A 72,089-nucleotide genomic window follows, 5' to 3' on the forward strand; every position below is an offset into this window, starting at 1 on the left:
CCCCAAAAGGGGCAGTCCAGCCCGAACTGCTAGGTCACATCCCTTCTGCACGAGACTGCAAGCATCCCCAAACATGTTTCGCCCTTGTTGGGGCTCATCAGTGAGGAGTAGCTTGGGTCTCTAGGCCCAGCAGGCACGGGACGCACGTCTGGGCATACCCGTCCCACTCGGGGTGACAAAGCAAAAACAAAGGGGTGATGGCTGGAAGGTTTAGACTGAATCTTAACCACTGGCATTGCTCGGGGCAACCCTCCAGACCATTGTTCTTCGCCTACCAAGCCATTACAGAAGGGGAAAGACCATATGCAAATCAGGCATGGCCCCACCCCAAAAGGGGCAGTCCAGCCCGAACTGCTAGGTCACATCCCTTCTGCACGAGACCACAAGCATCCCCAAACATGTTTCGCCCTTGTTGGGGCTCATCAGTGAGGAGTAGCTTGGGTCTCTAGCATATAAAATCATAAAGCTAAAACATATTGGGTCAGAGTTTCATTGCATGACTTGGCACACTGGCACAGAGGTTGAGAATTCACAGGGACTAGCCCCATTTTACTGTAGGTGGTAATTAATTTTACCACAGGTGGTAACATATGAAGGGAGCTGTTGGTTTTCCAAGTAAGCGAATTTAGAAGTGTGTGATGTATGTGCTATGTAGTGACTGTCTGTGGAAGCTGTGAGCCTGTGATGTCACATGGAGTATTGCTGTGTGAATGTTGGAATGTTTACCAGAGGGTTCCACACTCAGGAGGTTAGATCTCCCCTGCCTGGGTGATGGGAGCCATTGTTATATCTTTTCCAACCTATTGTGTTAATACTCATATATCTGTAACTTAAATGCTTACTAATAAAGCTATGAAGTTACCCAAGAAGCCTGGAAGTCACTTTATAGCAGTATGTGTATACAGTCACTTGTTTATAATGCAAGATGTTTTGTGCTTTTGCTGCTAGAGCATTACTCAGCATCGTAGATAAGTTGCTGAGAGAAAAAAGTGATACTGTCACATATACGTGTAATAAGTCCAGTAGCTGTTATTTTGAAAGATCCTGGGATAAAGAACAGGTTTTAGGGTATATTCTGAGGGAGTGCTACCACTATGGATAGGGAAGCCACCAATGCATTACCACAATAAAATATACCACAATTTAGAACAATAACAAAATATCACAAGATTAGGTGTATCTCCTCCAGAAAATATATCTAACAGACAAGAACTTCTTTCTGAGTTTTGTCCAAAAAACACCAACACTATTGGCTTTACCAATTCTTGTTTCACAAGTGGATGAGGTCAAACGTAGAACTGCAAAATGGATTATCCTACTGTATGCTACTTTATCTCATTAGAGGATAAATTGATTGTTAGTCAACAGAGTTATCATCATCACATGGTTGCTTTTGCTCATCCTAGTTCCCTCTAATTGAGCTGGAGATAACTTTCTGTCAATCGAATGGGAGTTTTGCACTTTGATCAACAGCTTCCTGGAGAAGGGATCCTTGTAAAGATTGACAACATGTTCATGATGCCCCATGTAATGGTTCTGCAACCTGTGGAAAAGGTTTATTTAATGGCCATCTTCTAGTGGAGTACATCAAAGGTTTAATAAATGGCTCACTTGATTGCACACCAAACTGAATATTTTCAGCGCAGGAAAATATTACCAAATGGGAAAAATGTTACGCAACCTTCCTTCAATGTGCTGATAGCCTAGTAGTCCTCAAAAGTGGCTATTATTGTTTGGTATAATGTTCTTTGTCAAATGATTGCTCTCATTTTTGCCTGGGGTAATAAACCAGGGCATGCTTGATTCCGAAAATCTTTATATCTCCCTCAGCCTATCTTCATAAATTGGGTTCAATTACCACCCAAGATGGCAGGGACCAGAACGTCAAGTCAGGCCTCTGTGGAAAAATGACATGCCAGCCTTAAAAACCTTCCACACTGCACACTGGCCTAGTAAGACTGTGTGTATTGCTAAAAGTAACACAAGGAAGAGTTGTGGAAAAATGCAAATGCCATGTGAAAGGCCAAGAACTGGAAATCAAAAGGCCTAGCTTTCACTGCAAAGTGAAAGGTCAAATGGAAAACACAGCCTTTAGGTCACATTGGCAAGAGAAAATCAATGACCCTTTCTACATGAAAAGCAGAGTTTTCAAATACTGAAACCTAAACAGCCTTGCATGGGTGTTTTGCAGTTCTAAAACCTGACATAAAGAATAATGTTTCTTGCTAAAATAAATATATCAGGGAAAAGACTTGGGGTGTGTGGGTGAGATACAATGTATTACAATGAATAATATGCTTCACATGCAAAATTGCAATGGATTGAAAAGGCTATATTTCTTTCAGGGGCAAAATTAAATGCTTTATTCTCTGGAAAGGCAGGACCACAGTTTCTATTCAGAATGACCCCTGAATTACAGAGTTATTTTTTTGTTATCTGAAAGTCAATCTCTCCGAGGCTCTTTGAGTTCCAATTTGAGTTCCAAGAGGTGAATATGTGGCCTGTACAGGTAAGGATCATTCTTTCAAACTCTGACTTAATTACAGCCCATTATGTTTATTTAAAGATCCTGGTTTGTTGCCATGTTGTGACTTTTTCAGTAGACAAACTGACATATAAAACAAATGTGTACTTGACAGTAGGGGTACCTATGCACCTCAAACCCATCAGAGAACTCACAGAGCCTATTAAACAAAGGGGTTGGAACTTGGTAAAAGAAGAGAATAATTCTCCAATTAAAATTTCGAACTAATAAGTTGATACCTCCTGTTCTCAGGATTTTGGGGGTGTGGCTTCCAGAGTAAAATACCCTTGCAGAAGAACAGGAATGCACAGAACTGAGGAGATCCTGCTTAAAAATCATCTTGTGGAGGAAGAACTTCAAAACATCTTGAAGGAGAATTGGCTCTCAAGGTATTCTGGACAGCTGCCTAAAAATCACCAAAGGTGATCTGCTAAAAATCTTCTGGGTGGAAATGTTGGAAGAGTGCTGGAGATTCCCATTGCTGGGAGACCAGAAAATAGAGGCTGTGATACTTATCTGCCACCATATAGGGATGATTGCTGTGGGATCCCATTGACTGAAGTGCTGGGCAGAATCAAGTCTTTTCTTTCCCAAAAACCAAAGCCCTGCTCAATCACCATGAGTGCCAAGCCCAGAGATTTCTAAAAAGTAAGTAGAGTGTCCAACAAAATTTCAGAAGTACGATCTGTTTAATTAACCTATTCTCTTTCATTATCTGGTTCCCTTCCATCTGTGAGTGGGGGGGATTGTCTATACCCTTGGCATATATGACTATATTAATGTCATTAACTCCCATATAGTCTGATGCATGGAAGAGCTTGGAAGAATTCGAAATGTTCACCCTCTCACTTAGTGGGAATAATGTAATAGCCACCTAAAGTAATTGGGGTATCCTTGCCACCAAAAATCAAATTCATAACTACCCAACATCTAGAATATGGGCCCTTATGTGAAGGGGAGTTTGAAAACAGATGTATAACTGTCCAAATTCCCCAACACAGGCCTTTTAGTGAAAGGGTGTCTGAAAAACTTAGTGAAAGGGTGTCTGAAAAACAAAAGTAATAACCATCCCCATTTTACTGCCCAACTTCCCCAACACGGGCCCTTAAGTGAAGCGGGGTTCTGAAAAACAGATTCATAACTGTCCACATTCCCCAACACGGGCCTTTAAGTGAAGGGGGGGTCTGAAAAACAAAATTAATAACCATCCCCATTTTCAACAATGGTATTTCAGTAGAGGGGTGCTGTAAGCAATTGACTGTCAGGTGTTGGGGTTGTTCAGAAAAGTCTTTTCTCCAGGTTAAATTCAATAAAGCGTCTGATTAGAAAAGCACCATGTATTCTAAAAGTGGGTTAACCTAAGAACTGTGAAGCGTTGATGAGAGCACAGCACCAGTCTAAATTCACTTTTACGTGTGATTAAGGTGAACCGAACTGCCAGCCTTTTAAGCGGACAGAAAAATCGAAAATGCACAGCACTGTATATGGGAACTGATTTTGCTCATTGACCACTGTTGATTATTATTCAAACTATAATCTGCATAAAGTAAAGTGTGCAGCTTGTCATGTTCCAAGGTTCTGATGGGCTACAGGTTATTAAAGTGTGAATCACAGGCTGTGTTTTTGAAGATAAAGATTGGGGGGGTTATGTTTTGTGTTCTCCAAACCAACCTTTCTTTCTCTACACCGGCCTAGTTCTTGGCTCATTTTTGGCGTAGTGGGAGGGATCCACAGGGCTCTACATAAGAATTAAGAGGGCTGTATTTGAATCCAAATTAATGGTGCATTGTGGTCCCGTCTAACTGGGGACGAAGGAACTCCTTATGTTGAGTGTGGTCTCCCAATATACCGTTACAAATTGAGGGCTTGTCCGGGATTTTGGGAACTGTCTTTTGGCTCATGACAAGTGCATTGTGAATGTATATTCATTTTGATGCACTCCCATCGAGGTGGATAGAAAGTTGTTTTTGCTTTGTTAAAGTGCCACAAACACTGGACCCCTGGGTTCCAGGGAGGTGTATAGGTAAAAATGGATACTGATTAGAATTTATTTTGATTCGGCACTATGTTCAAATCAAGCAAGAACAGGGTGATTGTGCCCATGCGCAAATACCACTTTTTCAAAGGTGCAAACAGCCATTTTATAAAGACAACTGTAGAAGTGTGTGAGGCCAGGAAACGTCTCCTGGCTACACTTTTCGTTCAAGGAAAATGGAGTGATGGTGAAGCCGGGAGCTTGTAGACTAAAATGGTACAAGAACTCACATCAGCAGGAAACTATATTTGGCAAGAACATGGCATTTTTAATCAAGCATTAACAGAATTGTACATGACTCAAAATATTTGTGATGAGCAGATTTGAATGGCTTAACTGACATTTCATTTTTATTTTCGTGTGCAATCGCTGGACGAGCAAGTGCAAAATAGGGAGGCTTGTCGCACACTGAGAAATATAAACTGGTTAAAAAATAAATCAGTTAGAAGACAAAGCGCAACAAAGCCCGATTTTTGAAGTAAAACAACAAAGCTTTATTGAAGAATTACAACATGAGGTAAACACCCACACACATGCCAGTGCAGAGTGAGAAATAGAGTTTGCCGCACTGAAAGACACATGTGAAAAGAGTGCAGAAACTGTGAACATACAACAAATTAGGGAATTAGAAAGGGAAAACAGTCAGTTCATCATCAAAGGGATGGACTCACAACAGGAATTTGATAAAATACTCCAGGATTGAAATGTTCTGAAGCAACATAATTTAAAAATAAGTAAAGACCAAGAAGTATCAAAATTGGGATGCAGAGTAGTGTCAGAAAGACTATCAGGAAATTACCAGAATGAAGCAAGAGAACTTGGAACTTGTGGAGCGTGTGAAGGAAAGAGAAGCTGACGTGTCACAGGCAGAGAATTGTAGGGGCACGCAGGAGAAAGAGATTAGGCTTTTAAAAGAAAAACACCTGGAATGTGCACAAATAATATAGGACTGCCAGAAAGAAAATGAAGTATTTCAGGAGGAATTACACTAAATGAAGGGTTGATTGGTCGTCCAGAGTAAGTTGTTTGAGACTAGCTAGGCCTTAGTGTCAGAATTAAAAAGCCAACTCTCTGAATACCACCAGGAAATAGGGACAGGTGTGAATCCCACAAAGGAAATTGACAATTATAAACAGGCTTTGAGGCACCCTGACCCATCAGGGACCTCGGGCAGGTCATCTACAACCTTGCAGGTACAAATGGGAACTGACCTTATGCATGCCACCGATAAAGAACAGGAGAACGTGAAGATGTTGGACCTTGCCCAAGTTTAGCCAAACCGATCCAGAAGGCCAGTCCTTGTCTCATCCTGATGAGTAGTCATCTCTACCATACAGAAGGTAAGGGGGCCAGACCGGCATGTCTTGGGATACAAACAATACTGTGAGTACATCAGACCATGAAAACTCCTATGATGAGAAAGTCAGGGTGTTAGTTTGGCTGAAGATGAGACTACATAGACACCACCTTGCCCACATTGCTGGAGGAGAAACGTCGGAGCTTCAGCCTAGGAAGTGCATTCTAAAAAACTCCATGCATTCAGGGGAAGGGGGGATTTCCCCAGACTCCCTTAAAGGAGGGATGAAGAAACTATGCTCTATCCTGGGCCTACAGGGAAAGTGATCCTGAGAGTTCACTGCGGTCCAGGCTAGAGGAGACCAGATCCTATGAGTCTGGGAGATATGTGCAATCTCATGGAGATAGGTAACACCTAGAGGACAGGGAATCGAGTACAAATAGCAGCTCTGAGTCAGAAAATGAATGGACTCAGGTGCAGGACAGCAAAACAGAGAAAGGGTTTTGTAAAATACCTAATAAAACAAATCAAGGCCATAAAGAGCTTCCTGACGCCATACCACAAGAATGACAAGTATTCGGTATAGGAGCACCTAGAACCTTATGAGCAGATGATGGCATTATTCCAGATCAGAAAATATGTGAATTGCTTTGCACTTGCGAAATGTACATTCTTACACGAGTACTCAAGTTTCTTTCCTGTACTGGAGTTAAAGTGCGCATTTGCTCAGAATTCCCGGTGGGTGAAGACCCATAGTAGGTAGTGTGTGACCACTTATTTTCATGTACTTCCAAAAAACATGATAACTCAGTTGGCGTGGGATATTCATGAGTACAGGACCCTGGATTGGGTAATTGAACAAGCCACCAGGATGTATGAGGTTCAGAAGCCCACTGAGAGTAAAACCACCCCCAAAACCCCTAAGTCATCTAGCACACCTGCTGCTGTGAAGGTGGCAGAGGTGAGAACTACCCCTCCCTTGGACCTGGAGACCAGGGAGCCTAAACATACTCGCCCTGCCAACAAGCAAAATGGAAGCTGAAGGGTTCCACCACCCCAGCCCAATTGAATTGTAATCAGGCAGAGGTCCAGAACTATGATCCCTCTAACCCTGACACCTATATAGCCCTAGGTACAAGTGTACCAAGCCAATCCTGGGGTATTTATACACTCTTCCATTCCAACGGGGTGAACCAACATGGCAAGTACTGCCCATGGAAACTTCTCTCCAAACTTCCCTGTGGAGAGAATTATCACTCCACCTCTCAACGTTAACTTTTTCCCCAGATACCCCCCGCACCAGAACTTCCAAAATAATCCTCCTCTCTCTCCCCGCTTCCAGGACAATAGATCCCTGAACCCGGGAGAAGGGAGAATCAGGATCGAAAATTATGGGGGAAATTTCCAGTACCCAGCTAGTCTGGCAGAAGGGACAGTTACCATTTTGGTCCTTTGAGGTATGGCCCGAAAATCTCCCTAAAACCCAAAAATGATTTGCAGCTGGAGCAACAAGCCCAGCAACTGACAGATGATCTGGGGTGCATGCTGAGGGCTCAGTCCAACTCTCAATCTAACCCTGCTTCCCAGAATTCCCCAATACACAGGTCAGATGCCCGAGGGGGATATGATGGGAGGAAACGTCCAACAAGCCAGAGATTCCAGAGAAGGGGGCCGGGGTCGACGGGAGATGCCAATCCTTAGAGGAAGCTTCCTTTCTCACACAGACAGTAACCCTAGGAACCTCTCAGCCTGAAAGTGACTCTCCTAACCCAAGTAGTTTAGGACCCAAAGAGCAAGGGAAAGAAGGAGAGGCCAAAGAAGAACCCACTTGGTGGAAGAACTTAGGATCCTCCACTTTGAAATAGAAGAATTCCTCGAAGAATTCAGGTAAACAAACCTTCTCTTTCTGGAAGGAGGGGATCCCTCCCAAAGAAAAATGGGTCCTAAAGGACCCTGATTTAGACTGAGTAAGTATGGAAACTGAACCAGATGAGGAAACTATTAATCTCCAAAAATGTCAGCCAGACAAGTAAGAAACAGCCGAGGCTTCCTCCCACAAAACTGGTTCTGAGAACTGCCTCCAATTAAAGGCGAAAGAAAAGTATTGGTGGATAAAAAGAATTCCCAAAATCTGCCAATTGTCAGTTGTAAAATTTTTCTTACAGATTCCCGATCCCCAACATGAAAAATCACCCAAGATCACGCAGTGTTGGAGTTCAATATTAAGAAAATGACTGCTGGGCTGGCAAATAACTCACACTTTTTGTGAAGCCTGGAGGAGAAAAAAGCAGAATCTATGCCCTGGGTCAGCGTGAATTATCAGCTCTGGTAGATACTGTATCCCAAGGGGAGGGTCACCGAATTCCCCTCACATCACTTCCCAGACAACTCCAAAATATTGATGGGAAAGACATTTCCATCAACAGGACTGCGGATCTAGAAATAAAAAATGGGTGACATTGATTAAAACATCCAGTGAGTCCAGAGGGAACACCTTGTTTACTGGGGAATGATCTCCTGAGGAGGTTATCACCTCTGATCAACTGTGTAAACAAGTTCCACTGCACACAGACTAAGCTGCCATTTATTCAAATGACGGTCTGAGAAAGTAGAATTCCAATTCAAGAATAACCAGGTCCCTGACATCACTTTCATCTTGGTAAGAGAAAAAAACGGGTGATGGAAACCATTCTACATTCCTGAAAATCACCCTTCCTCCCAGTTTTAAGTGGCACTCCAGAATGGAAGGGAGAATTCTGAAATTTTACATCAGTCCAAAATCAGAAGAAGCATTGAGACCCATAAAATCAGACAAGGAAGAATCAGCTCAAAGTCTGAAGACATTTAGAAAAAGGGCAAACCATTGTTTTTCACCATTCAGATACATGAGGGGGAGGAGCCAGAGTATGCCTGAATCATGGAAGTAGCTTCATCAGCAAAGGGTTATTTGGGAAACTTCCAAAAGGTCAGACCATTCTGTAAGGAACTCATAGTGGTAACAGTAAAGACAGACACAAGTGATCACAGTTCAAGGGTGTTTATTAAACTCCAAAGGTAGGTTGGAAAAACGCCTAATTTAAACCTAAATCTACGATGAGAGCAAGCTTCGCCCATCAAATAATAATACGCAGTCTTAGTGGCGTTGTGTCAAATAAAAGGGCCGATACTAAGAAAACCTATTGCCAATCCTCATGCTAAATGCAAAAAGAATTGTGGGATAGTGTTCTTAAGAAAGAAGGAAGTGTTCACAAATAATAGGTCAGGATGCGGCACTTGAGGTCTCCCTTCCCCATGTTTTCAGGACAGGACAAGGTGGGACTTTGGAGCACAGCACACGCTCGAGCTTTCCCAGCACAAGCTAACAGTTCCGCTTTCAGCAATCCAGGCATTCAGTGGTTAAGTATCTTTTCTTACCAAAAAAACTCTTGCCGCTGTGGGCCTGATGTATTCAAATAATGATCAAAGAGTTTCTTTTAACATGAACATTGGGTGATGTCTTTCACCTCTGGATCCCCCTCTTTTGGACACAGATCTCTAGAAAGTTCTTCAATGATACTAGAAGCTCTGAAAGTTATGTTCTCCTGCTTTCAAGGGTCTTCCAGGTTCAAAATATCTAAACAAAAGTTCAACAAAAAAATCTTCTCTGCATTAGGGTAATAGTTCTTCACAGCTTGGTTCCCCCGCTTCTGGACTCAGACCCCTCTTGATTATCACTTCTCTTTATCAGATTCCCTCTGGCATCTCATGCAATCAAAAGGCTTCCCATATTATATTTTGAATTGTGGCACTCACTGGTCGGTGGGTGTTGGCTTTTCACCCTTGGATCCCCTCTTCCGGGCTCAGATCTGACTCGACTGTTCGCCTCCCTCAATCGGGTTCACTATGGCTTTCAATGCAACTTATTTGGTGACTTTCGTAAAATGTCTTTTTCATCTGTTCACTGTGGACATCCCTCGGCTGTGTTCTCTCATGTCAACACACTTCGTCCCCCTTGGTTGGCATCCCTTTTTTGGGTTCATGTCTGCCAATCTGTCAATCGTACCTTTTCTCATTCAACTCTTACGATTTGGAAATCACTTCCCTTAGCTTCACAATCATCTGTTGGTCAAAGACTTTCGACTGTGCAGAGGATTTTACAAGACCCCTGTACAACCACTTGGACCTCTCTTCTTGCCTTTCCCAAAGCCTTCTGGTTTTGGTAGTTTCAGTAATTGGATAATCATCCAGAGTTTCCTGAACGAGCAACCACGTGGTGCTGGACTTCTCTGTTGCTGGTTTTCCCCCTTTCACATCAATTGTTTTTTATGCTTTCAAAGTTCAATTAGCTGTTTGCTACTTTGCATTCAACACAGTTGGGTTTCTTATCGACTCCTCCTCGACTCACCGACTCTGATGAACCGCCTGGCTTTCTTTCTGGTTGGAGTCAAGGTTGGTACCACAGTGACAAGCGTCTCTCCCCGGCTTGGTTATCAGCGGAGGAGGGTTTTGTGTACCGTTGACATCTGCTGCAACACACGCTGGATATTGTTTGTGGTCTTACTATTCCTTCTCTGGAGGTTTCAGAGGCCTAGGTCAAAAAGGGCAAGGTTTCTTCTTTCCTTGCCACCCTCTCGGCAATTGCCGGCCTTCTCCTCCTCTTGAACTGCCGTGCTGAGTTAGCTACCTGGACATGCGGTCTGCCTTGCTCGGAGTGTGCACTTGTGCTCCACCTTTTATCCCTCTGGGGAAAGGAAAAGGGCTGTCAGGTGTGTGTGCCTGACTCTGCTGTTGGGACAAGTTAGGTAAATAGCTTGAGTGTTAGTCCGTCATCATTTGTAGTGTGCGAAAGTGTTCACGTCAGAAAAGGGGGGGTAAAGTGCTTGTGTATCCTGCATCGTTGGTAGGGGAAATGTTGTTGGAAGAAGCGGGGATACCTCGTCTCACCTCTCGGTGTCCCACTTCCACTCCCGAGGACCCCCCATCCAGGTGATCCTCCCTCACTAGTCCACCACAGGAACTTGATCCAATAGTGATAGCAGTGTCCTGGTGTTAGGCGGAAACCTGTGCAGTTCCCTCTGGGACCACTGCAAAAGATTTAGGACTACAGGTGTTTGGCGGTGAACCCACTTGGTAGCAGTCTGTACCACACAGATTCACTTGGTAGCCGTGGCTGAGCAGTCAGACTTCCCTCAAGAAGAGTTGAGCAGTATGTGGAGTATACAAGATAGGGCAGTTCTTCACAGCAAGACAAGCAAACACGCAACGAGGCTTAGTGTAAAGATATTAAGGTATTTATTTATAACAAAACATCTATGAAAAACACTATGGCACTTTCACGGCAAACAAATCAAACACAATTACTCTACGAAGAAGAAACAATCAATCCCCCTAGCAATATCTCGACAAGTCTAGGTTCTACCGGCACCACTTATTTACAGACAGAGGTGTATACCTCAACCTAGATGACACTCGAATATTAGTTAGGACGGTAGAGAAAAAGATAGGCAGGTTACGAAATCAACACAGTTCAATACTTCACGGGCAAAATGCACGGCAAGAAGGCAAGAACCACAATAGATCATAAAGTTCAGGGGCCAGGCCCACTCGGAGAGAGGCAAGGCGATATGTCCCAAAAAGTCTCTAGAGGAGATGCATTCAAGTCTTGTAGCAAATTGTTATCGGCAGATTGAACCAGTTCAGAACAATCAATGAGAAAAGCTTGGAGGCAACCCAACGGAAAGGAGAGGATTAAGACACCTCACTCGAACTGATCGAAAGGGAAGCCAGGTGGACACGGTACCTTGTTGTGGAGGGCAGCTCCGGTGGGGGCAGTTGTTCCTGGTGGTGGATGCACGTCGGGTCTTTGCCAAGAGTAGAGAGGTTCTCGTCGTCGAAGAAAAGTGAAGTCCGGTGCACCACCAGGGAAGAGAGCAGCCGCGGAGTGCTCCGTCACAAGGTACCACCTTTTGGTCGCGGTACAGGGGTAGTGGCTATCCGGTTGCCGAGGTGCTCTGCACGGGCAATTCGACCACTGCGTCCTGAGGTGAATAAAAAGCAAAGGGGACTGGTTGTTCCCACCAGTCAGAGGAAGAGACTCTCCGGCAGGGAGATCTCCTCTGTCGTCGGGAAGTGGTGATTCGGCTCAGCAGGGCTCCACCGGAGGTGTCGTCGTTGCAGGTCGGCTCAGCGTTACCCTCGTCGGATTCTTAGGTCCTGTGGCGACTTCTCAAGATCCAGTCCCAAAAGCCCTGCTTTTATGCAGAAAACCCCCATTCATTCAGCCTAGCTGTAAATCAACACATGCTAAGTGGTGAGCGGGAAGGCTCACCACTTGGGCCAATCACTCCAGAGTGCGACCGGAGTTGGCAAGGCAACTCGGTCCAGGGTGCCTAAACCCCCTCCCACACCCCTGTGGTAACCCAGACAGAATGGCACCACCTTGGAGGGTCTCTGTACAGAGCCCACCAAAAGTGGAACAAAGGGCTCAACCTTTGGTTTAGGAGTCACAGAGACGAACACAGACGCCATTTTACAAACCGAGTTCTGGCAGAAAATACCATCCGATAAACCTATTTAAGATAAGTGGATCGGTGGTACGTTAGAGATTAACGAGAAAAAGTATCAATCTCCAACAATGGGACGAATCCCATAGGGTTAGGTTCGGGGTCGAACATAACAAGTAGTTTCCACTGCCACCAGCCAAAACTCGACGAGGGGGGACGGGACAGTGCCCCCTCGAGTAACAGATCCAGGAGTAATCGAATTACCCCTACTAGTACGTCCACAATAAGATGGTTTGTACTAGTCCTGTTAGTAAATTTAAGTCTAGTAAAGCCAATGGTGACTTTACATGCCCGGGGAGACAGCAGTCCGTCCCCGGGTATGGAGTCTATGGTGGGGGTCCGCTAGGACGCCCCAGTGCTACGGCACATAGGGTGCAGTGTAACACACATAGAAAAACATATGAGACCCTATGGAGTAAAAGACCCATAGCCCATAGAACACATTGACATTCAAAGGAATTACACACATACATGTCCAAGAGTGGGAGGAAAAGAGTCTCACTCTTGGCAGGATGGAACAAAGAAACTCCCGAAATCCAGCAAAGTTGCTGGGGGACTCACTAGGTTAGGAAATTCAGCCTAAACAGAGAATTCTCCCTAACACCTGGTCACCTGGATGACAGACCTCCAGGGACTAGGCAGGCAGACACCTTCAAGTTTCTCCCAATTCCCACATTTAAACTGATTGACAAATGGGAAGAAGGTCTGGAAACTCCACATTCCCAACATCTCCTGCCTAGCAAGTGTATGCTAAAAATGTCCATTGGAAACAAAAGCATAGAACATAATTGTTGGGTCATGAAAGATGTCCCTTTCACCTTTTATTTAGGCAGTTACATTCTCAACCAATTCACAAACAATATGGACCTAATTGATGATAAAGCCTGGTCACGGCTGGGGGGGGTAACTCCATGGGCTTTGACAACACAGAAAAAACCTTCCCTTCAGCTCAATTGCTGCCTTATGCAGTTGAAGTTCAAGTGGGAGAACAGGTTACCACCCCAGGACATGTGTGAAAATGTACTATTCCCCTCCAGATTAAGCAAGGACAGAACCTCAAACATTGAGACACCTATATACATTTTTATACCCATATCCAATAACAAGGTTTGTCTTTAAATCCAACCCCTCTAGTAGACCAAGAACACAACACCATTTGAATAATTTGTAGATTACAGCAACCCTCAAAGCATCACTTTGGGGGCAGACAACATTTTTGGAATGGCGGTTGATGCCCAACAATATTCTATTGATTTAGGTAATGAAATCATTGGGCCAATCCCAAACGATTGTTTAGACATCAGCAACTGTATTCGTCCAGAAAAACATTTTACCAGACAAAGAGGGAATTCTTTGTGTATGCTACCTGCCCCTATCGGTGGAAGAGGTGACCTGTGACATAAGGAAACAGGAAGTAGTATTTAGATTCAACAATGACTACCTGAAATCCCTGGAATCTCCTGTCTAGGTTACCTCCATCAAAAGAGACCTTTTCACCCAACTGAAGCATACTGTTGAAATTGCCAAGCCTGAGGTCTTTCTGGATTTCAAGTAGATGGATCAATCTTGATTATGCCTGTGAGATAAAGGAGTCAACACAAATGCTGAAACAGGTCTTCCTGTAATTACAAGATATATTCTCAGATAACTCATAAGACTGTGGAAACAAAGCCATTCATTCAACCAGCATACCGACAGACCCCGAGATGGCTCCAGTATTTGTTAAACAATACTGGTTACGTCAAATCCATGGTATCACTCACAGAGATTATTAAGAATCTAGACTCCTGTGTGATAGTTCATCCAATCAACAGTATTTTTAACCCCTTAACTGCAGAGGGATTTCCCTCCCAGTGCTGAGCCATTTTTTGGAGATTTTGGTATGTCGCCATTCAATCCCTTGTAACCTATTTGTTACATGAGATATCTCAGCCAAATTTGGCTCCTTTTCTTCCCACATGTAGGCATGTGAAAATAAGGAAAACAAATGTGGTGAGGAATGGTAAGCATACATTTTTTAAAAGAGTACAAGCAGACCGTTTGAAGGATAGATAACTTGTGCAGGGTACAAAAGCGTACAGTTCCTAAAGCAGTGACTAAATGTAGGTTACATTTGGGAAATGAAAGGGTTGTGTAACAAAGCGCAGCAGCAAATATATGAAAACGTTATCAAAACCATGAGAAAACAACAAATGTCAAACCTTCCCACATTCCTACAGGTGTCCCAACGAAAACAGTACCTCACATGTGTGGGTGCACCTACCTGGCTTCAAAGGGAAAAGGCTAAACCAATGTTATCCCGAAGTGTTTGGGAAGAGGACATTTTTAGAATTTTGCTCTTGTGGACAACCTACCGATTTGGGCCTGGGGTGTAGCAGCCACCAAGGAAAACAGGGACCCCCGTGCATTTCTGAAAATAAGACACTAATGGGAATCCACAGCCATCTGTTATTACCCACAATACCCGGCAAAGTCCACAAATTAGGGGAAAAACATAATTTTCAGACATTTGCCACCACAAAACCACCGAAACACACCAGCAGCAACACATGTCTTACCTTCCCACACTCCCACAAGTGTCCCGATGAAAACGTTACCTCACATGTGTGGGTACACATACCTGAACGAAAAAGAAAAAGTGTCCACGTCCACAAGTCCAACGGCAGTCCTAGGGAGTCCCAGCAATGTCCCCATCCTTACCAGAGTTAAAAGCTCCAACACAGCGCAGCTAGAGCTCCACGACAGATGCAGTGATGTCCCAGCCATTGGCACCTGTCTCCCATGTGGATTGATCTTCCCCAAGTCCAATGCCTGTCCCAGGGAGCCTCGGCAATGTCCCCATCCCTTCCCAGAGGGAAATTCTGTAATGCAGCCCAGCCAGCGCTCCAGGATGGTTGGGGGTGATGTCCCTGGCCTTGAGCGGCTATCTCCCATGTGGGTTGACTACCCTCAAGTGCAGCATCATTCCCAGGGAACCCTGGCAGGGTCCCCATCCATTCCCGGAGGGAAATTCTGTAACGCAGCCCAGCCAGAGTTCCAGGATTGTCAGGGTTGATGTCACCACATTGGGTGCCTGTCTCCCATTTGGGTGGACAGCACCCAAGCTCAACGGCTGTCCTGAGGAGCTCCGGCAGGGTCCCCATCCCTTCCTGGAGAGAAAAGCTGTAGCGCATCACAGCCAGATTTCCAGGAAGGGCTTGGGAATGGTCGACCCACATGGGCGACGGTACCCAAGGCCTGGGACATCACCCCTAACCATCCTGGAGCTCTGGTTGAGCTGTTTTACAGAATGTACCTCTGAGAATGGATGGGGACCCTGCTGGGACTCCCTGGGACTGCAGCTGTTTTTGGGGATGGCCGAGCCACATGGGAGACGAGTGCCCAAGGCCAGGGACATCACCCCAGACCATCATAGAAATCTGGCTGGGCTGCATTACAGAATTTACCTCTGGGAAGGGGGGGACCCTGCCGGGGTTCCCCGGAACCTTTGCTGGGCTTGGGACAAACCCAGCAGAGGTTCTCTTTTCCAACGACGACTCCCTTAATCAAAATGGCATGGAAATGCCTGGATAGAGGGAGGTGCGTACCTACCATTTCACTGCTGCACCCAGAATTGGCTGTGAAATATACATCCAGTGTTATGTCAGCGTGCATTATCCAAGCTGATGTGAAACTGAAGGAAATCCAACCACCACAGGCCATGAGGAGTCCTCACATATCCCGGGTGTTGGATTTAGATTTTGTGCGATTGTGGCTTTGCAGCGATCGCACAAACAAAAGTGCTAAAAATGACGAGGTATCTCGTCCTCAGAGGATGAGATACTTCGTCCTTAGCACTTAAGGGGTTAATATCCCAATACTGGGGATACTCAATACAAATGACTAATGTGCAGACCTGAGGATGATGCACAAATGTGTCCACCTTTCAAGATGACCACTTCCCTACATCGTTCAAGGGCTGGCACAGATCCAAGGGCCAAAAGTGTACACTGCCTTTGATTTGACCAACTGCTCCTGGACAGTACGCATGAGTAGGGGAGACCAATACAATCTAGCCTTTTACTACAGGGGGCAGCATTATATGTGGACTTGAATCCCCTTTGCACAAATAATCTCTGGCAATGAGTTCAATATCTTTCTGCATAGGGCCATACCCGATTTGGGCTAAAGGGGAAGCCTGGCCTTTGTAGATGAGATTCTGATCAAGAGCTCAATGTGGAGGAACATATAGCATAAATACGCTATCTTCTGACACAGTTTCAGAAAGCCATAGCAAAACTCTCCTATAAGAAGGCACAGTGGTGTAAGACCATAGTAAACTTTTTAAGGCATGAGATCATCACTTGGGGTCTTAACCCCCAAGCAAAGAAGGTAGTAACCTTAATGAAATTAAAAGACCCTACTATTATGCAAGAATTAAGAAGCCATCTTGGGCTGACTCATTATAGTCGAAAGTTCATTGAAGACCACGCAGAGGTCAATTAACCTTTGGTCCATCTATTAAAGGCTGGAGTCACATGGGAGTGGGGTTCTGAACAAGCTGTTAAGCAACTGAAAAAACGCCTTTCCCTAGCACCTTGTTTGGCTTAGCCATCAAGAACAAGTAGTTCTTCTTGGGGACGGGGTTCTCAAATACTTACCGAACAGCAGTGTTGTATCAAAAGCACGACAAGGACAGCAAAGTCATCTCTTATGCAAGCAAATCTTTGTCCTCTGTCGAGGAACAATTCAATGGCTCCGAGAAGGCACTCCTGGCAAAGGTGTGAGCATTTAAAAATGACCACCCATTTATCCAGTGGGAGCACATCATCATCGAGACTCCTCACTAGCCCTTGTAATACTGACAAGGTGACAGAATTTAGGTGGGGAATAGCTGTAATTCCAAAATTACTTCCTGGATTCTGTCCATGCAGGCCTTTCCTGTGGAGGTCAGATATGGCCAAAACAAGAAGAGTCCCCTAGCGCAAGGGTTGGCGAGCTTGCATGATTGTGCTCAAGAAAACAGTCTTGAGGACAAAAGTCTAATGACCAACAACAATATGGAGGCATACTTAACTTCCCCTCACAAAGTCTATGAGGATGACACGTGTTAGGCATTACCCACTGTTTATGTGGACGGCTGCTCCTACCATGTTGATAACAACAGGGAAAAATAACTAGTGGCTGGCATTGGGAATGCCTGGGTGATTGATACAATATTGGACCCCGAAGTAGTCAGGTGGCAGAGCTGATGGCCGTTTATCAAGCAATCCTCGCTTCAGTGCCCCACCAACTCAAGAACTGGTCATAATCACTGACTCAGATTATATCAGAAATGAGTTTGTTGAGCACCTGTTTAAATGGAAAAATCAAAGCATGCTTTGTGCCACCCACAAACCCAAAAAGATTTCTAAACTGATTCAGTTAATTGATAATCATGTGACCTCTCATGAGATGACCATCTATTCCAAGAAGATAAGAGGTCATTCCAAAATAGAGGTGCCAAATAAGACTGGAAGTGACCTGGCTAACCACCCGGCTAAAATGGGATCTTTGCAAAGGGATTTCATCTACACAATATCCCTGATGGGTGAAATCCAAGTCGCTGCTGTCACCAGGTCACATACACGTGCCATCAGTGAACTCTTGACTGCCAGTGGAGTAAAAGTACCCCAGATGCAGATTTGATGCTACACAGATAGAGGATCCGAATGTTGGAAAATTCTATCCACACATTGAAGACCCTGTGGGATTCCCTCTAACAGTATTGGATTATGCCAGTAAAGAGGATCTCTGGTTTTTTATTAAGTTTTCCAAGATGTTTCAGATCCAAGATGCTTTGGTAGTACCGAGAGCCCTATCTGGATGTGACCAGTGGGTGGTGCCTACCTCATCCCGAAGCCTGATGTTGAACCACGCGCATGATGCACCCACTGCCTGTTAAAGGGGGTATCAAAAGACATTGGAAATCTTGAACGAGGTTGCCTGGCCACACATGGACCAGGACCTCTACATTTACCTAAAAGAGTGTCTTGTTGGTGCTCAATTCCAAAAATGTTCACTCACACACAGAGCTCCCGTACAAAAAAGGGAAATTATACTGCCTTGTTCAGATTTGCAATCAGGCCAGTGATTCTCTCATCTAGACGAAACAAGCACATCTGTACTGTAAAATGCATGTTCACAAAGTGAGTAGAATGTCTTCCAGTCCCGAACTGTGACACAGAGACAGCTTCCACACTAATGATCAATCATATCTTCTTTCATATCGGCTTCCCATAAAGGATTGAGTCACATTGAGGAAGTCATTTTACCATTGACATGATGGAGAAGATGTGGGAGATTCTAGGGGTACAATGAAAACTGCACATTGCCTACCACCCAGCCTCGAGAGAGGGGGGATAGAGAGGTACAACAAGACACATTTTGAGCATTTTAAAGAAGTTTGTGGCAGACTCCGGACCTAGTTGGGACATTTGATTACCGCTTGTCCTGATGGCCATTAGATCTGCACCATATTCTGCAAATACAATATCTCCATTTGAGCTTATGACCAGATGAAAAATTGTGTTACCTCAGCATTTGCTCTACAAATCTCAGGAGCATCTATGCGTCCACCACTCATGAGTACATTGAAAACTTAGGAAAGCGGCTTCAGGATGCTTTTGCTAATGTTCAGCGCAATTTAGAAAAGTTGTCTGAAGGGTTGAAAACATATTATGATCTAAATACCACAAATAAGAAATATAAGGTAGGTGACAAGGTTTACCTGTATAACTTTCAAAGGAATCAGACCAAGAAGCAGAAATTCCTTTTGTCATGTCGTGGTACCTTCGTAATTGTAGATAAAATAGCAGCTGTTGCTTACAGGATCCACATCCCAAAAGGAGATCAGACAGATGAAAAATGGGTCCACATCAATCAGCTGAAAAGCTGTCATGCCAGATAAACATTACGACTGATTAAGGAGCCCAATGAAGGGCGAGCTGGGGAATGAAATGAAAGGTTTAAAACTCTGGATGGAGACTTATAACAGGAAAGGATTTAAAGTAATCTTTTTTGGAAATGTTAAGAAAAAGAAAATCTGAAGTCGATGTTCTGAAATATGATTTCTATTTCTATGTAATGTTTGGTTTTTCCCGAATACTATGTTCTAGCTTCTGGGTAAATATAAGGAGTAAAAAGTTCTGAACCTCTCTTTTCTTCCTATTTCTAGATAACTAACTTCCTCACTTCCATCATGGGGGCAAGCGGGAAATCTGAGGAGGACCCAAGGGACCCTGGGATGGAGAAAGAAGGTGGTTATATCCAATACACCAACTACTAAAAAGACAGAAGTGTATGACAGAGCACCCCCACTCCCTGAGGAAGGAAAATTATCAAGATATGCTCCCCGAAGAAACATTTGAAAAATTAAATAATCTTGAAGTCTGAGGAGAACCCCACTCTCCCCTGTTCTTTCTTATGAGTGCCCATATGATCAATATGCAGTCTGTCTGTATTTCTCCAACTAACACTAGGAAGGGTTGTGGAAAAATGGAAATGCCACGTGAATGTCCAAGAACTGGAAATCAAAAGGTCTACCTTTCATTACAAAGTGAAAAGTCAAATGGAAAACACTGCCTTTAAGTCACATTTGCAAGAGAAAATCAAAGGACCTTGGCTCTTACTTTCGGTCTGTGACTCACAGGCGGCACCGCATTTTATTTTTAACCACCCAGGCCTGAGCCTGCCAGAGAAAGGGCTTCCTCTGGCACTGTTCCCACAGTCTCTCCCCCAGCGAGGGACCTCCTTTTCAGTTCTTCCCATTATTAGCCGTCCTCGCCTTCTCGGCTCTCCTTTCATTACAGGGAGGCGGTTTCTGGGCCTGCTGCATTGATTTTGCTCAGCGACGTGTCAGACACGTTGAGTCTTATTACCCAGTCCTTATTGGCAGGTTCAGGGCAGGGGACCCTGATCTGAGGTAGGGAAAGTTTCAGAGTGCGCCTCTTCTTCAGGCGCTGCAGAAGAGTCTGCTTGATGAGACAGACAGCGGGGGCCAGGCACTGCTTGGGCGAGGGCACTGCAGGGGGAAACAGGGTGTATGCTGGGAGCTTAATGTTCCTCAGGGAGCAAATCAGTATTTACATGAAAGAAGCTGCTGACTCTGTATTGGCTGACTGCGGGGTCAAATCTGATCTGTTGAGAGTAAATCCGGGACTGGTCAAGAAAAAAAGGTAGGGAGTCTGACTGGTGTCAGACACTAGAGAAAGGGAATTCATACAAACTGTATAGAAGTCTATCGCCCTGCGATAAACCTTTGGGACATCTACCTTTGCATTTGAGGAGGATAGCTCAGCGGCAACGTGCTCGCCATGGAAGCAAGACAACACGAAGCAACACGGGTTTGATCCCTGGGTCCGCGCTAAGAAACCTCTGGGTGCTTAAGCGCACTATAAATACGCAACTAAGACAAAAACAATTGCACAACTAAAAAGAAAACAATTCCTGTAATAGCGCCTCGATGCCCGCAGGCTGTGTGAGCACTTTAAAAATGCAAAAGGAAAAAAAAAAGTTTCCCAATTCATGCTGATGTGGTGAATTCATCACATTTAGATTAAATATATTATTAGCTGGTGAGATTCGAGGGATTAGGGAAGGTAGAAGGGAAAAGGAATTGGAAGGGGTTAGGGCTAACACTCTTGGCCCTAGCAGAGATAGTCAATATCGCGCAGAGTTTAGGCGCCATATCTAAACCAGTACAGGAAATTGGCATAGGCATGACGGCAAATGTTGATACCTAGGTTGTGCAACATGATACTGTACTAGAATTAGAATTGTTTTGGGAATACTGCAGTCCGATACCCGTCTATTGGCATACTTTCTTACTGCGTATCTGTACAGAAAGCAGTAAAGCCAATTTGCTATGAAATTAAATGAAATTTAATGCTATGAAATTAAATGAAATTAAATTACCAGCGGACCCCTGACGAGGTAAGGAGTCTCCTGACCCTCACCTCCCAAGAAGGCAACTTTAATTTTAAATTAAATATATGGCACTTAAAAGCACCATCCATTGTGCACTCGGCGTGTGGTTTGTATCCCCGGGACTGGCCGCTTCCTGCTTTCCCTTATGCCTGCCTCCCCGTCCCGATTGGCCCATCTAAGACAAAATAAATGAAAACAAACAGAGGCCGCAGCGAGGCTCGGCACCAGCACCATTCCGCCATTACCAGCGGACCCCTGATGAGGTAAGGAGTCTCCTGACCCTCACCTCCCAAGAAGGCAACTTTAATTTTAAATTAAATAAATGGGGCTTAACAGCACCATCCATTGCGCACTCGGCACATGGTTTGTCTCTGCGGGGCTGGCCGCTTCCTGCTTTCCCTTATGCCCGCCTCCCCGTCCCGATTGGCCCATCTAAGACAAAAAAAAAAAGAAAACAAACAGAGGCCGCAGCGAGGCTCGGCACCAGCAGCATTCCGCCATTACCAGCGGACCCCTGACGAGGTAAGGCGTCTCCTGACCCTCACCTCCCAAGAAGGCAACTTTAATTTTAAATTAAATAAATGGGGCTTAAAATCACCATCCATTGCGCACTCGGCACATGGTTTGTCTCTGCGGGGCTGGCCGCTTCCTGCTTTCCCTTATGCCCGCCTCCCCGTCCCGATTGGCCCATCTAAGACAAAAAAAAAGAAAACAAACAGAGGCCGCAGCGAGGCTCGGCACCAGCAGCATTCCGCCATTACCAGCAGACCCCTGACGAGGTAGGGAGTCTCCTGACCCTCACCTCCCAAGAAGGCAACTTTAATTTTAAATTAAATAAATGGGGCTTAACAGCACCATCCATTGCGCACTCGGCACATGGTTTGTCTCTGCGGGGCTGGCCGCTTCCTGCTTTCCCTTATGCCCGCCTCCCCGTCCCGATTGGCCCATCTAAGACAACAAAAAAAAGAAAACAAACAGAGGCCGCAGCGAGGCTCGGCACCAGCAGCATTCCGCCATTACCAGCGGACCCCTGACGAGGTAAGGCGTCTCCTGACCCTCACCTCCCAAGAAGGCAACTTTAATTTTAAATTAAATAAATGGGGCTTAAAATCACCATCCATTGCGCACTCGGCACATGGTTTGTTTCCCCGGGGCTGGCCGCTTCCTGCTTTCCAATATGCCCACCTCCCTACCCACCCACTGCACCCGGATTGATCCACACACCCCATATCAAGAACATTCCGGGGCAGCCCTCTGCCCAGCAGCCCTCGGGGCGAAGGACCACAAGGCAAAAGGCGGCTCCTACATTGGCGGCTCCAAGATGTGTCTGCAGGTGTCCGCAGGGGAAGCCAGTGAAGCCAGCAGTCAACGTCAACAGACACCAACAAAAACTGTGAGTGTGGCATGGGTGGGGAGTAGAGCAATCACTCTACTCCAGAAAACCACAGCCACTCTATCTTACCTCCCAATAACATAGAGTGCCATAATATTAGCATGTCCACACTTAGATAGAATTGTAAATATTAGCATGTCCACACTTAGACAGAATTGTAAATATTAGCATGTCCACACTTAGATAGAATTGTGAACACTAGCCTGCGTCGCATCTAGATAGAATTGGAAATATTAGCATGTCCACACTTAGATAGAATTATAAATATTAGCATGTCCACACTTAGACAGAATTGTAAATATTAGCATGTCCACATTTAGATAGAAGTGTAATTATTAGCATGTCCACACTTAGATAGATTTGTGAACATTAGCCTGCGTCACATCTAGATAGAATTGGAAACATTAGCATGTCCACACTTGGATAGCATTGTAAATATTAGCATGTCCACAAATAGATAGAATTGTGAACACTAGCCTGCGTCGCATCTAGATAGAATTGGAAATATCAGCATGTCCACACTTAGACAGAATTGTAAATATTAGCATGTTCACACTTAGATAGAATTGTGAACACTAACCTGCGTCGCATCTAGATAGAATTGTAAATATTAGCATGCCCACACTTGGATTGCATTGTAAATATTAGCATGCCCACACTTGGATAGCATTCTAAATATCAGCATGTCCACACTTAGATAGATTTGTGAACATTAGCCTGCGACGCATCTAGATAGAATTGGAAATATTAGCATGTCCACACTTGGATAGCATTGTAAATATTAGAATGTCCACACTTAGATAGAATTGTGAACACTAGTCTGCGCCGCATCTAGATAGAATTGGAAATATTAGCATGTCCACACTTAGATAGATTTGTGAACATTAGCTTGCGTCACATCTAGATAGAATTGGAAATATTAGCATGTCCAAACTTAGATAGATTTGTGAACATTAGCCTGCGTCGCATCTAGATAGAATTGGAAATATTAGCATGTCCACACTTAGATAGAATTGTGAACACTAGCCTGCGTCGCATCTAGATAGAATTGGAAATATTAGCATGTCCACACTTGGATAGCATTGTAAATATTAGCATGTCCACACTTAGATGGAATTGTGAACATTAGCCTGCGTCGCGTCTGGATAGAATTGTGAATGCTAGCATGTCCACACTTGGATAGAATTGTAAATGTTGGCATGTCCATGCTTGGATAGAATGAGAACATTAGCCTGCATTGCATCTAGATAGGTTTTGATTGAAGGATAACATGCCCGCGCCTAGATGAAACTCGAATGTTAGCATGTGCCACACTTAGAACTGTGAACACCAGCCTGCGCCGCTCCTAGATAAGATTGTGAATGTTAGCATGCCCACACCTAGATAGAACTGTGAACATTGGCCTGCGCCGCTTCTAGATAGGACTGTGAAAGGCCAACAAGTGCCACACTTAGAGAAAACTGTGATTGTTAGCATGCTAAAGGTCAGGTAACCCACTAACCAATGTAACCTCAAACTCTGCATACTTAAAAACTCACAGAACCATCTCTCGCACCACAAGCCGCACGCACTTCACAACACTGCAACAACACATAAACCGGAGCAACAGCACACGCGGACTGACAACGATTCAATACCTGCACCAAAGCTCAGTATCTGGTGTATACCGAGCTGAAGCTGCCAACAGAACACCACTCCTCTCACTATCCCACTCCCTCCTCACCTTACTAACCCATCCCACCTTATCGTTTACAGATCCGCCAGAGCGCCTGGGGACCATTTCCGTTGGTGACGGTGCGCGGTACAAATACCTTTAACATTTAACATTTAACATTTAACATGAAAAGCAGGGTTTTCCAACACTAAAACAAATATGGCCTTGCATGTGTGTTTTGCAGTTCTAAAACCTGACATGAAGACAAATGTTTCCTGCTAAAATAAATATATCAGGGAAAAGATTTGTTGTTTGTGTGGATGAGAAGCATTGCATTACAATGAATAATATGCTTCACATGTAAAATACCTGCAACAGATTAAAAATGCTATTTTTCTTTCTCCAGCAATATTGAAGGCTTTATTCTCTGGAAAGGCAGGGCTGCAGTTTCTATTCAGAATGACCTCCTGCATTACAGAGTTGCATCATTTTTATCTGAAAGTCTAGCTCTCTGAGGCTCATGGATCCCAGGATAGGGATGGCTTTGAGTTTTGATTCCGGAGCCAGTTGCTAGGCAGGCCTGACTCTTGTGTCCAAGAGGCTAAAGGTGAACACATTGCCTGGAAAGATAAAGGTCAGTCTTCCAAACTCTGACTGGCAGGATGGGTTAATGACATTATGTAGATGTCATGGGTATTTCAGTGTAATGTTTGGTGACCATGTAACCATCTACAATGTGATTCTAGATTCCCCAAAAGGATACTGAAGCTGAAATTTGGGGAAGTGGTGGTTTATGTGATACGATAGTTATGTAGAAAATTGTAAATGTATAACTATTGTAGATTTTGTACAAACTGCAAAAAACTACATTTAAATAAATTGTATTATGATGGTTGGTTTAATCATAAACCTTGAACCTATTACATAATACAACTAAAATCACAATTATAATTCTTAAAATCATTTATGAAAATTCAATATCAATAATATTTAAGAAAAAACATCATCAGTAAGATTCAATAACAATGTTTGAAAAATGCAATGTAAACACAAACTATTAAGATCCATCATCACTGCCCAGGTTGAGCAACCTCCACTGTAGCAAAAATATCCTCCAAGTAATTGATCAGCGCTATAGTTGTTGTTAAAATTTCTCCACTGACTATCATTAACCACCAGTCATCTGAAGTTGATGTCTTGGCTCTTTCAAAAGTCTTACTCAAATACAATGTTTTTTTTTTCTGACACCACTGGACAAGATAGCACTAGATGGTATAGTGTCTCCACAACAAGCTCCATACTACAAAACCTGCAATTAAAATCTGTTCCCTTCCATTATTTCATCACAATCAGAATCTTCTTGGTTGGATACAAATAAATTCGAAACCTTAGAAATGTTGACCTGAAGGAACTGCTCAGGAACAATTTTAAATATATTAGCAGGATAATGTAAAACTGACATTCCACATTAAAACCCTTATACAGCTTATATTGAGACTTTAGATTGATTGTGTTCAACCAATCCTTTCTCCAGAGTTTAGTTCTTGCCGCCCCTGGGTTGGAGATTAGCATGTCTTCTGAAGTGTTTAAATCAATAAAATCGAAGGACATGCCAATCTCCACTCCTCTAGAATTGGTTCACTGTTGTTTTTTTAAAACATCTTCAATAGCAATAGCAATTCACTTATACATTTCCAATATAGTGCAAGGGACTTCCATACCAATATTGCACATAAGGATATGAATCCCAATTCATACCTTATCACCTGCTTAGGTGTCCCGCTTGCAAGGCACAAACCCTTTTTTTTCCAAAATATGCATTCCAATATAACCCACAGCAAATGAGCAGCTGAAAAGAACACTTCGGCCCCATCGGTACCAGAGTGCAGAGCATTTATTGCAAACATTAATCCAACAGGACATCCCCAGTTGGCTAACTTATTCCATTATTTATTTCTGTCCACTGAATCAAAAGCCTCTTCTAGGTGAACAAAGGCTAAATATATTTTCTCCTTACCAGTGGAAAAACACATCTTCAGGATATTTAACCACAAGACGTTTAAACGTGCACCGTTTTCTTTTACAAAACTCAGTTGGTAGTAGTCAAAACTACCAGTAGCAACTACTCAATCAGATAACCTTAACAACAACAGTGAAGAAAATAATTTGCCAACAACATCAAGAAGGGTGAGTGGGCGGTGGTTCTTGGGATCCGACCTAATACCCTGCTTGACTATTGGTACAATCATGGAAGGTATAATCCTCTGTCTAACGATCTTCTTAAACAATGCCATCAAGAAATCCATCCAGGCATTTACCACTTTTTTCAGCATTATATAGGTCAAACCATTGGGCCCTGGGCCCCTGAATTGTTCACCTTATTTTATTAAGGTAAACAGATCCTCTCTTTCAAAACAGAGGTTCAAATCCACGAGCCCCACAAATAGTAGGGCTCTTGGATTTTGTCAGGCATCACAAACAATCAGGTAAAAAGCTATACCAATACTGGTTCTGAGATCACATTTGATTGAAGGGCTTGATACAGTGTACCCACTGAATTCATTAATTGCCTTATTTCATTTAATTTCTTCTTCTGGATTTTTGACAGCATGTTCTCAGCATTGTTTGTTTGTTTGTTTATTTATTTATAATGCGCTCCAGACCCAGAGGTTACCGGGCGCAACAGAAAGTATATGCGAGGCTTACAATGTTAGATGAATAAAAATGTACAATGAATACAATTTACAATATTACATAAATGTACAATTACAAACTTACAATACATTTAAGTGATTTACATTTAAGTGATTACCAGGAGAAACTAAGAAATGTGCAAGAGTATACATACAATATTAACAGTTATAAACATAATGCAGGGTAGCTAATAGTACCTATGTACAATTGAGTAGGGCTAAGCATGCAGTGGAGTCATATTCAGGTGTCTAGGCATTGTTAGCATTAATGTGTTTGATGAAGTTCCTTCTGAAGTGTGAGAAAGGTTGGTCTACTCTTAGGTTGGGTGGCAAAGCGTTCCACAAGTTGGCAGTTCTCACAGGGAAGCTAGTGCCACCAATTTTGGCAAGTCTAAATCTGTGTACTATCAGGCAGTTGGAGTTGGCAATTCTCGCGGGTCTATTGGACTTTTTTCTTTTTATTTTGTCCGTCAGGTAACTAGGAGCAGCATTATTAAGTACCTTATGGGTCAAGGAGATCATTTTTAGATGGATTTTGTTGTCAGTAGAGAGCCATTTGTGTTGCCGCCTAATAGAGGAGATGTGCTCCCTTTTCTTTATGCCGAGTGCAGCTCTAAGAGCATTATTTTGTAGCGTTTGGAGTCTTTGGGTGGTGGCTTTGTCAGCACCACTGTAGAGGGCTTTGCAATAGTCGAGTCGGGAAAGTATTGGGGCTCTCGCCAGGATCAGACAGCTATTATTGGATAAGAAGGGCTTACCTGCTCTTATCAATTTGCAGGTGTAGGCTGTGGTAGAGGCTCGAGAGTTGACCTGTTTAGTAAAAGACATGGTAGAATCAAGGTAAAAACCAAGTGTTTTTATTTCCCTCGAGACTTTGATCACGTTTCCATCTATACTGAAAGCAGAGTAGTCCGGGCCCAATTTGTTGATGTTGGCTTGTGTACCCAGAATGATAAACTCTGTTTTATCATCATTCAGGAAGAGACCATGGGTTGCCATCCATGCCTGAATGATGAGATACACTCTGTTCACCAACTCCCTGTCCTTGTTATGATCCCCAGAAAGCGGGAGGAGAATATGTGTATCATCTGCATAGTTAGGGTAGGTGATACCTAGATTATCCAGATCATTGAACAGAGGTTTGGTGAAAAAGTTGTATAGAGTAGGGGAGATGCAGGATCCCTGAGGGACTCCACATGTGATGGGTATGGGGTCTGCTGCTGCCGATGGGGAAAAAACTCACATAGTTCTCCCACTCAGAAAGGATTCTATCCATCTGATGGCTTGTGTGGAGAAGTGATCGGCAGAGTCCAAATGTCTGCAGAGGACCTTGTGGTCCACAAGATGGAAGGCAGCTGAGAGGTCTAGTAAGAGGAGGAGAGCTGTCTTACCTTGATTTCTCAGTTCGTCTATTTGGGTCTTTAAATCGATATGGGCTGTTTCCGTTCCGTGTAGTGGGCGGAAGCCAGATTGTCTGGCTCCTATTAGCTTATGCAATTCAAGGTGTCTTTGAATCTGCGTATAGGCCACTTTGTCCAAGATCTTCAGAAGAAATGGAACTGTGGTAATTGGACGGTATTTAGTGGGGATAAGGGGGTCTAGTGTCTGCTTTTTGAGCAGCGGGAGCACCCAAGATTGTTTTAAGTTAACAGGGATGATGCCTGTGGAGAAGGACGCGTTAACAAGTTTGGAGATACAAGGTGATAAATCTCTGGCAGCGTCTTTTATTAACTTTGCTGGGCAGATGTCACCTTTGCAGTTAGATGGTTTGAGGGTGAGGATGATTTTCTCTACCTCTAGTGTAGTAGTTTTGGTGAAGGAGAATGTACTAGTTTAGGGATTGTGGGTGGTATTAGGTGGTGGCATAGGAAGACTAGTGAGGTTGAGCAAGTCTTTTTTTAGTTGAATTTTGTTTTGGAGGGTATTTATTTTGTTAGCTAGAGCATGTTGGATATCTGTGCACCAGGTCTAGTCCTTAGTGCTGGTGTCTGGTATGGCAATGGGTGATTCAAGTTCCTTCAGTATAGAGAAGAGTTCCTTCATACTTGAATTGGAATTGGCAATACGATCATTGTATGAGTTCCTCTTTGCCAGGCAAACTTCATGGCGAGAGATAGATGTTAGGTTCGCCTTATTCTCATCATTTGGGCATAGTTTCCAATTAGATTCACATTTTCTCGAAGTGAGGCGTAGGGCCTTAAGTTCAGGTGTAAACCATCTAAGTGGGCTTTAGGTTTACTTGTACGCATTTTAAGGGGGGCAATTTTGTCCATAGTCTCAGTCATTATTTTATTATACTCATGAACTAGAGTACTAGGGTCTAGGTTGTCAGGTAGTGTGTTTAATGTAGGGAGATTGGCAGGTATGAAATTGTCTATTGTCATGTTCTTCTTGTTTCTAGTCAGGCACGATGGTGCCGTGGGAACAACTGTAGAGGATGGTCGGGAGGTTAAGAGGTTGAAGGACACTAATGAGTGGTCAGTCCATGGTAAAGGCGAGATAGTAGAGATGGCTGCTGTACAGTTAGAGTCAGCGACCCAATCTAATATTCTACCCTTCGTGTGGGTGGGATTGTTGACTTTTTGGGAGAATCCTAGGAAATGAATGGCGTTGGCAATGGTCAAGGCGTGCACGTCCGCTTGGTCATTAAATTCTAGGTTAAAGTCCCCTAGACCAGCAGTTGTGAATTGATTTTAGCATTATTAGTTAGTAGCTTATGCAGATCCTCTTCAAAGGTCCCAAGCGGGACTGGAGGTCTGTAAATTAGGTGAATGGTTAAGGATTGAGTATTGTTTATGAACATTTTGGAAGTGAGGTCTTCACAAGATTGTAAGGTTTGGGTAGGGGCTAGCCTTAGCGATATGTTCGATTTGGAAATAATGGCAATTCCACCTCTGCGGGTGCCCTCTCGGTCTTGCCTGCATATAGTGTAGCCGTTAGGGATGGCCAACATGAGTGATGGGCCTGGGCCTGCTGCCTTGTGTAGCCAGGTCTCAGTTATTGCAATAAAGTCCAAATTTGCCTGAGTGATTAAATCAGCTATATCAAGGGCATGGGTAACTAATGACCTAGCATTGAGGAGCGCTCCTTTGTAGGAGTGATCCTTGGTTTCCGCTTTAAGTTGTGTAAGATTTGGAGTACTTTTAGCACTAGATTTTGTCTTGGATTTAGATGTTTGTGGGTTCATTGAGGCTAGGGTGATGTTGGAAACATTACATTCCTTATCATTATGGGGCTTCGTTTCACATTTTGTAAGAGGGAGGAGTCGTCTAGGTATCTCGTGAAGTTTGTTAAGTCTAGCTCGTAGTTTATTGTTTCTATCGTAGGTAGAGCTAGGCGGGAGGCATAGGCTGATGGTCCTGGCATAGCCTATTTTTTTTAAATTGGTGTAGACAGAAGTGTTGGTAGCTATGTCTGTCGATATGAGTGAGAAGGGTACTAGTCCACTTGGGGGGGGACCCCTGTATGGCCGACCTGATTACTGGTGACAAGGAGTGTAGCAGTGGCCATGATATAGTAGATACTGAGTAAGCGTGACATTATGCAGGGCTATCACTTAATTAGGAAGGTAGGAGTCGTGCAAGGTAGGTGTTTTTATGGTAGGGTGAGGTAACCTAGCTGTGTGGGCAGGTAGTGAGGTTGACAGATAATACTTTGTCTACTAATTCCTATCGGATGAGTGCATTAGGTGATCACAAGACAAGTTCTGGACATGTGCAGGTCGTTATACTATCGGCAGTGACATACACAGCGTGATTGCACGTATTCAAGATCAGACTATAATCTATAGGGCTTGCAAACATTCATAATCAGGCGATAATCTGTAGTAGACAGTGGTTACAGGAGATTTTCAAGTAGTTGAGTGCAACCTTAGGTTAGACAGAGAGCTAGATGGCAAGTAGTACAAGTAGTAACTGGACAGGTCGGTAGTATAGTCACAAGGCACACAGGGCACACAGGCTAGATGCAACTATCCAGCAACAGGTAAGTAACAGGCTAATGCAGCAACAAATAGTGGTTGGGCACACAGGCTAGATGCAGCTATCCAGCAACAGGTAAGTAACAGGCTAATGCAGCAACAGATAGTGGTTGGGCACACAGGCTAGATGCAGCTATCTAGCAACAGGTAAGTAACAGGCTAATGCAGGATTCACTTAGCAGTTGGGCAAATGCAACTGACTAGCAATAGGTGGCAACGCTGGGATAGGCAGTTTCAATGAGCAACACAGTTTTATGAGTCACAATAGGTGGAAGGGCTAACTATGCTGCTTCTGCGTGACACGCCTATGATGGGTTCATTATGCAATCACATGTACAAGTCGGGTCAGAATAAGGCATTTGTTAATTACTGTGTGTATTTGACTACCAAACTGGTGAGGTCAGGAGCCATGAGACAGGGTAGAGAATACGAGCTACTTAAGAGCATTTATGTAACGCGAACATGACAGGTCAGAAATTTAACAGTGACATTGTTGGAGTTACTCACGCATGGTAGTGTTAGCCTTTGCTGCGAAGATGTTCTGTTCAATACTCCATTTATTAGCTTTCACCCAGTTCTTTTATTTTTTGGCACTGTTTTTGCATGAACAATATTTCATCCAACTACAACCTCAGTTTTATTTTACATCTGCTCTAAGAGTCCTTTCTTCTTGTAGTACAACAATGTTATAGGTATGTGTATTAGCAAATTCCTTCTTCCTATTAATTAACTCCAACTAAACATACTAAATTAATTAAAAATGAAATGTAATCAATAGTGAGGGAATTAATTGTGTTTTCACGTTCTGCATTATCTCCTAGTAACATTTTATGCAATTCAACTAGATGTTGTGCATTCATTTTCTGCCAATTATGACCTTTTGCTACTCCAAGGTTTTCCACAAAGGTCCTTTCAACAACCATTACTTGCGTATCCCATGTTATTTGTAGTATATTGTGATCACGTGCCTTTAAAGGCATTACTTCAAATCATGTAGCTAGTGGTAGTAGATTCACAATTACCTAAATATAATCAATTACAGCTTTTTACTGCTGCTTTTCTAAGTTGGACTGCCTGACATATCCCCCTCTACTAACCCATTTGACATATGCAGGTTCCTACTTTTAGCTTCTTCCTCCCACAATAGTCTCCTTTTAAAAACGTACTATTTGCACATGCCATACCGTGCAAACATGGGAGTAACCTCTAAAAATATGCCACAATTAACTGTATTTAAAAATATATACATTATTATGTTTATTTTAAAACCTGGATTGCTACCATGTTGTAACTTTTTCAGTACAAAAACTGAAATATTAAAACAAATGTGTAATTGATATTAGGGCCACCTCTTGACCATACTCCCATCAGGGAACTCCTTGGACCTATCGCACACAGGGGTTGAACCTTGGGGAAGAGAACAGAATAAATGTGCAATGAAAATTTAGAACAAATAAGTTAAAACATCCTGATCTCAGGATCGCGTGTGTGTGGCTTACAGAGTAAAACAGCCCTTGCAGATCAGAGGGTACATAACTGGGGAGAGCCTGCTTAAAATGCATCTTGGGGAAGGAGAGCTTCCCAACATCTTGAAGCAGAACTGCCCCTAGGGGTATCCTGACAGCTGCTTAAAAATCACCCAAGGAGATCTGCTAAAATAATTATCTGGGTGGAAATATTGGAAGAGGGCTGGTGAATGACATTGCTAGGTAGACCAGGAAACACAGGCTGTGATACATACCTGGAACCATAGAGGGATGATTTCTGTGGGATCCCATTGACTGAAGTGCTGGCAAGAATCCTGTTTTTTTCCCAAAAAGCTAAGCCCTGCTCAGTCTCCATCAGCACCACACCCAGAGATTTTCTTTTCTAATGTAAGTAGATTCTCCAACAACATTTCAGAAGGGGGATCTATTTAATTAACTAATTCCATTTCATTTGTGGGTTCCCTTCCATTAGTGGGTTGGGGGATTGCATAGACCATTAGCATATTTGACTGTAAATTAATTTAATTAACTCCCAAATAGTTTGATGCAGGGGGGAGCTTATAATAATTAAAATGTTCACCCTCTCTCTTAGCGGGAATAATGTTACAGCCACCTAATGCAATTGGGGTATCCTTTCCACCAGAAATGAAATTCATAACTGCCCAACTTCCCAACATGGGCTCTTAAGTCAAGGGGGGTCTTAAAAAAAAAAAAAAAGAATAACTGTCCTCATTTTCAACCATGACATTTCAGTAGAGGGGTGCTGTAAGTAACTGACTGTCTGGTTTTGGGTATGGGGCAGAAGCAGTATTTTCACCAGGTTAAAATGAATAAAGCCTCTGTTTAGAAAAACATCCTGAATACTAAAAGTGTGTTAAAGTAAGAACTGTGAAGCGTTGCTGAGACCAGAGTGTCAGTCTCCATTTATATTTACATGTGATTAATTTCAACAAAACTATGAGCCTTTTAAACATGTAGGAACATCGAAAATACACAGCACTGCATTTTTGTATTGAATTTGCTCAATGACCAGTGTTGATTATTATTCAAATTGTAATCTGCATAATGTAAAGCGTGCAGCTTGTGATGTTGCCAGGTTCTGATGAGCTACATGTTATTAAACAGTGAATCCCAGGCTGTGTTTTTGAAGATACAGGTTGAGGGGTTAAAGGATTGTGATTTATGTTTTCCAAACCAACCTGTGTTTTTCATTTATGTAAAAAAGAAGTTTAATTGTGCGCCACATAGAGAAGCTGGTGTGTGTCAGTGTTTAGTGCAAGATTAATCAAACCTATACTTTAAATAAATATACTTTCTTTCTGTACACCGGCTGGTTCTTTGCTCATGGTTGGCACAGGGGGAGAGATCCACAGATCTCTATATAAGTCTTTAGAGTGCCATATTTGAATCCAAATTAATGGTGCATTGTGGTCCAGATTAACTGGGGGCAGAGGGTGGGGAACTCCCTATGTTGAGTGTGGCCTCGCAATATACCATTACAAATGCCATATGATGGTGATTGAGGTAACATTTATAATAATGACAGATTTACCAGATATCCGCTCAATATTGAGCCTGGGTGCAGCACATCAGGCATTGTATAATGATGAAATAATGTCTAGTTAAACAAAATGTTACTTGTTCAGACTGGGTTGTAAATTGAACCAATACCACAGTTAACTTGCTCAACTGATTTTTATTCAGGGATTTATGAGAATTGTTAATTTTGACTGTTGAAGGATTGTCCTCCAGAGATTGCTCAGTATGTTTTCCTGTTGAATGGATATGTTACAATCTGTGTTGTGTGTTAAACATTAAGATTGACAGTTCAACATGAATACATCTAAACTCAAATGTAAATGAAGAGTCCATAAAGCATGAAGGTGGGGACCTATCTCAAATGTGGCCCAAATCTCAATACTTTTGCATTTCATATATTCCTGTTGACTAGGGGCCCATACGCATCACCCTCTTAGACAGTTCCTGAGTGCCAATTATAGATTTTCTATGTAGAAGGATGAATTGTTTTTTCTTTGATGCTCCACAGGTCATTCAACTCTTGTACCAAACATTCACTTTATTGCCATTTCCCTTGTCAAGAACTCCACTTGCCCTCCCCTCAACAATACAGATATGTTTGAAAAGCTTGAGTCTGCAGGAGGCAACACAATGTAAAGTGATATCTAGAGAGGTAGATAGCATCTTCAAACTGTCTACACTGTCCATGCGTAACCCCTATGGAAGTTATTGGGATTCCTTTGAATCCTGCTTGTTTGGTAGGGCACTGTCCCTCAGTCAGTTGACATTCTCAAAATGTTAAAGTCTCATTGAGATGGGATCATCCTGGTTAATGATATGATATATATTGCATGGCCACGGTAGTGGCCATGTAGTTATGGTTAAGTTGCTGTTTCCATAGGAAGAGCACTTTTTGGGTGGCTTATAACTTCGCTCTCCCTGGACGGATCCTCACCAAACTTTGCAAAAAAAGTAGTTGGGTCACTCTGAATCTTTTTGCAAAGTTTGGTGAGGATTCGTCCAGGGGGGGAAAAGTTATAGGGGGGGGTCCCAAAACTTTTCTTTCCCCATAGACTGAATGGGAAAAAACTTTGTGCACGGCTACAGCCCGAACCGCTGGACGGATTTACACCAAATTTGCAGCAGGAGCGGCGGCCTGGTCCCAAAAGCGTGCTTTTGTAAATTTGGTGTAAGTCTGTCCAGTAGTTTTTTTAAAAATGACAAAAATGTAAGGCAAAAAAATTAGTGATATCTGTGTTCGCTTCGCGGACGGACTTCACTGTTCGCTCCGCGGACAGCACCCCGATTGGCCCATGGCCTTGCGTCATGTCCGCGGACATGCGACGTGTTCGCTGATGGGACGGCGAGGGGCGTGGAGCGCGTCAGATTTTCTGTGGCGCCTGCCATCTTGTTTTCGCAGTCGACCGTGTACAGCGCAGTGAAACGTGGATAAAAAATTATATTTAGTGCCGTGTGTTGGTGTGTAAGAGTGTTTGGGGAGGGTGGGGGAGTATGAGATAGGTTCAATGTTTTGTTTTTTTATGTGCTAGACGTTTTTGTTGCATTCGATTTGTCCACGGAGAACACTGCTGTTCTGACATTTTGTAAATAAACTAAATGGTGGGGTGTTTAGAGGACGGAGTATGTGTCATTTTTGTTCGCAAGGAAGGTAAAAATGAGCTATGAACACTCGCGGTGTACTTAATTGTTCGTAAATACACAAACTGGTGGTGTCCTCAGGACGCTGTCGGTATTGTAATCTGTCTAGTTGAATGTGTTCTAAGAACACTCGCAGTGTCCCGAAATGGTCGCAATTACACAAAATGGGGATGTTCTGAGAACGTTGTTTGTATTGTTCGTTGTCAGGGTGAAAGTGTTTTAAGAGCACTCCTTTTGTCCGCTAATAGTACAATTTCCTAGGGGCGTCAACCGACTTTTTGTCCACTAAAGAAACGATAAATCCGGCTGGTGTGCGCCGACATTATGTGATAATCCTACGACTGGCGCTATTGACCTGGCTGACTTGCTTTTGCGACACTAAATCATATCTCCCGCCCCTAAGCCTGATATTATCAAAGCATTCATATTCCCCGCCTCTCTCCGTGACGTTACAGGGTGCGTAATCAAACGCGCCCAGTTGTCTCCAGTACTACGCGACTTTATACAGAACCCGGAAGACAACACGCATTATGTCACAACACAGCGCGCCACAATTCGGAATATGAAACTGTGATTTAAAAGCAAACAGCAAGATTGTAAATGTTGTAAAGTACATTTATTTGACATCAAATGTTTAGAGAATATTCAGCAATTTGCATTTGTCTTTGTTGTCGATCCGCAAAAGTTCATGTTGAGACACGCGATGTTCCTTTGCGGTACAGAGAGTGTTAGATCAGATTACAACTCAGTGCGCCACAATTCGGAATATGAAACTGTGGTTTAAAAGTAAACAGCAGGATTGTACATTTGGTAAAGTACATTTATTTCACATGAAATGTTTAGTGAATATTCAGCGATTTGCTATTGTCTCTGCTGTTGATCAGCAAAAGTTTATTTGGAGCCATGCGTTGTTCCTTTGCGGTAGATAGGCTGTTGGTTTATGATAAAAGCAGTAAATGGTCGCTCTGATAATCGGAAGGTTGCTCCAACAACGAGCCATTAGACCACCCTATTGGTTGGTATGTTGTTTGTAGCCGCTAGTACTGCGTAAGGGCATATTGGTCCTTGGCGATTGTCCCATAAAATGGTGAGGGTCATGAAGTTGCATATTTGGACCTGCACCTGGCAGTTGAAGACCCCATCCGCTGGAGTCTGTAAATCGTGACATAGGCAAAATGGAGCCACATACCTGTTTTAAAAAACATAAATTAGTATCACCAGCCGATCTTCATTAAAAATCATCATTTTATTTATTAGGGCGTGAAAATATTTGCTATCGAAGATAGTGCAACAGAGTATGTTAATAATAAAATAATAATATTTTCCCATTCATATAGCGCTAAGAACCGTGAGGTATCTAAGCGGTGCTTATCATTAACCACGGTGTGTGGTGCTCATTTATCGACCACGGAAGGATGAAAGGCTGAGTTTGGCCTTGCCGGGATTCAAACTTGCATTAGCAAGCTGTGCACGGATGTCAAAGCGAGCGCTGTACTCGCTGTGCCACTTGACAGGCTACAGTGAAGTGGCACAGCGAGTAGAGCGCTTGACCGCCTATAGACCGGTTACATTATTTCTAATAACCCACCCTGTGTCGTCTGCCTTTTTCAGAGCCCTCTAAACGACAGGGGATCAATTCGGCGGTGATAGTGCGCGGTAGAAAACATCATGCCACTTTCAACTAACAAGTTCAACTTGAGCGGTCTTTAATGCTACGCTATTGTAATTATATTTGGTATAAAGTAATCTAAAGGGTAACTTACAGTACAATTGCAATTTCCATTGTTTACGAGTGGTGCAGTACCAAAATACGACTCCGCATGTGCCAACGATCTTTCGCATAGTGATATAATATATAAAAGTGGTTTCGTTTCAGAAATGTCATCTTTATCTTCTCTTACGTTTTAGCAACACTCCTTCAAGAGAAGTCTTTCATCACAATCTCTGTCTGTCAAGGTCAAAACACAATACAACCTTATAGTCCGCTTCGTGAGCCTCTCCGGGGCCCGAGAAAAAAATGGAAGCAGCTGACCTTCACTGTGAACGAGCAGAAATTCTTACTTTGCAACATTCTGTGTAAAGCCATCTGTAGAAGTTGTGGAAGCAGCTGACCTTCACTGTGAACAAGCATAAATTCTTACTTTGGAACATTCTGTGTAAAGCCGTCTGTAGAAGTTGGTTTTTGCACGCCATGTTTGTATATTGTTTGTGTGATATTAAAAAAAGTTTGTTTAAAGGACATTATGGTTCTAAGTACAGCCGAAAGACCCCTGAAAATCGCAAGTTATGGTAAGCTTTGAAAAATAACTGGCGCCACCACCGTGCACAGCTAAGACTAACACCCAGGACATTAAAGATGACATCGCAAATGTCATCGATGAAATCACTGATGACATCACGTGTATATGTACTTTTCATGGAATTTGTGTACTAGGGATTTTTATTATAATGTTGTGAAAAAAGTGTCAAGGATATTGCAATAAATATCATACCGTTATTAGTGCTTTGAACGATGCATTGATATAAATAGCATTGTATTATGGGATTCTATCTAGTATACTGAGCTACTAATGGAGAAACATAGCATTGTGTGCAGAGTACAAGATGAAAGTATAATATGTGTAATGTTAATATGTTGAATAATGAAATGATAATTGTCCTGAAATGTTCGAAAATTCATAAAATGGGGTTGTTCTGAGGAAGTTATTCGTATTGTGTGATTGATTAGCTGTATGCAATGAGGGAATGGCACAGAGAGTAAAGTGGACGCCGTCAGCGGACACCACGGCTGTTCGTGGACAGGGCGTGCTACATCCGGCTTTTTCCAGGAAATCCAACATGGAAAGAAGACTGTACGGATCAGCCAATCAGATGTCGAGGTTGTGGATTTGTGTTGAAAGAGACTGTGTGTGGTGAAGATGGCAGAAGTGGAGAAAGTCAGGGTGTTGGTGCTTGGAGATATGTTTGTGCATGGTTTACAGCAGTACACTGAATGCAGGCATGTTGCAAAGAACTTTGATGTGAAAGGAGTGGAGGTGGTGTGGAGCAGTGTGCCTGATTGCAATGTACAGGGAATTTTACAAGTTTGTGAGGATATGGCTATGATGAACAGTCCGCATGTGGTAGTTTAGCACTATGGTGCTTTCCATTTGGGCAACGTCAGTGCCCCTACTTTGTTGGCTGATTTGGCACGCTTGGTTCAAGCAGTAATGAAGATCCTTCCAAATGCAAAAGTAATTTTTTCTGGATTACTACCTAGGGCAATATGGGACAATAGTTCAGTTTTTTGTCCTCAGCAAAATATTGCTGTGTGTGTCATCAACCGAGGCATGTGTGCCTTCATGCTTAGAGCTGGTATGTTCTTCTGTAACAATGAGAATATTGATGCCAGTAATGCTGTTAATTTTAAAGAAGATGGCATTTTTTATCTTTTAGGGGAAATGCCTTTATATTTTGGAATGTCAGGGTTGCTTTGGAGAAGGTTATGTGAAGATTTTTGGAGTAAAGTAAGAAAAAAAACAAGAAAAAAAATACAAAATAACAGGTGTCTGTCAAGCATCTGTAAAAAAAAAAAAAACGGCTCTTTTCAGAGCCAACTTCAAAGGGGAAATGGGGCACACTATTTAAATTTACATTCACCGCGCTCAGATTTTCGATGTGTCCGCGGACATGGCGGTAGTCCGCGGACATGAAAATCACTACGAGGGGGTTAGTATGTTCTATGTTACATGTATATGAAGTCAGGGATATTATGGTTATGTTGTGCACTAAAAACCTATGAAATTCAGTGAAAAAACTTTGTTAAAGGGACGTTATGGTTAAGTTGCGCTACTAATAACCTATGAAATTCAGTAAAAAACTTTGTTAAAGGGACGTTATGGCTCAAAGTAAAACCGAAAAACCCCTGAAATTCGGCAGTTATGGTAACATAAGCAACCATAACTAACACTAACACCCAGGACATCAAAGATGACATCACAAATGTCATTGATGACATCACTGATGACATCACATGGCTGACTCTCACTTTTTATCCTTTACTGACATATCGAAGCCACATAGTTTTCTTCAGTAACAGTCAGGAAGTAAAAATTGAAAAGGTACTATATTTGTAGACTTAGGGTCCAGTCACATCATAATAAACATATACATAGCGGAAGATACAGGCTTGAAAGAGAGCAATCCTTTCTTTGCATGAAGATAATCATTATGGTTATCAGCACTTTCTCATAGTTTTATTTTTATTACTCTACCTTCCCTCTATATGCTCATATTTGTATACATTATACTCACTCTCCATAGAGTGAATGGGAAAAAAATTTGCTCGCGCCTACAGCCCAAACCGCTGGACGGATTTCCACCAAATATGGACCAGGAGCAGCTGCTTGGTCCCGAAAGTGTGCTTTTGCAAATTTGGTGAAAATCCGTCCAGTACTTTTTTTTAAAATGACCAAAAAGTAGGTAAAAAAAAATTAGTGATATCTGTGTTGGGTTTGCGGACACACTTCCCTGTTCGCTCCGCGGAAAGTGTCCTGATTGGCCAATTGTCTTGCGTGATGTTCGCGGACATGCAAAGTGTTCGCTGATTGGACGTCGTGGAGCGTGAAGCGCGTCAGATTTTTCGGTAGCGCCCGCCATCTTGGATTCGCGGACGTCCCCGGACAGCGCGGTGAAACTTTGTTCAAAATGTGTATTTTGTAGAGTGTGTTGGTGTATAGGAGTGTTTGGGGAGGGTGGGAGTGTATGAGATAGGATGAAAGTTGTGTTTTTTATGTGTTAGACGTTCTTTTTGTGTTCAATTTGTTTGCGGCCATCACGGGTGTTCTGAAATGTTCTAAATAAACTGACTAGGGGGTGTTCTAAGGAGTCAATATGTGTCCGTTTTGTTCGCAAGCAAAGTGAAACTGTTCTAAGAACACTTGCGGTGTCCGGGGAGTGTTCGTAGGGGGTGTCCTGAGGACGCTGTCCGTATTGTTCTCTGTCAAGTTGAATGTGTTCTAAGAACACGCGCGGTGTCCTGAAATGTTCGCAAATAAACAAAATGGGGGTGTTCTGAAGACGCTTCTAAGAACACTCGCGGTGTCCAGGGAGTGTTCGTAGGGGGTGTCCTGAGGACGCTGTCCGTATTGTTCTCTGTCAAGTTGAATGTGTCCTAAGAACACTCGCGGTGTCCTGAAATGTTCACAAATAAACAAAATGGGGGTGTTCTGAAGACGCTTCTAAGAACACTCGCGGTGTCCGGGGAGTGTTCGTAGGGGGTGTCCTGAGGACGCTGTCCGTATTTTTCTCTGTCAAGTTGAATGTGTCCTAAGAACACTCACGGTGTACTGAAATGTTTGCAAATAAACAAAATGGGGGTGTTCTGAAGTCGCTTCTAAGAACACTCGCGGTGTCCGGGGAGTGTTCGTAGGGGGTGTCCTGAGGACGCTGTCCGTATTGTTCTTTGTCAAGTTGACTGTGTCCTAAGAACACTCGCGGTGTCCTGAAATGTTCGCAAATAAACAGGATGGTGGTGTTCTGAAGACGCTTCTAAGAACACTCCCGGTGTCCGGGGAGTGTTCGTAGGGGGTGTCCTGAGGACGCTGTCCGTATTGTTCTTTGTCAAGTTGAATGTGTCCTAAGAGCACTTGCGGTGTCCTGAAATGTTCGCAAATAAACAAGATGGTGGTGTTCTGAAGACGCTTCTAAGAACACTGCCGGTGTCCTGGAATGTTCGTAGGGGGTGTCCTTAGGACGCTGTCCGTATTGTTCGTTGTTAAGTTGAAAGTGTTCTAAGAACTATCACGTTGTTCTGAAATGTTCGTAGGGGGTGTCCTGAAAACGGTGTCCATATTTTTTTCTGGCAAGTTCAAAGTGTTCTAAGAACACTCACATTGTTCATGGACATTAAAAGCTTCCCATAGATCATAGTTGAAATGTTTGACTCTATGAATGTGATATGCTGTGGTGGTTGTTGCCAGGGCATAGAGTCTTGGGTGCATGGCCATTTGGCCATGCACCCAAGACTCTATGCCCTGGCAACAACCACCGAAGCATATCACATTCATATTTGCTTATAACTTTGGGTGAAAAACAAATGTATAAGGAACAAAGGTATTAGATACTATGGATGTGATATGCTGCTATGGTTGTCCTTATTATTGTATACTTACTGTTTGGTCTAGTAATGGGAGTCTATGTTTTTCTTCTTCATTTCTGTGATAAAAGAAAATAGCATGTTAGTATTAGTATTTTGTAATGACTTATTACATTGTATAAGCAATATACTTTTATTTTTCTTCGACCCTCATATTTAGTAGCGTACAAATCAGAGTACTGTGCAATTTTCTCAGTTTCTGTATTTGTTGCTAAAATCATTGGGTCTGTGGGAGAAAAAAAATCCATGTTGGATTAAAAAAAAAACCTTTTTCTGTTATGCTACAGTTTATTTGTTTGTTTGTTTTCAGTGTTCACTTGTTGTTTCTGGCTAATGCTTTATACTTTGCTTTGTTGTATTTTTTTTGGAGCAGTAACAGATTCTTCATTTGTTTTGATATTATAAAATTTTGGAGCAGTTAGATACCAATTGGCGTATTCTAACTGTCTATTTTTTTAATATATTTTAGTGGTTTTGATTTATCTATTTGGATATTGTTAAATTTTGGGACAGTTAGATACCAATTGGCGTATTCTAACTGTGTATTTTTTGGCCTAATTTAGTGGTATTCATTTATCTGATTAGTTGTTGTAGAATCTTTGAGCTGTTAGATAGCTTTTGGAGTATTCTAACAGTTTATATTATTTTAACACAAATTTATAATTTTGGGACACTTAGATACCAATTGGCGTATTCTAACTGTGTATTCTTTGGTCTAATTTAGTGGTATTCATTTATCTGATTAGTAGTTGTAGAATCTTTGAGCAGTTAGATAGCTTTTGGAGTATTCTAACAGTTTATATTTTTTTAACACAAATTTACTTAAAGGTTTAAATACAGTTTATTTATCAAATTTTGGTTTTAAGAACATCAAATAAGCGTTTGTAAGATTTGCTGGTGAATCTCTGCTTTAGAGTAATGGTACTATCATTACATTCAAACCATCCACATTTCTTTTTCATATATGCAGTGTAGTGGCCTAAATTGGTTGTGGCTCCTGCATGGTAGATTATACCTATTGTTGTGAAGGTTTTCTTATCAAGTGATATTTGACCATGTGTGAATCCAGTCAGCTTGCAGTTGTTTTTGGTACCATTTGCATTGTAACGTAGAAGCATTAGTATTACGTATTTACTATGTGTTTGTATTACTAACGTGGAGCGATTTTCTGAATTGCAGGTAGAGCATAATCTACCATGGTCTGCATTTTGTACAAGTTGCTGAAATGGAATGGATTCACAATTTGGTATTGATATATATATGAAGCGTTCATTGGGGATTTCTTCTTGTGTCACATTGTTGCAGAGAGTGCATGTATGTTTCCACATGTATGAAATCTGAAAGATTTTATTTATAGGTATGTTTTTGTTTTCCAGTACTTGTAGTAAGTACATTAGAAATTCTTGTGTATCTTCCTGTGAGTTTATAGTGAATGTAATCATTCCAGTACAGTAGTCCAATTGTCGTCTTATTCCACAAACATTATCAGGGTAATTCATAGAATTTCGCAGAAAAGTGTCGCAAGCAGCTGGCGCCGAGTGTCCGCGTGCGATTGTCTGCGCCAGGCGCGTGCGCTAAAACCGATTTCCGCGCACAGCGTATTCATGGATTTTAGGCTCCCAAACCATCCGTGGCGCAGAGTATCGCAGCGACCCTGCAGCAGCGCCAGTATCGCCCCCAAGAACGCCCTTGCGCAAGGAAAAGCCATCAAAATCGCTAAATCATCGCAAAGGGCTGCGCTAACCCTGGACCAGTTTACAGGGCTGGCAAACAAGGAACACAAAGCGGGTAACATTTATATCAGGGGTACGCGGGAAGTTTTACACGCGATTAACCAGGGTACGTGTATTACAGGGGTACGCGGGAAGTTTTACACGCGATTGGCCAGGGTACGTGTATTACAGGGGTGCGCGTGAAGTTTTACACGCGATTAGCCAGGGTACGTGTATTACAGGGGTACGCGGGAATTATCACATGCAATTTGGCTTGGTACGTGTATTACAGGGGTAAGCGTGAAGTTTTAGACGCAATTTGGCTGGGTACGTGTATTACAGGGGTGCACGGGAATTATCACACGCGATTTGGCTGGGTACGTGTATTACAGGGGTGCGCGGGAAGTTACACACGCGATTAGGCTGGGTGGGTCCTCACAGGTGTTCCCTGTACACCCTCCACGGCCCCTGCAGGCAGCCCACAAAACAGGGGACTACCCTGGACACCTGCTCATGTCCCCCAGCACCCCCACCCCCCAGCACTAGGGGCAACCCTCCACCAGGCCCCCACTCATGTCCCCTTGCACCCCCACCCCCCAGCAGTCATGGGGCAGCCTCCACCAGGCCCCCACTCATGTCCCCTTGCACCCCCACCCCCCAGCAGTCATGGGGCACCCTCCACCAGGCCCCCACTCATGTCCTCTATCACCCCCACCCCCCAGCCACCAGGGTCAGCCTCCACCAGGCCCCCACCCATGTCTACCACCACCACCACCCCCCAGCAGTGCAGGGGCAGCCTCCACCAGGCCCCCACTCATGTCCCCTATCACCCCAACCCCCCAGCCACCATGGGCAGCCTCCACCAGGCCCCCACTCATGTCTCTCACCCCCCACCCCCCCAGCACTGAGGGGCACCCTCCACCAGGCCCCCACTCATGTCTCCCACCCCCCACCCCCCGCAGCACTGAGGGGCACCCTCCACCAGGCCCCCACTCATGTCTCCCACCCCCCACCCCCCAGCACTGAGGGGCACCCTCCACCAGGCCCCCACTCATGTCTCCCACCACCCCCACCCCACAGCCACCATGGGCAGCCTCCACCAGGCCCCCACTCATGTCTCCCACCCCCCACCCCCCCCAGCACTGAGGGGCACCCTCCGCCAGGCCCCCACTCATGTCTCCCACCACCCCCACCCCCCAGCAGTGCAGGGGCAGCCTCCACCAGGCCCCCACTCATGTCTACCACCACCCCCACCCCCCAGCCACCATGGGCAGCCTCCACCAGGCCCCCACTCATGTCTCCCACCCCCCACCCCCCCAGCACTGAGGGGCACCCTCCACCAGGCCCCAACTCATGTCTCCCACCACCCCTACCACCCAGCCACCATGGGCAGCCTTCACCAGGCCCCCACTCATGTCTCCCACCCCCCACCCCCCCAGCACTGAGGGGCAGCCTCCACCAGGCCCCCACTCATGTCTCCCACCCCCCACACCCCCCAGCACTGAGGGGCACCCTCCACCAGGCCCCCACTCATGTCCCCTTGCACCCCCACCCCCCAGCAGTCATGGGGCAGCCATGGGGCAGCTGAAAGAACATCAAACAAACATCGGGTGTTGCTAGCCAATAGCCCTGTGTTGCACTCCTAATGGGGTAAAAACCCTTGTGTGATTTAATGATCTATCATGAGAGGGGATCTCCCATTTACCGGAAGGCACCCGCCCACAGGTGTACATAGAGCTCTCCGATAGACTTGAGTAATCTAGTACTCATATATGTACATAACAGTCATGAACTGTGTATTTTAAGTAAATTAATGTCCACCTGGTAGAGTCTGTTCAGGAGCCACCAAGAACCTTCACACTACAAGTGCACAACACATGTATTTTATATGTCACAAGGTAATTAGACACATTACAAAAAATATTAAGTCAAATAAAATTAGATTCCAATTCAAGTCTCAAATTGAATCAGATATCAAACTCAGTGTTTAACAGGCAGCATCAAAAGACCTTTTCCTTTGGTGCAATTGTACAGTACAATACATATAGTCGTTCAACTTCAAAATAAACTGGCAAAGTGTAGAGTATCCAGAAACACAGGATTTCTGTAACTAAACATACAGTAGTTCATATTTGCAGATAATAAACGTATTTGCAGATAACAGAAGTATTTTTCAGTCCTAAACACTCCTAGATGTAATTAAGTGCCAACGCGTTTCGGATTCGGATGAATCCATCTTCAGGGCAGGAATTATGAAGTTCCTTCAAATTTAAATGGGTATTCCTAGGGAAATATAAATGAACTAGTTAGCTAATTGGGAATTATAAATGAAAAGATCAGTATTAAACACCCAAAGGTATGCACTAACCTTAGTATTGACGTTTAGAAATCAAGATTCATACAATCTGTGTAGTGAGCGAAAAAAATCAATGTCAGCTTGTGAAAATTTAAATTTTAGTTCACAAAGTCAGAAAGCAAAAAGCAAAAAGCAAAGGAGTAACACTCACCACGTTCAAGGCGAATATGAATCACCCCGGATGTGATTGTGTTGTTAGGAGCTCAATCACACAGTGCGTGTACTGTAATTAATCAAAGAACCGAAATGGAATTACTGAGGAAACCACAAGGGTAAACTTAATGAAGTGAAGAGAGAAAATGCAACAAGCCAAAATAGATGGCGGGATCTGTGACTATCACGAATTGGGCTCAGAATTCGTATGAGATGCATATTAACGATTTGGGATGTATGCATTTTGCAAAATAATCGATTATACAGCCCCTACGGCTGTTCAAGGGTTCCAACAATCTTCCCTGTAATTACAGCACGGTCGCAGAGTACGAGATGTCCACTAGTCAGACGCTCGGCTCGCAAATGCAGGTTTATAAATGGTCGCCATGGCAGCCTCGCGCATGCGCGATGCTGCGGATGACGCCATGTTGGTGGGGGCATGCAGCTAACTGTCCCCCTTCAAACCCTAGAGTAGTGATGCTCAGCCAGACTGGTCACAGAACAAGGCAGGACAAAGGCCCGCGTTCAGTCCGTCTGGATGGCTGGTTAAAGTGAGTTAGTGTTATTAGTATCTTTAGTGGCTAAGGTTAAGCCAGTCGGTGTAATGTAGGAAACATACCTCTGAAACATAACAGAGCGACTAAGATGGTTGCATGTATACAAACAACAACCATAACTTGAAATTGACATTTATGCATTAAAAACAAACATAGGCATAACATAATGTTAGACAAAGCACATCAGATCGAACTCGCAGTTCATGCCCCTTGGGGTTAAACAATCCAGCAGATCAATCCAAAAAGTTTCCCTTTGTAGCAATCGTCTGTGTACATCACCCACTCTTGGGCCTGCTTGTACTTGTTCCAAAATAATACATCTTAATTGGGCAATTGAGTGCCTAGCTTCTAAAAAGTGCATTGACACTGGAGATCTCAAATTTTTGGTTCTAATGCTTGATTTATGTTCGGTCCATCTCAGCTTTGCTTTCCTCATGGTAATCCCCACGTAATATAGACCACAGGGGCATTTAAGTGCATACACAACATTTGTGGAGTCGCACGTAGAGGAGTGTTTAAGAAAGATGGATTTGCCCGTATGGGGATGTGAGATTGTGTTGCCCAAAAGAAGATTACTACAGTGCTGGCAATTGTAGCAGGGTTGTGTACCTTTGTATTGTGTAGTTATTGGATGGTCAGCTCCTGTCTCGGCTCGAATCAGGCTGTTCCTGAGAGCCCTGCTGTTTCTATATGCAAATATCGGGGGCTCTTGAAAAAGGGATTGAGTTTCATGGTCCATTTGTAACATTGGCCAGTTCTTGTGGATAATGTTCCTGATTTTTCTGCTCTGATTAGAATGTGTAGTCACGTACACTAATTTCTCCTCTTTGTTCTTGACTTTAGTCGTGAGCAGAGTGTCTCTCTGTACATTTGACACCTTCTCTTCAATCATGGCGATTACGGCCGATTTGTATCCCCTCTCCCTGAATTTGTGACGTAAGGCCACTGATTGTCTTGCATATTCTGATTCCTCTGAAATGTTCCTGCATTAACGTAGGAACTGACTCAGTGGAACGCTTTCAATTGTCCTCTGCGGATGGAAACTCGTGGCTAGCAAGAGGCTGTTCCTGTCAGTTGTCTTCGTAAATATCCTGGTTTCGAGTTTAGCATTTTTCACATAGATTTCCAGGTCCAGGAAGTTGATCTTGAATTTACTGGTTTGGGTGGTGAATTGAATACGTGGATGCATGTTGTTCATCATATGGAAGAACTCAACCAGTTCGTCCTCCGGGCCAGACCATATGCCAAACACATCGTCAATATACCTTACGAAGATGGTGAGGTGGCGCAGCCATCTTGCTGAGGTGAGAACGTGTTCATTTTCCAGATAATACATATATGTATTGGCATAGGCAGGGGCCATGGCCGCCCCCATGCTGGTACCTGAGAGTTGTAAGTAGTACCTATCTTCAAATCTGAAAAATGTATTCATAAGAACTAATTTCAGCAGTGTTAGGACAAAGATCTTGTCCCCTTGGCAGTCGTCCGACCTCAGAAGGAGCCATTCGACTGCCTCAAGTCCCGCCACATGTACTATATTGGTATAGAGCGAGGTGACATCCATCGTAAATAGGGTATCTCTTCCATCAACAAAGAGTACTTCCTTAAGTTTCTGGAGGAAGTGTGTGGTGTCCTTAATGTACGTCGGAGTTTCTTGTACAAGGGGTTGCAGAATCTTGTCCAGATATTTAGCCAGTGGTTCCAGTAGACTGTCTGTGGCTGCTATAATCGGTCTCCCTGGTGGGTCTAGTAGTCTCTTGTGAATCTTGGGAAGAATATATATCACTGGTGTGATAGGGTGTGCTTTTTCCAGAAATTTGCGAGTTTTTTCAGAGATAACCTCTCTGTCTTCTGCCTCATCAAGTACTTGTTTGATTAGCTTCATCAAATCCTCCGTTGGATTGTGATTTATTTCTTTGTAGGTATCCTGATCCGCAAGTTGTCGCTCCACTTCCGTGATGTATTTGATTTTATCCATTAGAACTAGAGCCCCTCCCTTGTCGGCTGGTTTGAAGATAATGTCTTTATTATCTAAGAGTCTTTTCAGGGTTTGTCGATCCGTAGCTGTAAAGTTTCCTTGGTTCTTTGATTTGTATTGGATCTTCTTAAATTGGTCCAGAACAGTTCTTTCAAACACAGTCAGAACATGATTATTCACGGGTGGGTTAAATGTGCTCTTGGGTGAAAGTTCCAGAAATTCTGAGGGTTCATTCATGTTTTCTTCTTCTTCAATGGAATTGAAGAATACCTTCAGCTTGAGCTTGCGCATACGCTTAAAGAAATCTATTTTCTCTTTCAGCAGGCTGGTGTTATATTGGGGCACAAAAGACAGACCCTTCCGTAAAACTTGTAATTCGATACGTGACAATGTGTAAGATGATATGTTAACCACTATGTCTTCTTCCCCACTGGTTTCTTTCTCTCCGATTTTTTTCTTCCTCTGTCCTCGTCGGGATGGTCCTTTTCTAAAAAATCAGAGGTACTTGCTGCAGCACTTTCTGTTAATGGAGTCGAAGGCGCTACCGTTGCTGTGCTTGGACTGGTTTCTAGTTCGGCGCTGGAGGCTTCCGAAGAATTAGTATCACTATTAATGGGTCCTGTTCTTGGGGGCCGTGGTTGGAGTGGTCTTGGAACATGTAAGCCGTAGTATTCTTGCCAGTTATAGACTATATACAATTTGTAGTCTTGCATGTCTCTTCTGAACTTTCTGATCTTTTTTGTCTCGAGTTCTTGTTTATACTTGGCTAGTTTTTCATTGGTCTCGACCAGGATTTGTTTAAGTTGATCTTCCGTGAAGCTCTTACTTAGCACACCTTTGATGGTGCTTATTTCCTCGTCCAAGGAGGACAGGTTGTGTGCAAGTTCTTCGATCGTTAGGAGAATTAAATCAAGAGAACACTTGTTCAGGATCTGTCTCCATCTTTTTACGAAATTCGGATTTTCTTTGCATAGAGTAGGTTCTAGGTTTACCCTCAGTCCCCGAGGAATCCTCTGCGCCTTGTAATAGTATGTCAATGTTGTTGCGTGTAGTTTCAAATTAATTTCTCTCCGTATCTTCCATTCAAGCTGTTTGATTAATGCTTCCGGTTTATCAGTACTTTTGAGCTCATCCCCTGTTGTTTTTATGAGACCCAAAATCCTCTGAGCTTCTTCTTCGCTGAATCCAAGGGATTCGGCTCTATTATTAGTAGTTGCATCGATCTTAGCAAAGGACATAGTCCAATAGTGCAGCTAACACGTTCAATATGAGTAAAGTTAAGATTAAGGATGATGTGTGCACTCCCCAATTGTGGCCACTCAAAAAGACGAAAAAGGGGTATGGGGTGGGAGGCACTACTGCAAGTTCATATAATCAAAAATAAACATGAACATAGATGCTTGTTCTTACAGATTTCGAGCAATCTATTAGTTAAATAAATATATTTGAGGTGCAGCAGGGCAGATCCCGAGGCCACTTGAGATCAAAACACAGAAAGAACATCAAACAAACATCGGTTGTTGCCAGCCGATAGCCCTGTGTTGCACTCCTAATGGGGTAAAAACCCTTGTGTGATTTAATGATCTATCGTGAGAGGGGATCTCCCATTTACCGGAAGGCACCCTCCCACAGGTGTACATAGAGCTCTCCGATAGACTTGGGTAATCTAGTACTCATATATGTACATAACAGTCATGAACTGTGTATTTTAAGTAAATGAATGTCCACCTGGTAGAGTCTGTTCAGGAGCCACCAAGAACCTTCACAATACAAGTGCACAACACATGTATTTTATATGTCACAAGGTAATTAGACACATTACAAAAAACATTAAGTGAAATAAAATTAGATTCCAATTCAAGTCTCAAATTGAATCAGATATCAAACTCAGTGTTTAACAGGCAGCATCAAAAGACCTTTTCCTTTGGTGCAATTGTAAAGTACAATACATATAGTCGTTCAACTTCAAAATAAACTGGCAAAGTGTAGAGTATCCAGAAACACAGGATTTCTGTAACTAAACATACAGTAGTTCATATTTGCAGATAATAAACGTATTTGCAGATAACAGAAGTATTTTTCAGTCCTAAACACTCCTAGATGTAATTAAGTGCCAACGCGTTTCGGATTCGGATGAATCCATCTTCAGGGCAGGAAATATGAAGTTCCTTCAAATTTAAATGGGTATTCCTAGGGAAATATAAATGAACTAGTTAGCTAATTGGGAATTATAAATGAAAAGATCAGTATTAAACACCCAAAGGTATGCACTAACCTTAGTATTGACGTTTAGAAATCAAGATTCATACAATCTGTGTAGTGAGCGAAAAAAATCAATGTCAGCTTGTGAAAATTTAAATTTTAGTTCACAAAGTCAGAAAGCAAAAAGCAAAAAGCAAAGGAGTAACACTCACCACGTTCAAGGCGTATATGAATCACCCCGGATGTGAGTGGGTTGTTAGGAGGTCAATCACACGGTGCGTGTATGGTAATTAATCAAAGAACCGAAATGGAATTACTGAGGAAACCACGAGGGTAATGATGGTGAAGAGTCTCCTAAGGAATGTATGGAGTATAAGTCAGTAGAGTTAACAAGGTCTGGTAAACTTAATGAAGTGAAGAGAGAAAATGCAACAAGCCAAAATAGATGGCGGGATCCGTGACTATCACGAATTGGGCTCAGAATTCTTATGAGATGCATATTAACGATTTGGGATGTATGCATTTTGCATAATAATCAATTATACAGCCCCTACGGCTGTTCAAGGGTTCCAACAATCTTACCTGTAATTACAACACGGTCGCAGAGTACGAGATGTCCACTAGTCAGACGCTCGTCTCGCGAATGCAGGTTTATAAATGGTCGCCATGGCAGCCTTGCGCATGCGCGATGCTGCGGATGACGCCATGTTGGTGGGGGCATGCAGCTAACTAACAATCAAAACTTTCGATCCACGGGCTTGAATCACATCTAAAATGCCTGTTGTTGTAAAGAATGTTATGAAGCTATTGCTGCATCTAGTGTTAATAACTGTAGGTTCCGACACAAAACTCATACCTCGAGTGGGTTGCTATGGTGACAACACGAACAGCCGAGGCGCTGCATGGTGCTGCGTCTGGCTGTGAGGAGGCAGACCACGGGGGATCTAATACTGATGGGTAAATCATTTGGACACTGTGCAACCTAACTGTAGCACAGGTAAGGCTGACCCTACTGAAATGAAGGTCTCATTGACGGCCCGGGGGCCTAACAGGTGAGCAATCTGGGTGTTGTGAATGGCCATACTGCTGTGTGTGTGGAGTGCGAGGAGGGACACCACCGCAGCCTAGAACGAGGCCGCGTGGTGTCCCCCCTCACACCCTAGAGTAGTGATGCTCAGCCAGACTGGTCACAGAACAAGGCAGGACAAAGGCCCGCGTTCAGTCCGTCTGGATGGCTGGTTAAAGTGAGTTAGTGTTATTAGTATCTTTAGTGGCTAAGGTTAAGCCAGTCGGTGTAATGTAGGAAACATACCTCTGAAACATTACAGAGCGACTAAGATGGTTGCATGTATACAAACAACAACCATAACTTGAAATTGACATTTATGCATTAAAAACAAACATAGGCATAACATAATGTTAGACAAAGCACATCAGATCAAACTCGCAGTTCATGCCCCTTGGGGTTAAACAATCCAGCAGATAAATCCAAAAAATTTCCCTTTGTAGCAATCGTCTGTGTACATCACCCCCTCTTGGGCCTGCTTGTACTTGTCCCAAAATAATACATCTTAATTGGGCAATTGAGTGCCTAGCTTCTAAAAAGTGCATTGACACTGGAGATCTCAAATTTTTGGTTCTAATGTTTGATTTATGTTCGGTCCATCTCAGCTTTGCTTTCCTCATGGTAATCCCCACGTAATATAGACCACAGGGGCATTTAAGTGCATATACAACATTCGTGGAGTCGCACGTAGAGGAGTGTTTAAGAAAGATGGATTTGCCCGTACGGGGATGTGAGATTGTGTTGCCCAAAGAAGATTACTACAGTGCTGGCAATTGTTGCACGGTTGTGTACCTTTGTATTGTGTAGTTATTGGATGGTCAGCTCCTGTCTCGGCTCGAATCAGGCTGTTCCTGAGAGCCCTGCTGTTTCTATATGCAAATATCGGGGGCTCTTGAAAAAGGGATTGAGTTTCAGGGTCCATTTGTAACATTGGCCAGTTATTGTGGATAATGTTCCTGATTTTTCTGCTCTAATTAGAATGTGTAGTCACGTACACTAATTTCTCCTCTTTGTTCTTGACTTTAGTCGTGAGCAGAGTGTCTCTCTGTACATTTGACACCTTCTCTTCAATCATGGCGATCGAGGCCGATTTGTATCCCCTCTCCCTGAATTTGTGACGTAAGGCCACTGATTGTCTTGCATATTCTGATTCCTCTGAAATGTTCCTGCGATAACGTAGGAACTGACTCAGTGGAACGCTTTCAATTGTCCTCTGCGGATGGAAACTCGTGGCTAGCAAGAGGCTGTTCCTGTCAGTTGTCTTCGTAAATATCCTGGTTTCGAGTTTAGCATTTTTCACATAGATTTCCACGTCCATGAAGTTGATCTTGAATTTACTGGTTTGGGTGGTGAATTGAATATGTGGATGCATGTTGTTCATCATATGGAAGAACTCAACCGGTTCGTCCTCCGGGCCAGACCATATGCCAAACACATCGTCAATATACCTTACGAAGATGGTGAGGTGGCGCAGCCATCTTGCTGAGGTGAAAACATGTTCATTTTCCAGATAATACATATATGTATTGGCATAGGCAGGGGCCATAGCTGCCCCCATGCTGGTACCTGAGAGTTGTAAGTAGTACCTATCTTCAAATCTGAAAAAGTTATTCATAAGAACTAATTTCAGCAGTGTTAGGACAAAGATCTTGTCCCCTTGGCAGTCGTCCGACCTCAGAAGGAGCCATTCGACTGCCTCAAGTCCTGCATCATGTACTATATTGGTATAGAGCGAGGTGACATCCATCGTAAATAGGGTATCTCTTCCATCAACAAAGAGTACTTCCTTAAGTTTCTGGAGGAAGTGTGTGGTGTCCTTAATGTACGTCAGAGTTTCTTGTACAAGGGGTTGCAGAATCTTGTCCAGATATTTAGCCAGTGGTTCCAGTAGACTGTCTGTGGCTGCTATAATCGGTCTCCCTGGTGGGTCTAGTAGTCTCTTGTGAATCTTGGGAAGAATATATATCACTGGTGTGATAGGGTGTGCTTTTTCCAGAAATTTGCGAGTTTTTTCAGAGATAACCTCTCTGTCTTCTGCCTCATCAAGTACTTGTTTGATAAGCTTCATCAAATCCTCCGTTGGATTGTGATTTATTTCTTTGTAGGTATCCTGATCCGCAAGTTGTCGCTCCACTTTCCTGATGTATTTGGCCCCCACTCATGTCCCCTATCACCCCCACCCCCCAGCCACCATGTGCAGCCTCCACCAGGCTCCCACCCATGTCTACCACCACCCCGTCCCCCAGCCACCATGGGCAGCCTCCACCAGGCCCCCACTCATGTCTCCCACCCCCACCCCCCCAGCACTGAGGGGCACCCTCCACCAGGCCCCCACTCATGTCTCCCACCCACCCCCCAGCAGTGCAGGGGCAGCCTCCACCAGGCCCCCACTCATGTCTCCCACTCCCCACCCCCCAGGACTGAGGGGCACCCTCAACCAGGCCCCCACTCATGTCTCCCACCCCCCACCCCCCCAGCACTGAGGGGCACCCTCCACCAGGCCCCTACTCATGTCTCCCAAAAGCACTGAGGGGCACCCTCCACCAGGCCCCCACTCATGTCTCCCACCACTCCCACCCCCCAGCCACCATGGGCAGCCTCCACCAGGCCCACACTCATGTCTCCCACCCCCCACCCCCCCAGCACTGAGGGGCACCCTCCACCAGGCCCCCACTCATGTCTCCCCCCCCCACCCCCCAGCAGTGCAGGGGAACCCTCCACCAGGCTCCCACCCATGTCCCCCTGCCCACAGGCCCTGACAATCCTCAAGCATGGGCCTCATGGCCAGCCACCACAGCCCAAAGACACAACCAAGTATTACATGCACCCATGATACTACTCCAATGGAAACAATGTAAATCAACACATGTGTCTCACACACACACAATGGTTGCAAGTGAACCTGAAAACCCATATCATGACATGCATGAAAACAATGAGATGAAACCACACATTGAAGAATTAAAAAATCCAAATAATGTATTAATAACAACAGTAATGGCAATCAAAATGAAACAAAATACACAAGTAAAAAAAAAACAAAATCAAGCTGCCTGTCCATTTTCAAATTAAAATCAATAAATGATAATCCTAAAAAATGTCTTCCAAAGTTCTAGTCCATAAAAAGGAAATGAAGGGAAAAAAGAAAATGAAAACCATTGCTCCATGGAAAAAAATATCCATAGTAAAAAAAAAATCCAAATCCAAAGTCCAACTATGTACAAAGTATTCAGGGTCCATCATGCCAACAGAAGAAATGAAACCTACCAAAAAACCTATTTAAAATGGAAATATATACAAAAGGTGGAGCAGTGTCCGTCGACTCCAAATAAAAATAAACTATAAAGGAAACCTATCACTAAATAACTATATACAATGCCGGCGGGCCAGTCCAGCGGCTCACTTAGTGGTGTTCTGGGCCAGGGCATCATCGAAATCCTCGTCTATGTCCCGGAGGCGGTCCTGTTCCATGGCCCCGAGGGTCCGCAGGGAGGCCGACATGTTCACCCCCAACTCCCTGCGGATTGCCTCGAGGCACTCAGCCCGCCTCAGGGCCCTCCGCATGGAGTTCTCCGCCCTGACCATCGTGAGCCGCGCCTCTTCCGCCCGCCGCCGCTCCGCACCAATCTGCTGGCCCAACCGCTGCCACCCGGAAGACACTTCCCGTCCAGGGTCCTCCTTCCCTCCGGCCGAAGCCTGCCCCTCCGATGTTGAAGGCCCCGAGCTATCGTGGCTCCCACCTACAGCCTCCTGCTGCTGCAGCTGCTGCTGTCCATGTGCCCTGTCCGATGGTGCCTGCACATCCTCCTCCAGTAGGGGTGCAGTCGTTGATGTGGCCACCCCTGCTGGACGTCCGACTCCCGACTGTGGCAGGGATCTGTTGTCCACCAGCCTGGCCGCACGGTCGGAGGCAGCTCCACAGGGCACCCAGGTGACACATGGGTGGGAGGATGGCATGGAGGACGACTGGGGCATAGAGGGTTCCGTGGAGGAGGGGGTCGGAACAAGGTCCAGGGAACGGAGGAATCCAGCCCTGGTGAGCTGTCCCAGTGGGTCAACGCAGTCAACGAGCCATGCAAGAAGACGTGCAGACTCATCATGATAAGACTGCAGGTCAGCTCGCATGGCCCGTTGACGCAACGCCACCCCACCCTGGGCAGGCTCAACCTGATGCAGGATAGCCACATCTGCAGGGAGAGGAAGGCCAGGTGTTGTAAGCCAATCCCCTCCCTGAGAACGGGTCTGGAGGTAGCCATCCCCGCTGGTGCAAGATGATGCAGTGACAGGAACAGGGACAGGATTGCACAGAGGCACCTCCGCGGTGGCCTGTGCTGCCTCCTGTCCCAGATCCTGCACTGCACTACTAGCACCAGTGGAATCCCCACCTCCAGACCCCGCCTCTGTCGCTTGCATGGCCTCCTCCTCCTCCAAACCCCCCACCAACCTGGATGACTCCGTGCCATCTTCCTCCGTTGGGCCCTGTGGGGTCCCAGCTGCCCCTTCTGCTGCCGAGGAGTCCAACTCCAACCTCCACCTCTTGGACCTCCCCTCGGCAGCTGCGGCCAGGGACACGGCACCGGACTCCTCACTCCCCGACGAGATCAGAACCTGGGAGGGGATCCGGGCCTTGCGTCTCCGGCTGGTGGTGCGACCCCTGCCGGTGTTATCCACAGCACCTTCTCCGCCCTCTTCATCAGTTGACGCTGCAGACAGGGAGAAAGAAAACACAGGCATCAGGGCACTGTCCAATGGACTCATACACACATGACAGTCATACATGAGTGGCATTGGTAAACCTCAGACATGGCATCACAATACCCAACACACATGTCATTTCAACTTGCACACATGAGCCATACCACAGGCATATTGCAACAGCCAGCACCATCCATTCACATACAATAGCATGAGCAGCCAAAGGTCATCCACACATCACATGCAACATAGGGAGAAAACTACACATGCACACACACCACCAAACTTGCATGCATGTGTACACCTCCGCCAACTGTCGCAGTGTTCCGATCGACATCCATGTCACACCTGACAATCATTCCTCCACATCCTGTGCCATGCAAGCCCACACACACAAGCACCATCCATGTGTCACACATGAGACCCCTCGCATGTGTCACCCTCACGGCCCTGTACACCCCCCCTACTTGCCCACATAAAAATACATGTTCAACCTGCACACTCCTGGCACACCACACGCACAGCTTACAATCAGTATGCATGTACACTTATCGCTCGACTCCAGACGGGTCTGCCTCTCAAGGACCTGGACGTGGAGCGCTGGGGATATGCGTTCCAGGACCCTCATCTGATCTTCCGACAAGTGGCCCCGGCGCCCCTTAGCATCCGCTGCCCTCAGGAGGCGCCGGGCCTTGTTGAGGGTCCTGGACCTGAAGTCCTCCCAGCGCTTCCTGACACGTTCGTAGTCGCGGACTGCCACCTCCTCCGCGTTGATGGCAGTCACAATGTCCATCCAGATCCGAGTCCGTCCTTTGTTGTCGGCGCGCAACCTTCAGAAGAGGGCTTCATACTGCCCCAGGACATGCTCCACCAGGACACCAACTTCGGTGGCAGTGAAGCTGGTGCCCCTCTGCCTCCTTGGCCGGGGGTTGCCACTGGTGCCAGATGTTGCAGTGCCCGACATGGCAACCCCAGAGGCAGGAGTGGGTGGGCAACTGGGTCCTGGGGCTGGGCTGTGGGGTGATGGAAAAGCAGTCGGGAGTCTTCGGTTCCAGCAGGGGTGGTCACAGCAACAGCACCCCTGGCTGATGTGCAGGCAGCAAATGGCAGGGCACGTGGACAGCAGGCAGTCAGGCAGCAGCAGATGGCAGGTGGGAGCGTGCTCAGGGCTCTTGGGGGCAGTAATTCGGCCTTCTGGGCAGGAGCGTGGTCTTCCGTGTGTGAACGCGTGGCCAGCTTGATACGGAGTGATTTTGCACGTGAAAATCCTGCACGTCTGCGTGTAATTCGAGGAAAGGCCCTTAGTGCGTAAGCGCGTCAGCACACATCTGTACATTCATTGGCCCAAAGGCCACCAGCGTATGCGGGTCTATGAAGTCACGTGCACGTTGAATATGGCACACGTTTGAAATGTTGCGTGTTAAAAAAATGAAAGACACGTCCCAGTGACAAAGCGTGTAATTGGTGGAAATAGCGCGTACACGCAGAAGTGACAAAGCGTGCAATTGGTGGAAATAGCGCGTACACGCAGAAGTGACAAAGCGTGTAAATGGTGGAAAAAGCGCGTACACGCGGAAGTGACAAAGCGTATAATTGGTGGAAATAGCGCGTACCCGCGGAAGTGACAAAGCATGTAATTGGTGGATACAGTGGGTACACGCGGAAGTGACAAAGCTGTAATTGGTGGAAATGGCCCTAGCGCGTACACGCGGAGGTGACGCTGGACGTGTGGGCCTGTATAAAAGGTACGTGTAGACCACCATTTCCTTGTACGTGCTTTTCGTGGAGAGCGAGTGGGTGAATTCTGTACTTCTTGCCGTTTCACACGCGATTTACTTCACAGCGTATCAAGTTCGTATTCCCTGGTACCTCTGACAGCTTTTTCTCTTTTTTCTCTTTTTCTGGTTTTCCTGGGCCTGTTCCCTCAAACAGTGTTCCCTTCTACTGTTGTCCTGTCCCCTCAGACAGCGTACAAATCTTCTTTTGGCGGGGGTGTTGCCAACCAAACGCGCTTCTTTTTCACGCTCTTTTTCCTGGCAGACGGTGAGTCACGCACGTATCTAACATCTGTGCTTGCCCCGTGTGTAGCCTACCCCTTCAGAGGTCATTCTAGGCTGCGTGTGACACGCATACGTTCATTCTTGTGTTACTGGGTGCCACAGCGTAGTGCAGGTATTTTTTTCCGCACACGTGCTCTAGGAGGGGTTGCGTGCATGTCATCTCCCTTTTTTGGGCTTCCTGTGCGTTGCGTGACCCGTCATCTTTCCCCAGGGGTCACATTCAGCCTTGCTAGAGCACTAGGGTACAATTACCATCTGGTACCCAACCCCTTTGACACCCAATTGCCCAGGACAATAGTTTACAGCCACTCCCATACGCACATTAACATCAGTGCCATGGTTGGGAAGCGAGGATTCCGTAAGGGTGGCAAAGGTGGACGAGCCACAAGTGGTGGCCGTGGTGGATCCGGTAGGGGACGTGGTCGTTACTTGCAGGGTGACCCTGTCCCCCCATGTGTGGAGGACCAGTCAAGGGCACCCATAACCCCCCCCCCCTGGTTGAGGTTGATGAGGCTGACACCATCCATGCTCAGCCCTTGGTGGACCAGCCCATTGTGGCACCAGACCTGGCTGACTCCATGGCTGACTGCCAGGTCAGCAGGCCTATGACACGTGCGCTGGTGCACGTTGATGTCATCAGGCCACGTGGATCAGGGGCAGCAAGGTCATCTGCTGCCCCAAGTAGGCAGGGTGAAGAGGCTGCAGGGGCAGCTGCGGCTCCATCCACCCCAGCTCTCACACACCCAGCCAGGACAGTGTCGGTCCTAGTCCATCCTGCTGACATTCCCCCTGACACCATTACACTTGAGTCAATGCCTGCACCAACTCCCATGCTGAGTGTGCAATCCCACACTCCTGATACAGAGTCCACCAGGGCTCCTGCCCCTAGTGTCCAGAGCGGCGCAGGACACTCAGGATCACCACCACCTTCCAAGCGAAAGAGGAAGAGTGCTCGTCCGGCACAGGCTGATGCCCCAGACACGGCTACACAGTCCGGCCCGTCGAGGAAGCCCAGCTTCACGGATGCCGAACTGAATGCACTTGTCGAGTATGTGTCCGCACATGATACGAGATGGTCATTGTTGCAGGATCCAAGACCACACCTGCACAATGCCAGGCACACTGGCAGACCGTTGCGGACATCGTAAGTGCCCTTGGAATCGTGAGGCGCACAGACAATGATTGCTATAAGCGCTGGAATGACCTAAAGCGCAGGGCAAAGAATAAGCTGGCCTCAAGTCATGCCGCAACTCTAGTGACTGGAGGTGGGTCTCCAGTAGAAGACATGGAACTCACTCAACATGAGTCAGTCGCTGGGACCTACGTCACGGAGGAACAGATCCAAGGCGTGGGAGATCTGCCTGATTATGAGGCATTGTCCGGTGAGTGCACATGCATGTGTGTGTCATCCATGTGCATGGTGTGTGTGTGAGGGCTTCTGTTTGTGTGCCAGGTGAGGGTGTGTGCGCCTGAGTCGTTTGGGTCACCCATGTGCTTCATGCAATACATTCTGCGCAGCAGCATTTGGCCATAGCAGTATCCCTTCTGCCAACAGTAGACATCTAGCCCAACAGCACGCCAGTTGCCCTCGAAGTTTCACCTTGCCACAACATTGTTGCTTATTTTTCTCTGTTCATTCAGGAAAATTGTTTGCATTCCACCACTTTTATTAGGCATTTCTCAGTCCTGTAGTCACATGTCTGACATGGCTATGGTAAAGTGGAGTGACTTTGTTACCTGGATATCATTTGTTCACACATGTCTCTGTGCAATCGGACCATTTTGGACTGGCAGCTCCAGGTGAAAAATCAGACCTGTTTGAATTAGAAAAGCTATTACATGCGGGAACTGGACTGAATGAATAAGTGCTGCCCTCCTCTCCATCTTCACTCAATAGCAATGGTACATGCCATCTGTGTGTTGGCATGTGTATTTCACCTGGCAATCACAGGCCAATGTGTGATGCCACTGCCAGGCAGCATGCAGAAAATGTGTTCATCTTCCATCTTGGTGTCATCAGTGTGTGCCATTTGCCTGCCCTTCATACGCAGTGAGGGTGCATGCATGGGAGGGTTTTAGTCATGTGGGACATGTGTCAATCAAGTACTGGTTCTCTTGCTTCTCAGCCCTCATTGTGTGCCATGGTGCTAATGCCTGTTTCCATTTGTTTTCTTTTATGTCTTTGCAGGGGAAGACGCACCTGATACTGCTGGGGTTGTGGAGATGGTGCAGACCCAGGAGGGGTCCGAGGGCCGATCGACCACCAGTGAGGGACGTGGTGTGGTGGTGGGTGAGAACCCACAACTGCTGCAGGTCGTGCTCTCAAGGGGTGTCTCTGGCTGCACCTCCCCCGAGCTGTACTCAGGTGTTGATTCAGATGATGAGACCTACGTGCCGTCGCAGGTGAGTGTTCCTGGGAGAGATTCTGTTCTATCCCACCCACCTGCACCAGGGTCAGAACCCTCAATGGGGATGTCAGTGTTGGCAGCTACGCCTTTGGTGGTTACGGATGCAGGGTCACACTCCGCGACATCTGATCCTGTTCCTGGGCCAGCAGATCAGAGGGGGAATGCAGTCCTGCAGCCTCAGGCAGTGCCGGCACAGCAAGGCGCAGTTCGCCTTGCCCCAGACAGGTGTGGTGCCCGCCGACGTGGTGGCCGTACCCCACCTGGCAATACCGCATGGGAGCAATCGATTTACGGTATGGCAACCCAACAAGCAGCATCATCAGAGATGATGGCTCAGGCCATGGATAGGGTGGCCACTTCCATTGTCCCCCGGAAAGGCTGATGTAGCGACTACAGCAGGCAAGCGACTCCATCTGCCAGTCACACAGGGAGGACATGTTGGCGTCCAACAGGGACAGGCGGGCGACACTGGCGACTCTGCAGGAAGCCATCTCCATAGAGTCCCAGGGCCACAGGGAAGCCCAGAGCCAGGAGCTCCTTCACCTCAGGACGACTCTTGTTGAGCTTGAGGCTTCAACAAACCGAAGGACAGAACAGCAGCTGGAGCGTCTCACCCGTACGCTCTCAGCTGAGATGCAGGCAACTAGGGCGGAGGTCCGGGCATCCCGTGAGTTGTTGCATGGGGACCTCCGCACACTCATCCTCCAGAACGAGACCTACCACACCCGCATGCTTGCAGCCATGGAGGAACAGACTAGGGCCTTGCGTGGGCTGCCTCCCATAGTGCAACCACCTCCGGATGGAGCTGCACAGGGTGATAATAGCGACAGCAGGGATACTCCCACAATAGGGTAGCCGTGTGGGCCATGAGCCCATGGAGGTGTGTTTTTTTCCCAAGATCCACACAGGTGGGTTTTGGTGTGCACCCTGTCCTCGGACCTCCTGGGTGGCCTCTCCAACCCTCCCGGGCCCATTAATGGCCATTTTTGATTTTTTTTTTTCTTTATTTTTTATTTTTTTTGTGACAATGTGTTGCCTTCCGTGGCTCCTGTGGGCATACGCTGCATTGTGGCTGGGCACATGCAGGCTTGTCATGTATTTGGTTCAGATGCTTGGGTTTTTGTCACACACACCCCTCCTGCTTCCCGTTTCCATGGGCTTGCAAAGGGTGTGCCCAAGTGACATTGACGTACATGGTGACATTGGACTCCCACTACATGTGTGGGTAGTTGTAACGCTCACCTGATTCCCACGGAGGCGCTGATCTTGGCAGGAAGGTGTCTGTGACTCGAAAGGTGATGTGCAGAACCCGATGGGCTTCTGGGGTCGAACCTCTTCGCACTGTGTGTCGAACTCGTAGGGTGAGGTTTCTGCAGGTGAAAGAATATGGGGGTTAATGGTCTGGGTTGTTCAATGTTCCTCTTCCTCTCTCTCCCTCTCCGTAGAGCCCCCAGGTCAACGTGCTCACCTTAGATAGGTGAATGCTGGGCTCTCCATCTGCGTCTGGTGCAGGGCGCTGTTGCCAGTTCCTTCACTGGTGAAACATAGGCCTCTTGGACTCAGAAGACCGTTACCGTCGTTAACTGCACGAGCGGTGAGTTTCCAGACACCTTTTTAGTCTTTATAGTCTTTAGGTGCAAGGCACATTAACATTGAACAGGACTTCGTATAATGTTTTTCTCCCTTTTGTCTTGCAGGACTCTTGAGGAAGATGGAGTGAAGCGCCTGGAAATGCGTGAGTAAATGCAAGCGCTCTAACTGTCTTTTCCTTGCAGCGTAGTTTGTGCTGAAGAGCAGGCGTTCTATTGCGAAGAGCGCGATGGACGTAAGTAAATACCTGTCTAATGTCTCTTCTTTTGTCTTTCAGAAGTTGGTTTGCAGCGCCGGAGTCCGCGGAATGTCCGTAAGTAGATACAATGCTTTTATCTCCGCAGACGGCGATGCAGTGTGAAGAAATCCAGAATTCACGGAGTGCCGGTAAGTAGTGACAATGCTTTTGTCTTCGCAGGCGGAGGTGCAGCGTGCCGAAAATGACCGCAGCCGATGGATCAGGTGAGTAGCACTGCGAGTTATGGCTGTCTTGCTAACCTGCTGTTTCTTGTCTCTGCAGGTGCTGCTGTCGACTGGATGCAGGAATGGTGAGTATGCTTCTTGCAGATTCAGGATGCAGGAATGGTGAGTATGATTCTTGCAGATTCGGGATCGTAAGAAGAAAGTCTGGAACAGACTCGGTGAGCGTTCTGCTGCAGATGCAGAATAACGCGAAGCACGTTTCGTCTATCGGGTGTGGTTTAAATAGCCTTGGAGTGATGAGGCGTCTTCCTCCACGGCCCCGCCTAGGTAAGAAAAGACTTCCAGTTCCAGAAGCTTTCCAGTGCTGAATCCAGGGAGTGGAGCTTGCCCCACCCAGGTAAGAAAGTAGTTCCTGTTCACAGAGGACTTCTAAGAGGCTGGTAAGTAAGCAGCATGGTCTGCTGCAGGTAAGTCCACCCAAGCATCTGCACACATATTATGAGCCCGGCGCTTCCAGTGCCGGAACCAATGATTCTGATGAGCCTGGTGCCACCGGCGCCAGGACAAGGTCCAAAAGGTCCCCGTGGGGACCGGCTGGTGCCTAGGATTAGGGTTAGGGGCCTGCTTCCAAGGACGTTGGGCTGGTCCTGGCTCCTTGGAAGCAGTGATCATGACAGTAGTCTAGTCAATACTGTGTATACATTCCTAGTGCATATTGCTGTTGTGTTGTACACTGCATGTTCAATTGATGTGTAACTCATCATTCGTGTCTACCTCCTAATTTTCAGGTCCTTTCCTCATGTCTACACAAGGCCCTCTACTTTGGAGATGGGGTCCATGTTGGCAGCAGTGCACCTACAACTCTACATGGCGGCAACACTGTACAGTTGGAAGTGGTGGGAGTGCAGGCATTTCCAGGTGGTGAGACTACTAATTCCTTACATTCGTAATGTCATGTTAATGGTAGTTTTGAGGGTCAGTGGCTGATAAGTGTTATTGCTAAATACCTGCTCAAGTGTGTTGTTGGTCCTGCATTACTGTGAGCATTTCAGGTGTCGCGAGTTTTAATTAGGGACACTGTACATTGTGACACTTGTGTCATGTTGTGGGGATTACTTTGTTTAGCTGCACATAGCATGACATGGCACGGTGTGTCGTGTGGCGGTGCTGGGGATGGGTTGGGTGACATGGCACTGTCCTCATGTTGCATTTTGCAAGTGGGTATTCATTTTAGCTGCTTGAATGTGTTTTTTCACAAAACTGCATTTGTGGTGTCTGTGTAGGGTAGGATGCACACATTGTAACACTTCCAGGTGAACAATCTCAGGCTGATATGGTTTTGACGGTTGATTCTCCAGACATTCAGGATCAGTGTCAGGTTGAGTCATCATTGATTGTCAGATGGTATGTGCCAGGGCAGTGTGCACTCGACAGGGGTGTGATTTCTAGGTGAAGTAATTAGCCACTAGCTGTGTACGGGCTGCCTCCCCCCGTGCCCTTTCCCTTCCCATGCGCAGCGGCCGTGCATGTGGTTGGGGATGTGGGGCCACCACCATGTCCACGGCCAGGCCGCGGCATGTTGCAACGTTGTGCAGGACACATGCTGCCACTATGATCCTGCACACTACTAGGGGAGCGTATAACAGCTGCCCGCCAGAACGGTGAAGGGAGCGAAAGCGTGACTTAAGCACTCCGAATGTGCGCTCCACTATGCCCCGGGTTGCAATGTGGGCTGTGTTATATCTTACCTCGGGTGGCGTGGTGGGGTTCCGAATTGGCGTCATCATGTGGGGGCTGAGAGGGTAGGCACTGTCCCCTGTGGAGGTGGTGATTGGTATCATTGGTGGGGTTGTGACCTTGCTCAGTATCTGACATGCATGCATGTGCAGTGGCATTCATACTCACCAAGCAGCTATGTATCGCCATGCCGCCCAGCTTCTAGGTCCCGGCTTAGGGTGGACATTCGGTAAATGAAGCTGTCGTGGGTGGACCCGGGATAGTTGGCATATACTGAGGTGATGATTCCCTTGGCATTACATACTACCTGCACGTTGATGGAATGCCAGTGCTTGCGGTTCCTATAGATGTGCTCAGATGCCCTGGGGGGACGTAGAGCCACATGGGTGCAGTCGATGGCACCTAGCACTTTGGGGAATAGTGCCACAACGTAAAAATCCAGGGCAGCAGCATGCCTTTCTGCAGGTGTTCTGGGCAGGTATATGTGCCTGCGGACTGATGGGCGTGCAGTGATGATGTTCAAGACCTGGTGTAGGCAGCGTGACTGTGTGGCCTGTGACACCCCACCCACTATGGCACTTGTCCGCTGAAATGATCCGGTAGCCAAGAAGTGCAGTACATTGAGGACCTTCTCCAGGGGGCTGAGTGCTTGGGAGCACAGGGTGGGTGATGTGAGGTCATCCTCCCACTCACTCACCAGGTCCAGTATTATGTGTGGTGGAAACCTGTACCTCCCATACACCTGGTCATCAGGCATCCCGAAAAGGCTGGTTCTGGGTGTGAATATTCTGGCCCTGACTATCCTCCTCCTCCTCCTTTGGTAGCCCACGGCCACTGCTGCTAGGAACGGTATATTCATCCTGGCGTCTGAGCTTGTTATTTTGTTTGCGCGCAAATTTATGCGTTGCGGGTCGATGTATGCCTGCTTCCTACTGGCGTACGTGTTTCTTTGCGCGTGTTGTAGGCGAGCGTGGGAAACTTCCCGCGCACCCCTGAAATCCAGTACCCAGGCAAATAACGTGTGGAAATTCCCGTGCACCCGGGTATACACGTGCGCTGATGTACTCCCGTGTGAAACTTCCTGCGCACCCCTGAAATCCAGTACCCAGGCCAATAGCATGTGGAAATTCCTGCGCACCCCGGTATACACGTGCACTGATGTACTCGCGTGTGTAAGTGCCCGCGCACCCCTGAAATACAAATACATAGGCCAATCGCGTGTACGCGCACTTTTGTCCAATTACACGCGATGACACTCTGACGTGCAGTCTTTCCACGTGTGCTCCGTCATCACGTGCTATGAGGGAAACACGCGTGCGGGTCACGTCATAGACGCGCTTACGCGCTGAGGGCCTTTGGTCCAATAGAATCGCGTATGCGTGCTGACGCGCTTACGCGCTAAGGGCTTTTCCTCGAATTTCACGCTGACGTGCAGGATTTTCACGTGCCAAATCACTCCGTATCAAGCTGGCCACGCGAAGACACACGGAAGACCACGCTCCTGCCCAGAAGGCCGAATTACTGCCCCCCAGTTCCCCGAGCAGCCTCCCACGTGCCATCTGCTGCTGCTGACTGCCTGCCTGCCTGCCTGCTGCCACAGTGCCCTGCCATTTGGTGCCTGCACATCAGCCATCTGCAGGGGTCCAGTTGCTGTGTCCACCCCTGCTGGAACAGAAGACTCCCGACTGGGATAACATTGCTCCACAGCCCAGCCCCAGGACCCAGTTGCCCACCCACTCCTGCCTCTGGGGTTGCCATGTCGGGCACTTCCACATCTGGCACCAGTGGCAACCCCAGGCCAGAGGGGCAGAGGGGCACCAGCTTCACTGCCACCGAAGTTGGTGTCCTGGTAGAGCATGTCCTGGGGCAGTATGATGCCCTCTTTGGATCGTCCCACGCCAGCAAGGAAGGACGGGAGAGGATCTGGGCCGACTGTGTGGTTGCCATCAACGCGGAAGGGGTGGCAACCCGCGACGTCCAGAAGATCAAGAAGCGCTGGGAGGACTTGAGGTCCAGGACCCTCGTGAAGGCCCGGCGCCTCGTGGAGGGGGGCCGGGGCCGCATGAGTTCCAACCAGATGAGGGTCCTGGAACGCGTACGCCCAGCGCTCCACGCCCAGATCCTTGAGAGGGAGACCCGTCTGGAGTTGAGCGGTAAGTGTCCAAGCATTGCTGTGTGAGACAGGGCATGTTGCGGTGTGCTGGTTGTCTGATACTTGCCTGTATGTGTGACATAGGCCATGTATGCATGTATGTGTGCAGGGACATCATGGTAATGCATGTGCGACCAGTGATGTGTGAACCACATGGTTGTTGCATGTGTTTATATGCCACATGGGGAGCCCTATGCAGATTTTACACATGAGAGCATGCCAGTCTCTTTTCCTGGACATGGGTGGGGGTGAGGGATGGGTGCTGATGCCAAGTACATATATGGTAGCCATGTCTGTGTGCCTGACCTGCGTGTCTGTGACTTGTGAATGCCATGGATGCATGACACATGTGTGTGACAATGCACAGATTCACTGATGCAGCCTAGTTACCCTTGTATCCGCTGTGTTTGGGGTGTATGAGGCCAGATGGATGTGACTGAGGTGAAGTGTGTGCATGTGATAGGCATCACCCATGATGCATGTGAGTTCCATATCATTGTATGTTTCAAGAGTCCATTGGACATGTATGGAAATGTCCATGGCATGCACCATGCCTGTTACTGTGTGTGTTTTGCCTGGACTGACCCATGTGTTGTGGAGGGACATGATGGAAGTGTACTTTGACAGCGGTACTCATCTGCTATTGCTTCCTGTCTAGGGGACCATTGTACAGTACCCTGATGCTTGTGTTCTATGTCTCCCTCTACGCAGCGGCTAGTGAAGAAGAGGGCGGAGACGGCGCTGTGGAGCAAGGCGGCGGGGATGCCCCCACGGCTGCAGCGGAAGGGGTGGGTGAGCCCCCACAGGGGCATGCTACGACGGAAGACGGTGAGGAGCCATCCAGGTTGGTGGTTTCCACAGAGGAGGAGGAGGCCACCACTGAGGCACACATGCCCCGTCCCAGGCCCGTCCGCAGGTAGAGGGGATGTCCATGTCACCTGACTCCCCTCCACCTGCGGACGAGGGGACCCGTGTCCGTATGGAGAAGATCCTGATTGGGGTCGCGATGCGCGCGGGTGCAATTCGTGATGACGTGCGTGCTTCCCGGGAGGAGCACGCACATCATCACGAAGAGCACCGTGCCGACGTGGCCCAATTGGGATCTTCCATGTTCGGGGGTTTCCTGCATGTGTCGGCCAATCTGGCGGCCCTCTCCTCCTCTGTGGAGGCTATACGCCGGTCGTTCTCCTTGCCGTCTTTCGGCACAGATGCCACCAGGGCCCCCTGTGGACCTGCCCTGACCAATGCAGCCAGCTCGGTGGGGATCCCATCCCTGCCACAGTCGGGAGTCGGAGGTCCGGCAGGGGTGGACACCACAGCAACTGTACCCCAGCAGATGGAGGATGTGCCGGCATCATCAGGCAGGGCACGTGCACGACGGCGTCGGTGGATTCCATCAGCCTGGATGCCGTCGTGCTGGCAGAGGCAGTTGCGTCGGAGGCAGCAGCAGAGTCAACGTGGGAGGCATCATGGCTCGGGGCCATCAACATCGGAGGGGCAGGCATCGGCCGGAGCGCAGGAGGACCCAGGACAGGAAGTGTCTTCTGTCTGGCTGCGGTTGGGCCAGCAGATAGGTGCGGAGCGGCGGCGGGCGGAAGAGGCGCGGCTCACGATGGTCAGGGCGGAGAACTCCATGCGGAGGGCCCTGAGGTGGGCCGAGTGCCTCGAGGCAATCCGCAGGGGGTTGGAGGAGCAGATGGCGTCGTCCCTGCGGACCCTCGGGGCCATGGAACAGGACCGCCTCCAGGACATAGACGAGGAGTTTGATGATGCCCTGGCCCGGAACACCACGGAGTGAGCGGCTGGACTTGCCCGCCGCCTTTGTATATAGTTCTTTAGTTTTAGGTTTCCTTTGTTTCTTCTTATGATTTGGAGTCGACGGACACTGCTCCACTTTTTGTATATAGTTGGATTTTAGTTAGGGTTTTTTGTAGGTTTCCTTTGTTCAGTTGTGCTCATGGCCCCTTGGATGTTTTGTACTTAGTTCTTCATTGGATTGTTTTATTTTTTTATTTTTGATTTATTCTCCATGGAGCAATGGTCTTTGCATTTATTTTTATCTCTCGGATTGATTTTATTTTTAATGTGACTTTGAACAACATTTTTTTGGATTTGGATTTGTAGTTTTGATTTTTTTGGACGGACATGCAGCTTATCTTTTTTTCATTGCCATTGTAGTTTGTTTCATTTCATTTGCATTCAATTTTTTTTAATACAATTTTGTTTTCATACTTCACTGTGTGGTATCATCTCATTGGTTTCATGCATGTCATGTTGGGTGTTTTCCCATTCATTTGCAACCATTGTGTGTGACGGACATGGGTTCATTTGCTTTATGAACATTGGGGGTGTAACATGTAATTTCCATTTCCATGTGGGTGAATGGGTTACTTGGTAGGGCCTTTTAGCTGTGGAGGCTGACCATAACGCACATGATTGGGGATTGTGAGGACCTGGGTGCAGGGGGACATGAGTGGGGGCCTGGTGGGGGATGCCCATGGTGGCTGGGAGGTGGGGGTGGTGGGAGACATGGGTGGTGGCCTGGTGGAGGGTGCCCCACACTGCTGGGGGGGTGGGGTGGTGGGAGACATGAGTGGGGGCCTGGTGGGGGCTGCCCATGGTGGCTGGGGGGTGGGGGTGGGTGGGAGACATGAGTGGGGGCCTGGTGGGGGATGCCCATGGTGGCTAGGGGGTGGGGTGGTGGGAGACATGAGTGGGGGCCTGGTGGTGCTGCCCCTGCACTGCTGGGGGGTGGGGATGGTGGGAGACATGAGTGGGGGCCTGGTGGTGCTGCCCCTGCACTGCTGTGGGGTGGGGGTGGTGGGAGACATGAGTGGGGGCCTGGTGGGGTCTGCCCATGGTGGCTGGGGGGGTGGGGGTGGTGGGAGACATGGGTGGTGGCCTGGTGGGGGATGCCCATGGTACCTGGGGGGTGGGGGTGGTGGGAGACATGAGTGGGGGCCTGGTGGTGCTACCCCTGCACTACTGGGGGGTGGAGGTGGTGGGAGACATGAGTGGGGGCCTGGTGGTGCTGCCCCTGCACTGCTGGGGGGTGGGGGTGGTGGGAGACATGAGTGGGGGCCTGGTGGTGCTGCCCCTGCACTGCTGGGGGGTGTGGGTGGTGGGAGACATGAGTGGGGGCCTGGTGGGGGCTGCCCATGGTGGCTGGGGGGTGGGGGTAGGTGGGAGTCATGAATGGGGGCCTGGTGGGGGATGCCCATGGTGGCTGGGGGGTGGGGGTGGTGGGAGACATGAGTGGGGCCCTGGTGGTGCTGCCCCTGCACTGCTGGGGGGTGGGGATGGTGGGAGACATGAGTGGGGGCCTGGTGGAGGGTGCCCCTGGATGCTGGGGGGTGGGGGTGGTGGGAGACATGAGTTGGACATGAGTGGGGGCCTGGTGGGGGATGCCCATGGTGGCTGGGGGGTGGGGGTGGTGGGAGACATGGGTGTTGGCCTGGTGGAGGGTGCCCCACACTGCTGGGGGGGTGGGGGTGGTGGGAGACATGAGTGGGGGCCTGGTGGGGGCTGCCCATGGTGGCTGAGGGGTGGGGGTGGGTGGGAGACATGAGTGGGGGCCTGGTGGGGGATGCCCATGGTGGCTGGGGGGTGGGAGTGGTGGGAGACATGAGTGGGGGCCTGGTGGTGCTGCCCCTGCACTGCTGGGGGTGGGGGTGGTGGGAGACATGAGTGGGGGCCTGGTGGGGGCTGCCCGTGGTGGCTGGGGGGTGGGGGTGGTGGGAAACATGAGTGGGGGCCTGGTGGGGGATGCCCATGGTGGCTGAGGGGTTGGGGGGGTGATTGACATGAGTGGGGGCCTGGTGGAGGGTGCCCCTGGATGCTGGGGGGGTGTGGGTGGTGGGAGACATGAGTTGGACATGAGTGGGGGCCTGGTGGTGCTGCCCCTGCACTGCTGGGGCGTGGGGGTGGTGGGAGACATGAGTGGGGGCCTGCTGGGGGATGCCCATGGTGGCTGGGGGGTGGGGGTGGTGGGAGACATGAGTGGGGGCGTGGTGGAGGGTGCCCCTGGATGCTGGGGGGTGGGGGTGGTGGGAGACATGAGTGGAGGCCTGGTGGGCGCTGCCCATGGTGGCTGGGGGGGTGGGGGTGGTGGGAGACATGAGTGGGGGCCTGGTGGGGGATGCCCCTGGATGCTGGGGGGTGGGGGTGGTGGGAGACATGAGTGGGGGCCTGGTGGGGTCTGCCCATGGTGGCTGGGGGGGTGGGGGTGGTGGGAGACATGAGTGGGGGCCTGGTGGGGGCTGCCCATGGTGGCTGGGGGGTGGGGGTGGTGGGAGACATGAGTGGGGGCCTGGGCTGCCCATGGTGGCTGGGGGGTGGGGGTGGTGGGAAACATGAGTGGGGGCCTGGTGGGGGCTGCCCATGGTGGCTGGGGGGTGGGGGTGGTGGGAGACATGAGTCGGGGCCTGGTGGGGGCTGCCCATGGTGGCTGGGGGGGTGGGGGTGGTGGGAGACATGGGTGGTGGCCTGGTGGAGGGTGCCCCACACTGCTGGGGGGGTGGCGATGGTGGGAGACATGCGTGGGGGCCTGGTGGGGGATGCCCATGGTAGCTGGGGGGTGGGGGTGGTGGGAGACATGAGTGGGGGCCTGGTGGAGGGTGCCACTGAATGCTGGGGGGTGGGGGTGGTGGGAGACATGAGTTGGACATGAGTGGGGGCCTGGTGGTGTTGCCCCTGCACTGCTGGTGGGTGGGGGTGGTGGGAGACATGGGTGGGGGCCTCGTGGGGGATGCCCATGGTGGCTGGGGGGTGGGGGTGGTGGGAGACATGAGTGGGGGCCTGGTGGGGGCTGCCCATGGTGGCTGGGGGAGTGGGGGTGGTGGGAGACATGAGTAGGGGCCTGGTGGGGGATGCCCATGGTGGCTGGGGGTGGGGGTGGTGGGAGACATGAGTGAGGGCCTGGTGGGGGATGCCCATGGTGGCTGGGGGGTGGGGGTGGTGGGAGACATGAGTGGGGGCCTGGTGGAGGGTGCCCCTGGATGCTGGGGGGGTGGGGGTGGTGGGAGACATGAGTTGGACATGAGTGGGGGCCTGGTGGTGCTGCCCCTGCACTGCTGGGGGATGGGGGTGGTGGGAGACATGAGTGGGGGCCTGGTGGGGGATGCCCATGGTGGCTGGG

The sequence above is a fragment of the Ambystoma mexicanum genome, chromosome 7q, assembly GCF_040938575.1.
Source record: "Ambystoma mexicanum isolate Mex_15411 chromosome 7q, UKY_AmexF1_1, whole genome shotgun sequence".
Taxonomy (NCBI): Eukaryota; Metazoa; Chordata; class Amphibia; order Caudata; family Ambystomatidae; genus Ambystoma; species Ambystoma mexicanum.